Below are 60,948 nucleotides of genomic sequence, written 5' to 3' on the forward strand. Positions count from 1 at the left end.
ATCAAACTCAAATAAGCGCTCACCCCACCCCACCCACTTGAGTGAATAAATTCTAATAAGAGACTTCCCCGAGGACGGAGTCTTCTTCAGAGTATTTTACAGAAACCTTGCTTTGTTACTTCTTCGCGTTTTGTTATTAGCATTTATTGTTTTGTTACAAAATAAGCATACTCCACTTGCTGAAAATGGTGAAAATTTAATAAGCGCCCAGCCTCGAAAAAGCGCCCACCTCGAATAAGCGCCCACTCTCAAGGTCCAAAAATTTAATAAGCGCCCAGGGCGGTTAATCGAATAAATACGGTAATGAACATAAATTTACATAATTATTCAACTACTCAAGAACAGTATGCGTGCTTGGGTAGGCAACATAACTGAAACTACTCCACCTTGCGAGCTAGCCAATATCAACTTCTTACTAGGGATCGGAGCTTAACCAACGACGACGGCGACGGCAACGGCAACGAGAACGGCAAAAAATAAATAGGTTTAGATTTGCAAAATAACAACTTTGCGCGTGCATCGCGCGTTTTTGTGCATTTCTTTGCCGTCGTTGGAGGATATAAACACAATACAATTTCTGAACTGAAATACAGTCCTTTAGAGCCTGTTTACATGGAGGTGGGGACCCTAGATAGGTGAGGTAACATGTGGCGGGTCACCCCACCTATCACTTAAACGTGATCAAATTAAAATGAGAGATCATATGGACAGGCGGTTACCCCACCTTAGCGGGTTACCTCACCTACCTGGGTCCCCCCGCCCCCCCCCCCCCCTCCCCCGCTTCCATGTAAACAGGCCCTTAGAGTCAACGCCAGAAAATTTCCCCAACACTTGAAAAACTGAATTTAATAGAATAAGAGGGATGAAGGTTGGAGGAGCGCGAATTCAATTTTCAAGTGACCATTTCACTGTCGTTGCCGTTGTGGTTTCCTAAGCTGTCTATTTTCCGCGGCGAGGGCTTCACCTCCCCCGCCCCCCCCGCCCCTCCCTAATCGGTCACACTTACCAGACAATCAAATCGATTGAAAAGCGATGCAAAATATCCATGGATTCCTAAACAGTACATTTTGATGAGCATCTCAACAGTGAATATGGCTAAAAATAATTTATTTGCAATATCTGAAAGAAAAAAACGATCAAATCCAATGAAGAAGACAACATATAGGGAAGAAAGTAAGGCTTGCGAGTAAGTCATACAGTTAACTTGAGACGTTCGTTTACTTGCCAAAAAAAATTGCAATACTCAAAATTTGCAGTGGATGGGGGTGGGGAGGCGTTTTAAACACGTCGACATTCATTTGCAATACTAGCCACTGAACAGGCCGTTTCTGAGTTCCAAAACCTCTCACTTTCGACACGAGGCTAGGTGCGAAACCTTTGTTGTGAGAGTGAGTTTTGTTTGCATGATAATTAAAAATCCTTTTCATATCAATGGCTTCGCACTTAGTCTCGCTTTGAAACAGAGGCTTGGGGACACTCGGAAATGGCCTTACGAGACCAAAACGACTTTAAGGTGATGTTACACGAGACGATTCGCAACGACGATTTTTAGCGCAATACAGCGTTGCAACATTGTTGTGACATTGTTTCGAATGGTTACAACATTGTTCCAACATTGCAACACTGTGTTGCGCTAAAAATCGTGGTTGCGAATCGTCCCGTGTAACATCGCCTTTACTTCCAATTAACATGATTTGGTGTGTTTTGATGTCTAAACTAGAACTTGATATACACTGTGCACTGTACACTGTACACTGTGCAATTAAATTGTGCTGGAATACGCCGACGCTATTTAGGTCTGTTAACAACGAAACAGCACTGCTAAACTGAAACTCATGTTAATCGTAATGTATCATGTTGGTTTCTTAAAAAAAGTTAACGCATTTACATCACATAGTAAAACTGAGCATCTCTCCCTATAATTGGAGGCAAATCATATGTCATGTATAGTTTTCTTCGTACACGTTACATAGGAAAGTGCCCGTTAGCCTCGTACACCAGACAATTCTCTTACCTAAAAATGTAGTTAAAAACTCCGGTTGCCCATAATGTTCCAAAGCCAATGTTAAAGAATTTAAAAATACAACTACTATGACAATCCAATAAAACGCCTGCGTTTTGACAGCTTTACGTAGCTCTCGTCTCGTTCTATGATGCCAACGTTTTAAAATTTTCCTGTAATATGGAAAGTTTAGAGAAAATCACCATTAAACTTGAGATATCGTCAGAGGGAGCGCTTTGGAACTGCTGATGATTGCGGCATGATACAGACCATGTATCATATATGAAAGCAATAAATGACCAAGCCCGACATGGGCATCTATGAAGTTCAATGGTATTAGGATCAAACTGGAAGATTTTCTATATCGCCGAAGCACAGCAGGTCAGGGCCCAATGGTTTAAAACCTAGTTATCGCTAACGCAGGGATAAATATTAATCCGTGTTCCGCTTCACTGTTTAGTCTGAAACGAGGTGGAGACGTTATGACTATTCAGACTACTCAGTTTTATTTTACCTAGTCATTTTCTAGGCTAAAAAGAATTCTTGGAAATTTGTTTTGTAAAGTGCTCAATTTGAATATCTAAATGATGCTAACCCTGTGTTGATGTAACCCTGCTATGAACAATCTGGCCAATTTGAAGTTCCGCCCAGTGAATCAAACTCTCTATTTTTACGCCGATTTTTATCAGCTACCTCGGATTTTACCGCGGAAGGACTTCGGTAGCTTAGTCGGTAGAGCGCTTGACTGCACAGCAGGAGGTCGCGGGTTCGATGTTAAAGGAAAAAAAAAAACAAGAGTGTAAACATACTTTTCATTATGGCACCATCCATGGTGAGTGGTTTCTTGTGTAGCGTTGTCTTGCCACTCATTTTTGTCTGTCAACTCAATATCATCAAGTCTTGAATGTCTTGCTACACGAGTAAAAAGAAAAACATATTAGGTAGCGTTCAAACTTGATGCCCGGGATCAGTGCCCGAGAACGGTACTCCCTGGGCACTAATGTAAACACACCTTTTTTTCAAGTACCCACACTAGAATTCGGGCCGGAGCCGATGCCCGAGTACAAGTCGGGCCGTCGCCGTCGTCGTTGCTAAAGCTCCACAATGAGCCGAGGAATACAATTAATTCTAGGAACATTTCAATGACAAAAAGTTTCTTATCCGGTGGTTCTGTTGATGATGTTGTACAGGGCGTTTTTAACTTTAGAGTCTGTTCTTCAAATCCCTTCAGTACAACAATTTAGATGAAAGCTACAGAGTAGCACTTTCCCGTGGTTCTGTTTATTTTGCTATTCAAGATGGTCTCACAATTTAATTCAGCGGATAAAAGAAAACTGATTTCTTGTGGTCTTTATCTAGTTTTCCGCAACATGACTAACAGCCTGTACTCACATGTTCTTCCAGAACTTTTCTTGTCTTCGTCTTCCTCGCTCTCACTGTCACCTTCAATGTCCTCTGATAGATTAAACAAAGAATTATTAAAAACAACAGTGTCAAGCAACGCGAAAACCAGAGGCTTTTCTGACAACTGCAGTGGCTGTCAAATCAAAGGTGGCAACTAAGTGAACGTTTCAATCTTGCTCTCCTGTAACCATGTGTCACCCTCAGTTTTTCAGAGTAAGAATAGAGAGCTTAGGCAACGACAACGGCCGCAGTGAAAACGTTGCTAAAAAGACGAATTTGCATCCTTTCAAACTTTGTCGCGTCTGTTTGGACCTGCTCAGTTTGTCAAATGAAGGCGATTTTTCCTGAAGTTGAATTCTTAAGGACTTCATCCAGGTTCAAAAAGAGAGACAGGAAAATTAGTCGTTGTATGTTCACATCCTTCATAAAACGTGGCATTAGAAGGTTTCACGTGGTAGTCGTGGAGCGGACTTCAAAGAAATGTACTAGAAGAGCGTGATGCACGTGCTGAGCTGTTGTTTTGCTCATAAAGGTGATGTTACACGGGACGATTCGCAACGACGATTTTTAGCACAAAACAACGCTGCAATGTTGGAACAATGTTGTAACCATTTGAAACAATGTCGCAACAATGTTGCAACGCTGTGCTGCGCTAAAAATCGTCGTTGCGCATCGTCTCGTGTAACATCACCTTGAAACCGATTGTTTTCGGACGTTGTCGTTGTCGTTGTGTTTGCTTTAGTTCCCTAATTATGGCACGTTCCTTAAGGCATAAGGAATGTTAAGGCATAAAGATCTTTACCTGCTTGTGTTATCCAGTCAAGATAACCATTGTATGCTTCTTCGACTTGCTGCTTTTCTCTAAACTTTTGAAATTCCCCACTTTTTTGTGCCCTAGCCTTTTCTTTGGCAAATTCTCTGCGAAAAAAATACGTACCATTAAAAAAAGAGATGGTTGTTAACACACCACAGCCAAAGCAGAACTTTTAACTATTCAACGAAGAAAATTTCAAACTGTGGGTACAAGTATATAAAAAGACTTCACTAGAAAAGATAGGGTTCGTACCCACTGAGAACACCAAGGACTAAGTTGAGAACAAAAAACGATCCCCAGATGATTAGCGTCACAAAGTACACCCAGGGCCATGAATTGCCTACTGCATCATTTATCTGAAAGAAGAAATAAATTAAATCAATTGCAAGAAAAGCCAAACACTCCCAACATAGCAAATAAAGAATTCGTCCCTGTAAGTTCTCGTCAGGAGCCATGACTTGACCCGAAAAGGAGCAAGCTTTGGTATATAATTGCCAGCCTGCATAACAGGCGCTATTTGGGCCAAGTGAGGCAAACGCAACATTTCGTGCAAAGCGTGAGATGAGTACAAAGCGCGAGACGAGGGAAAGAGAAAAAGTAAAGCTTCACGCGAAATGTCGCGAAATGTCGCGTTTGCCTCGCTTGGCTCATAAAGCGCCTATCATGCAGGCTATATAGTTGCATTCATACACTCCTCTTAAAAGAGAATGGGTTAACCCTTTAGGTGCCAATAGTGAGCAACATCAATTTTCTCCTAACAACATCAATACAATGTCAAGAGAAAAAGTTATGGGAATTAATAAAATGATCACCAAAGAGAAACTGCCATGATTTTTTATCAAATTCTCTTTACTAATTCTTGAAGCAAATGTATAGAGATCAGTTTGGAGAATTTGTATGTGGATATTGGGGCTTAAAGGGTTAAGTAGAATGCTGCCAAAGAATCAAAAACATACCATATAAAGTACATCTGTCCACCCCTCTAGAGTGATACATTGAAACACTGTCATGCAAGCCAGACCAATGTTATCAAAATTTGTAATTCCATAATTAGGGCCTTTCCAGCCTCCTTCACACACTTCTCCTTTACTGGCATCGCATTGGAACCCAGACCCCCCTGCACTGCAGGGGTGTGGCTCTTCCATAGCCAGTGAACCTGCAGTAAGAAGAGAAATCATTGTCGTATCACCTTTCAAATCCAAAGGTCAGACATAATGGACACTCCATAATAAAAGGGCGGGAATGGCCCTTTTCAAAGGAATGCTGTTTATAAGCCCCCCCCCCCCAGAACTCTGGGAAGGCATCTTAAGTTAAAGCAGTGCCAGATCCAGACCTTGAGATAAGGCGGGGAAGGGGGGGGGGGGGGGGGTGGTCTCCAAAAATTTTTTGGGGTCTAAAACTAAGGGTCCCCTGGCCCCCTTTGGGCCCCTCCCCTGCATCTGCCACTGTAAATTGTAATTTATTTTATGAGTATTGTTCTTTCACTGTGGGAATTGTTGAGATACATCTTAGCTTAGAATGGTTTCATAAATCTAGGGACTGCTTCTTTGTTGACAAAAACAAATTGCATTGCGGTTGTTGAATAAACCACATACAGGTACATCTACTTGAGTCTCCTAGCCACAGTCAGTCCATAATAATCATTTACAATATTGAGTTACTGCCATTATCACACATGACTTAAGCCTAAGCCTAAACTAACAAGAGGACACGAAGACAGCTATTACCTGTTATGTTGTCATAACATGTCATGTGAAGCCGTCCCATGAACAACTCCACACCAATAATAGCATATATTATGACAACAAATACTACTAGCAAGGCGATATGGAAGAGTGGAATCAATGCCTTGATGATTGAATTTAACACAACTTGCAAACCTGAAATGAAATCGATAAATAAAATAATTAATGAAAATGTTTTGTTCAATTGGAATCTTTCTCTGAATTTCCAGAAGATATTTATGACTCACATGGTCCTCTTTTCTTAGGTCGTTTCTGGTGTGGTCCAAATCAGAGTAAAGAAAGGGGTCCTACATTTGGTTGGTACCAGGTTTGTACAGATTTTTGCACACAATTCAAGAAATTTGACCATTCTTTTTCCAAAATAATAACTTACTTTCCAAACTTAGGGTTATCAAATAAGCCATGTGTAAGAACCTTGATAAACACAGGAATAAAGCTTTTCCCATCATGCACTGCAAATGTACAGTGAACTGCTGTGCAAAGCAAACATAACAGAATTCTAAAACTTCTCATTCTGTGATTGAATGTTTTGGCTGCCATCAATATTAAAGAAGACTTGACTACTGAAAAAAATTCACTTAGCCATAATTAAGTACATGTTGCAGTAACTGTTATTCTGACCTTTTACCATTTTTCCAGACTTTTTCCAGGTCTGGAATACTGGTTTGAAAATTTTTTTGACTTACTTTGTAAGGAACCTGCAATATTTACAAATATGTAAGACAAGGACACTTACTTGGAACACCAGAGACCAGTCTTAGTGGTCTTAGCACCCTGAATGCCCTTAGAGCTTTCACATCGAAGCTTCCAGAACTCAAAAATGCCTTTACTAAAATAGTTGCTAATCTGTAAAGAAGACAGGCAAAATAACATACAATCCTTTCTAATAACTTTCCAAAAAGCTTAGAATCTTGTGCACATTAGCCTGCAGAGCTGGCATACTTTTAAAGGAAAGCTCAGTGGTGTATTTATCTTGGACACCCCGTTGAAAGCAAAAGAAAACTAAGGGAAGAGGGGCAGGTACAGTGGGAGGAGCGCAGAGGAGAAAAGAACTTTTTCCTCCCCTCCCCTCCCCCTCCACCTCCAGACCTGTCATTAAGGACTGTAACCCATAAAACCTGTCACAGCTGAGCTCGCTTGATGTTACAGGTGATCAAAGTGGAAAGCCAAAGGTGACACTAAAACTATTTGTGAGAGGTTATGGTTGAATCTCCATTTGCTATGGCTGCTTCAGAACTTAATGACAGCCCTGACCTCCTCTATATTAAATTCATCAACCTATCCCTTGGAATAATTTTTTGACTTGCCCCAACTCATCAGTTTCAACATTTAGATGGCAGGAAAACATTGGTATCATCGTTCACGCTGCCAAATACCGTATATGACCTAATAAGCGCCCACTTCCAAATAAACGCCTCTTATCTAAAAACGCTCCCTCTATGCTTGGACCCTAAAATTTTAGGTGCCCTGGACCAGGTTGTTCAAAGTTGGGTTAAGATGACCCAGGGTAAGTGTGAAATTTGAATTCAGATATGAAAGCTTAAAAAGTAAATTCAGTTTCATTCTTTCTGTCAACAAGTTGATGATTGGATTCCCTTAAAAATAACAGAGAAAATTTTCCAAGAAAATGCTTTCGAGCAACTAAAGAAAAAGAAACCTGGGTTAAGCACTAATCGGCCTTCGAACAACTGGTATTTATTAGATTATTCATGGTACACCTGCTTTGCAGGCTATAAACAAAGTAACAATATCGTAAAAGGGACACTTTAAGATAGTACTTATCACTTACCCTACTACTACAATTACAAAATCTAAAATATTCCATCCGTTTCTAAGATAAGCTCCAGGATGGAAGAGAAAGCCATAGGCAATAATCTTTAAAACTGCTTCTAAAGTGAAAATTGCTAAGAACACATATTCAGCCACTTCCTAAAAGTAAAAACAAAAAAAAGTATGAAATGTTAATCATAATAATCAATGTTATTGAAAGTAATGTTTCATGAAAAGCATGCAAGAGTATTTTGGTTTTTGAAAAAGGGAACAAATTATTTATTACTTAATGGTGAAATAAAATTTATTGTCACACTTAAGAGGCTACAGGAAAAAAGACCCAAGTGGCCACAGATAAACTGCTGTATTCACCCAACAAATTACCTTGTATTTATTGTGAAACAAAGAAGGAATTTGAAGCTATCTCAAGAAGCATCCAGTGCCAGAAACTAGTGCCCCACCCTAACCCCCCCCCCCCCCCCCTCACACCCTCTCATTAACCTTCTCTCCTAAAGTAGAACCCCAATATAACGAAGTGCCATGGTACCCAAAAAAATTGTTCATTAAAGTGGGGTCTTCATTAAGTGAAGATCCTGTGATAACGAATTATCCGGTTAGCAGCAAAAATATTCATCATAGCATGGCATTTTAATAAATAACAATTACCAAAAATTCAATACTGCACATAGGAAACATTTTGATTCATTTGATACTGTAAGTGTAAAGCACTGATATATCAGATATCAACTTCAAAAACACTTTTAATTAAAGCAAGCCATGATTTCTGCTCAAATCTGTTGTTTTTACAGACTGCTGCGAGCGACCAGACAAAATATTTATTACAGCAGGGATTTTTTCATAAAGGGGCTCGTTATAGCAGGGTTCGTTACCACATATTTTAAATTTTATTTGACTTTTGACACTAAGATTATGTCCACAAAATTGAAAAAAAAGACAGAACTACATGAATAAATAGTACCATGTGAAAGTATTAATGGAGAGGTTTCACTTAACTGGCTACCTCAAAAGAGTTTGTCCAAAAATTATAAAGATAAAAAGTTCAAAAAGTTATAAAGCTCAAACATAATAAAAAAGCAATAAAAACAAAAAAAATCATTCTTTCTTGAGTTAATGGGCTAATCCAACAAAATAAGGAAAGAACCTCAAGGTGTAACATACTTTACACTTTAAAAAAAACAAAGATAATTTTATTTTGACCTCCCAATTTGAATGCCTAGACAATTAATGGTTATTAATTATTATTAAATGCTTCTATAAATTGTTTACTTTTCAAAAGCCATATGGGAACTATAATTATATGACGCACAAAAATAGAAATCAGGGATGTTATACGTCCACCTAAAAATAACATTGAATGTTCCATTGAAAAACACCACATCCAACATGTCATCAAACAATTTTGTATTCCCAGATATTAAATCATTCAAATTCTGGAAATGACAGGGTTTTTCCTTTCATTTTCCCCAGAATTGTTTCAGATTTGAAAACTAGACAGATAATAGGGTAAAGCTCTACAAATAGGCGCCCGAAAAACTTGAGATAAAATTAGTTAATAATTTATTTATTGTTTGGTCGCTTAAGTGATTGTTTATTTTCATTGGACGAAAAATATAAAAATACGATTGAAAACAAGTCTGCAAGCTTGTAAAAATAGTAACCATATCATTTAAGTACGTCCGCTAAAAAAACCTTTAAACTTATTACGCCCTTTAATCTGAAAAGATACCAAACTCTCATGGCAAATAACGTAGCTGGTGTCACACAGCAAATAATTCCGTCGTCTGAGAATGTATTTAAGCTTAAATTTAATGCGTGGCACAGCGTTCTCCTACTTCATCAACGATATTTTAAATCAAGCAATCAGCTTCCTTTTTTGTTAATTCAAAAACATTTTAGAGATAAACATCGATTGGTTCGGTATTCAGTGAATGCCACGGGCAGCAACGAACGTTTAATTCAGTGTATGTCCTGCAATTTTGACAATTTCTAGGATTTTTACATTATCCATAGGAAAAAAAATCGCACGATGAAGCCAACAAAATACTTCCCTGAACACGCGAAAGAAACCAAGCAATAATATTTTATTTTATTCGATCTGCTTTTGGTTTCATGCACGATTAGCAAGTTGTTCGCAGGTTAGCCTCGCTCAACCACGACGATTTTTGTTTACCCTCAAAGTCATCAATTTCACACAACTCTTATGACTGTGAAATTGACAGCGACGATTTCAGCGGATTACTCGAACGCATCGCCTTAGCTCGCATTAAAGTTTAATTGAACAGAAACACGATCACATACTCTCTTTGTATCGTGTGAACTGAGCCTTAAGTTGCACAATTATTTTTCACAACACCAGGCGAGATAAGGCTTTGTCTGTGAGCACAAAAAAATTTGTCATACAAGCCTATTTGAAATCGCGACGAACTAAATTAATATTCACAAGTTCGAAAGTGTACTGACTATTTACGCTTAGCGCCTGGAGACGCAACTAATTTCCCTGTACCTAAACAAAAGAAACAGACGATTCAAACACAAACTTTCGAACGAACAATCAATGACACCTTCACGATCATCTGTTCCATAACTTTTATTATTGCCGATCGAAGGCCAAACCGGTACACAGAAACCGTGTCCTATGTCTGACCTCGTCTGATGAGGTCTTGTTTTGTTCCAACATTCATGCCTTAACGCTATATTGAGCCAATAAAAAATTCACCCAAAACTAAACAAGGAAAGCGTGTTATATGAAATACAACCCACAGCAATATAATACTAATAAATATATTTTTATTTTTTTCACGAGCCCAATATAATGCACACTGGTGTCAGTGTACAAATTTCCGATTCAAAAAAATATATACAGTTTTAAGCCAAATCGTACGGACTAATATCTTGTGCTATCAATGACATATTCGCAAAGGCAAAGCCTAATCTACCATTCACAGCATGAATATTCAAACTACAAAAAAGAAAAATCCCGCAAAGCGAGATGAATAAGCAAGTTACCTACCAATCCTTCATTTATCTCACTGCTATCTTTCTCGGGCAATGGCTCGTAAGCGGCCAAAGCAGCACAGTTCGCAAAAATTGTGATCAAAATCATGACATCAAAAGGCTTAAGCCAAGAGTTAAGGCGAAAATCTGAAATCCGTTTAAGTAAAATACAGAACTAAGCAACAGAAACGTTAAAACCTATGACATTAGACTACAAGGCCAAAACCATAACAAGTTCCACTCACAACACCACATCGTCCGCAGAATCGAGAGATAAAAATATCAACAGAAACCCTAAACAGTGCTATTTAAAAGGATATTTCCACTCCACGAGATTTATGGCAGCACTTCGGATAGGATTGCCAAGTGACAGACATAGAAGTGCTCTCTTTGGCCGAACAGCATTTCCAGATTTTTTCTGTCGCTTAGTCGCCGCAACAGATTTCCCATACTTTGAAGCATGTCCATTCAGCCGTGTTCTGTTCTGCATAACGTCTGTCCCGTTCGGCCAGGGAAGTTTCGTGGCTGGCGTAAAATTGGCCCTGGGATAGCCTAAAAGGAATCAACAAAAACACCAGGTTAACAGCAAAATTATACGAAGCGGCGCGCCGTTGCAGAAAAAAGGAAAATCACGATGCGGCAATAACTCATCTCGTGCTCGGCGACAGAGAGCTGTTTTAAGCACCCGGCTCGATTCAAAACATCCAGGTAAAATACGCACCGTTTTGTTCCATTTTGGCTGCTCAAATTAGCCTTCTTCTTAAACATTTAGCTTTGACAAAGTCGTTTCCCAGTCATGTCAACAATTTGCAATACACATCATTAATTCCATATTTATATCTCACAGTTCGGTCTATCCGCGTGAATCGTCAAAAGTGAATTGAAGAGCATACGGGCACTTCATTACCACAAAGTCGATATTTTGCGTGACGTTGTCACGCTAGGTTCTTCAAACAAGGGTTTCCCTAACAACAAGCTCTTAACCTACCGTGTTTGCGACGGGGGGCCCCCGACCACTGTATATTACAGATAATAGGCAAGTCAGCAAGAAGTATTTTGAAAGACACTTTATAATCTTTTCCTAAAGATCATATATGTACAAGTTTCTTCACCCCAGCTGAGTAACGTTCGAAGCAACCAGTACCGCTGAAAAAGAGTTTTGTATTTACTTTTTTCCTTCATTCATTTATTTATTAATTTTTTTTATTTGCAGCTGCTAGTTAAGCTAGCTTGCAGTGTATGTGATGTTTTAAATTTTTAGTTTGAATGTACGTGGGACATCCGCAATATGATTGAATAGCGGGAAAAAATTGGAAAATTCTACAAAGATGTCTACGAAGCATTCATTCGGTTATTAACAGATGCCAACGGATGGCTGAAAACATTGGTAAACTTCTGTCACTGATTGGTTCAAAATTTCTTTGACAAAAAGGGAAAGACTTTTCTGGAAATTCGTGCATGATTGATATATGAATACTGTATATATTTCTTTGGACTCGCTTTGACGCATGCCCAATGCAAAAACCTCCTACGCGAGTACACCAGCCTACACGGAAGTGGGAAATCGGTACTAAAACCGGAAGTTTTGTTATCTTTCAGGGCCATTAAAGCAGATATATCCTTATAGTCACTCACAGATGCAAATTTTTCAAGAGCACATGCAATATATCGTGCCAAGGGGTCAATCATGTATTCAAGCTCTTGAGAAGAAATCCGCATGAAAATATTAGTACACTGAGATGCGAAAATAGCTACCGCACAGGTATGTTTTCATAGAAACCATTAAGCTCTGTTCAGCCAGTTTTTTTTTTCAATGAAATTCACCGTTTTAACTTTTAAACCTAATTAATATCAATCTTTATCGCGAGGAACTGCGTAAAAATCGCACAAAATAAATAGTCAGTGATATTTGAGTACAAATTGACAATAAGTTCCTCCTGGCCAAGATATGTCAAAAGTTGGGCTGTTATTAGTGAAATAAAAAAATCGCTGAAAATGAGTTAAAGTTGTGGGACGCAGCGTCTTTAATATGTAATCAGTTCAGAAAGAGTCTTAGGAGAATCGGAACATGGCAGAGGACGGACTTTTTTAGCCTGATGTGTTACTTTGTTGCGTTTTTGTTTATCATTGCGGTTCCTTATGCGCTATGGAACTTAACGTAAAGGAAATTACTTGTGAACAGCAATATCATTACTTCTTGTTTAGTAAATACATTTCCCAAGTTACCGAACAACAAAATAAACGTTGAAAAAACTGTTATGCTAACAATGCAAAGTTTCACTGAAAAACCTCTAAGTCGATCCCCTTAATCCTACTCAAGTTTGCCCATCCGGCTTACGTATCAATTTTTTTTATTTGCTGTGTCAGTGGTTAATCCGGTACCTTCATTTAATTTGCGATGAACGTTTATTCTTATGTTTCACACAGTTTGGTGACAGCTCCTCTACTGTTAACATAATTTTGATACAATTCGTGACACAGCTCTGGCTTCAATCGATCAGGGGCACCGTTTCCCAGTTGAAAGGTTTCCTTAAATTTGTTGTTAATTGTTAGTTTTTTATTAATAGCTCATATGAAATCCTTACCTAACTTTGTTCACGGACACGAGGACAACATTAGTAAAAATATGGTTTTTAAGGGAGAAGGATGCAGGGCTCGAGAAAAGTGCCGTTCGGGACAAGTAGATTTTCTTGTTGGACAAGTAACTTTTAAATCTTACTTGTACTTGGGCAGTGATCTTCTGAAAAAATAATTAACCATTAAAAAGAACAAGAAGTTGCCCCAGGCAAGCAAATCAAGAACTGCTTGCCCTAAGGACATGCTGGAATTCATTTTTTTCTTGCTTTTAAACCCGGGGGTGGGGTAAAGCTGCGCGGTTTAATTGTTATTTAACGAGATGTTTTGCCAAAAAACGAAGCTAGTAAAGCAAAAAATAAAAAATAAAAAGAATCTCTTTTAACCGGTTATTATTTAACACGCCATGTGTCTTAGGTAGTAATTTAAATACAGTAACTGGTGTGTGGTACATGGCTTTATTACATGGCCAGCTGGTATCGCGGCAGAGGAAAAACAACAACTTTTTTTTAAAAATATATATTATCATTATTTTTTTTTAAAAAACTGTTTTCCTATTAAAGTCGTCTTAAACAATACTTTTGAAATGATGCCGTTTTTTAAATATGAATTAGCTATATTTGTAAGTGAAAGGCTTGTAAGTTCACTGTGTTTAAGCTCCATTAAATTGGCCTCCGTTTAGCTGTAATGGCTTTATAAATAACCTTTAATTTCCCATCGGCCTTAGCTCGTCACAGCCGCCCCTCGTCATCACTTTCCCCAACCGGAGGCTCGTGAGGTTGAACGCCCCCCCCCCCTTTCCTGTTCCTGTTTACTATTTATCTATTTATTTATTTATAAAACTCAGGCCCGACAGCAATAAAAGATAATTTAAAAAAAGCACTTACGTAAAAATATTATATCCGTAGCTACTTGATGCTGCATACTGCGAGTTTTGACGGATAGGTGACCAATTCAAGCAAAAAAATAGTTAATCAAAATCATTTTCTGACGCATATCAAATATTTCCAATCCTTCACATTTGGAGTGTGATTTATTGCTCTCCATTAAGCCTTTGGCTTTTAGTCAATTGAAACCCTAACTTCAAACTTCCAGTTCTTTTTTCTAAACACTGCGAATCATAGATTGGCCTATTGTATTCATACAATTGAACCGCCGAGACAAGCCTAAAAGCGGAGCTCTTACACAAGGCTGACTGTTATCTCGAAACTTCAAACCATAGCAAGAACAGGAGAGAATGTTTTTGCTTCCTTGTGTCTGCATTCTGCCCCCCGGGGGGGGGGGTACTTTGGTTAATTTTTGCTGGGTATGTGCAGCTGGCCTCTCGGAGCCCCTACCCCTTTATAGTCTATTCTGTGGAGTCTTAGTCACTTTTAGACAAATATGTAATTTTCTCGATCCTAACTTAATCACTTTCTATTTATGTATCTACCTTATCAATCCTTTAAATAGGTCATCCTAAAATGAATTGACCCTTTTTTTTTCTGAAATTGAATAAAGAACACTTTACTTTTCACCGACAGTACAAACATTCTAGTACGTTTGCTGAATGTAACTTGAAGAACTGTCTTGCCCGAAAAATCCGAAAATGTGCGACCCCATTATAGTCAATCCAGTCGTGAAAATGCGACTCCATCCAGCCGCACATCTCCATTAGCCTCTTATAAGGAAGGCCCCCCTCCTTCCCCCCCCCCCCCCAACGATTCCGCTATTGGGTCGGTTGACATACAATTTCCCGCCAAGAAAACGGGGGTTTGCCTAGGATTTACCAGCCAAAAACGAGGCGTTCAGTTGAATGTGACGAGTTTTGGAGCCATTTTAACTCCCAAGAGAAACTGAAGACAATGCTTATGCAAACTTTTGGAGTGACCAACGAAGAGTATTATGCTATGTTATGGTATTTTCCGGAGTGGTAAATTGGCTTAATTGATGGTTGTGGACGGTCGAACACCCCGCTGACGTCACGACTAACATTTCTCACATCGATAAAGGATATCCAACCTCGTCCCCAGGGCGCTTTTCTCTGACTTCAGAAGTGGTCCTCCCCACCTCCAAAGCCAAGGAAAAGCTCCCTGGGGACGAGGTTGCAAAATATCATCTTTTCTCGCCCATGGTGCTCTGCTTCGCCTAGTTCGCGCGCGGAGCTCCGCTTTAACGAATCGAAGTGCGAGGGGACTTGACGAAAAATTATTCGTTGCAACAACGGAAAGTTAAATCGGGTTCCTGTTCAATGTATTTTACTGGTCGGGGAAACATGATTTTTGTTACTGTCTGAGGCAGGAATTTTGTTAGAGGCGGGGTTTCATTGTACTTGCGGTAACACCCAGAGTTTTTTTTTTTCAGTTCTACGTTAGCTTACTAACGGCGTAACTAACACAAGGAAACAGGGTTTTGATCAATTAAAACGCGTGAGTTATCATTGTAAAATGTGATGCTGAACTTTAGAAGTTTACGAGGTAGTGAGATCACAGAGTGCGACCATTTAAAAAGTTGTAAAGCCTTTTTAAAAAAGTCGTCATCTCCTGTGGCGCTGTTTATTATGCTAAGCGAGGTGCTTTTAAACTATTGCATGAATTTTTGGGCATAAAAGAAAGCATTTCCGTATCAATTTGCTGAATTGGTGATTTAATATGAGATTAAAATGTGCTCTAGCCGAGGTTGTCATATATATTCTTATTCGTGTCTATGTAACTCTAAACTGTGACCATTGTATTACTATATCTTCGCCATTTTTGAACATAATGTTTGGAATTATGTAGTTATATGAATTTGAGTCACTTTACTTGGAATTATTATAATTTCAAAAAAGAGTTATTAACTTCAAAAATTTATGAGGCATGAACGCAGTCAATTAATCATACGAGGGTTGAAATTTCTTGACGTAACGTAGGTATCGAGTCGTGCTAGCTTATTCAAAAAACGTCATTTCACAGCACTTTTCGGTCCGGGTCCTGTTTATTGCACCGAAGTGTGGCCATTCAAAATAAAAACCCTGGTGAAACATTATGTTTCCTGCTGGGAAACAATTTGTTTGTCGATCTTTCTTGCGTAGAAAAGATCGAACATTTTGTTGCTCTATTGCTCTCGACCGCTGTGTGGGTACTGCGTGAGTTCCTTTAACAATTCGCAAATTCTGTAGCATCCGCTCGGCACACCCTTCCAACAAAAACAATCATTCCCTCTTGACGCATTTTCCTTTTTTTGTACTCGTAGGTCTCATTATACCTGCTAATGAGAGGGTTAAACTTAAAGCAAAAATTAACCTCGCACGATCCAATAAGCTGAAAAAGTAAGGGTAACTGTTTTAGCTTGGAGTTATTTGTTTTTTAGCTGGCCATTCAGAACTGAGAAGATTACGTAAGTGCTGCCCAAATGGTATTTTCAGGCCATTTAACTGCCTGGCATGTTCAAATTTCATCTGCAACAAAAGTCTTATTTGCTGACAAGATTCATTCACAAGGTCAAAACACGATGTGAAAAACATAACTCTTGAACCATGAATGTGGCAATCATCGATAACTGCTGAATCGAATGATCAGAATGAAACCTTTTATTTGTTTTTCAGTACTCTGTAAAATGGGTTTCTCAGTTTTTGAGTCTGGAGACACTTTTTTTCGGTGAAACATAAGAAAGCTGATATTGTTTTTTCATTTTTCTCCGCTACTTTGAGAACAGACAATCGTGATTGAACCGAAACGAACGAAGTCACTGAAAAGAACACTTTTTGAACATGTTCATAAAAAAAATGATATTGCCACCACTAATATACAATTTAATAAGAGAAAAAAAAAAACATCCTTATAAGCACGCATCGGAAACATGTTTGAAGTGAAATTTAGGGTTGCAAATCCAAGCTAGATGAACTGAAGTGGAACGTACAGTTTAGCAAAGGTGGAACTTAACTTACAGCGAAGAAAGGGATATCATTTTAGTAACGTTTCAAATTTTGCAGCTATTACCCAGTTTATGTAGCTTGAATTCCCCTACGTACATCTTTTTCAGCAGGTTGCGCTCCCAGTATTTCAACATAACTTATGAAAAAGAAGCTCAACTGATGCATAATCACCACCCTGAATGCCCTAAATATACCAAACTTTATGGTTACTGCATACCTTTATAACTTGAATAACTTTGCTGATGCATGGCCTTCTTACAAGAAACGTGTCCGGCGGCTCCATAATTGCTTTCGATTCTCTTGAGCATGATGTTATCTTGATAGTTTGCCACTTTTGTTGTGTGCAGTAATTATAGAACTATGCAGCTCTATTAGTCGTTATCACAGCGCGGGTGGCAGGGTGGTATATCTTGCTGTTCATTGTGTATTGTTAAAGGACAATTGGAGCAAAATTGAAAATTTAAACATTGGAAGGTTGAAAGGTTGATTTGGCCAAGGATCGCGGATTCAAGAAGAGAAAAGAATTTAGGAAATGGCACGAATTTTTCACGAGGGAAAATCAAAGGCTCTTAGGAGCGAGCTCATGGATGAATTGAATCGTAAACGAGCATGGGTGCTAAGTGCCACTGCTTTTGAATTTCGTGATTGAGTTTCGTTGTTATTGACAACCGAATGTTGAAGATTATCACCTCTGTATTCATAGTGACTATAAGGCTTGAGAAACATTCCGTTTTGAGATTCATTTGTTTTAAACTGCTTGGGCACTGTAACATATTCACTTTTCTCCTTAGTTTTTTTTTTATATTTCATGACTTTCTCTGTGTGCTGGTTATTTAGACAGATCATGTTTACACTTCTTTAGCATTTTATTTTTGGCATGTGTTTTTTGGCATCTGCTTTTCGGCATACAGTGTCGGTTCTTTAAAAAGCATTTCGTCAGCATTTCTCCGGTAACATCTCTACAGCACTCACGCTTTTAAGGGAGCTAGATCCTTGCCCGAAGCTGTAGGTGTTCTGACCTTACTAGTACCCGGCTAGAATATGCCAAACATATGTATAAAAGGCACTTGGAATAAAATAAATACTAAGTAAGGGAGGTAAGAGTAAATTGCTTGATTTGACTTTAATGAGTACAGTAAATTAATTAGAATCGAGTGAGTGAGTGAGTGAGTCAGTGAGTCAGTGAGTGATCGAGTGCCATTCGAGTGCCTCGAAAAGCCCATGGCATGACTACGTCACCCATGAGCTAAAAAATAAGACAGGTTACTGTGGCTTTGGACAGCAAGGATAAATTTCATGGGTGCGCGTTAATATAATAATATAAAATCTTGAAAAACGTTAAGACGAAAAAGAAGAAGAAAAACAAGAAAACTCAAAATAACAATGGATGTACTTCCCACACGAGTTACAAAGTTTGTGAGTTTCCTCATGCAGTATGAAGGCGTCTTTGGTGATGCCTTACATAACGTAGCAACTGTATCATTCAATATGGCGGCAGAGAGGGTATCGACCTCGTCAGTTGTCAAACTAAATCTAAGTGCGATCAAAAAGAGCGATCAATATGTGGTAAATATTATAGATAATGCTTCACAAGTGGCACTCTATAAATTTAACGGAACGACACAGGCGTGGGTAAGTACAGCTCAGCTCATTTTTCAATTTTTACACGTGTGATCATGTATGAGCTGCTTTCGTTTGCATTTGTGCGACCGTCAGTCGTTTTTTGTGTTGTCAGTTTGGATCGATGTCCTTACGAAGTCGTAGAAGAGATCAAGATGATTGGTATTGTTCTATCATTTCAAAAATATGTCCAATAGTTTTAAATCACCTGCAGATAAGTCTTTTTAATTGAATTGAAATCTATATATCAGCTGTATTAAATAATGACATCTTTCGGTTACGTGACTGTACGGGTCATAAGTTTAAAATTTTATCACATAGATGCGCTTGCGTGATGCGCTATAAAGCTAAATCGGTGAAGAAGAAACAATAATGATTGCGTAATTGGAGGAATTGACATAAAAAATGAGGGTGTTAGATACTAAAACAGTGCCTTAGACCATTTTACAGTTATGAATGGAAACGAGGCTGGAGTTGATTGATACAACCCTTCCTGCTTTGTTATGTAAATCTTGTTGTTCTTATCCCAACTAGTATTTTTCAAGCATAACTTCCATAAGAAAACAAAGGAGGTTTTTATCAAAATGTGGTCAAGGCTAGCGTACTAAGCATTCAACTATGAAATGGTCTCTTCGTTCATGTTTCCTGTAAACTATGGCTTTTCATTTGGCAGCTGATGGAACAGGGGTTTGTCAGGGGGGGGGGGGGGTGGGCAGGGGAAATGATGAGAATAAGATTCTTTGGAGTGGGGGTGGGGATGGTTCACGAGGAAACTTTTAGCCCCAAGTAATGTCCCCCAACCCAAATTTTAACAACAAATTACAATGTGTTCACAATCACACTATTTCTGTAATCAAGTGGTCATCAGGAAAACAAATTATTGGGCAACTTCAGATCACCCTGCCACTTGTTGGGACACTTTAAGAATAAGGAATAAGAAATAGGCACTTTTGTTATTCAATGAGATGCAAATAAGTGGCGGGGTATGGTGAAGTTCAAATTATAAAAAGAAAACTAACAATTGTCAGAAAAGTAACTTGTTTACCTTTTATGAAGATGTGTAGGGAAACATTGACTGTTGGCCAAAAACGTGGCTGTTGTAGAGAGGTGACTCATATGGATAGGTGGCTGTTAGTGGAGTTTTGACTGTATTTAGAGCTCCTACAATTCTCCTCATATACAACCACCCCAGTTGATAAGGGCCATTGTGTCATAATAAACTTTTTAAGGCTTTTAACCATGCTGAAAGAGGAGAAGAGCATTACTTGTAAGTTTAGAAACTTGTTGTATATTTATTAAGGGTTTTGTTTATTGTTTGTCTGACAATAATATTAATTAATAATTATTGTCACTAAGATATTGATCCTGAAGTTACACACTATTCGAATGATGAACAGTATCTTTCATGACATTGTTGTTTATTTGTATTGATTTTTATTGTAGGAGAAAACAGATGTGGAAGGAGCCCTATTTGTTTATAGCAGGTAAGTCAATAAATTATTACAGTAGAGTTCTGGTAATCTGAATCTTTGGAGGAAAGTGACAGTTTTGTATAACTATTATATAAAATTACCAGTAGTGTTAAAAACAAATATATGAGTCATATTAGCCTGGGAGCAAGCTGTCCGGGGTGCTCTGGCGGTGGGGAGGGAAAAGGAAGGAGAGCTTGCAACTTGGTCTCTGGAATTGAATTCCACCTCCAATTCCCCTGTGGCTCCCCGTCAACTGAGCTGTCAGATTTTAATGTAATAAATTATTAATCTTGTGGTATGTAATCCATTTTTTAGATCCACTCCTCCTTCCAGTGCCTTCTTCATAATGAACAGACTAAATATGAACAATATGAAGGAACCAATAACAAACAATATGGAGTTTAAACTTCAGGATCCATTTTTGTTATATAGAAACCTCACAAGTAAGTATCCCCAGAATTCTAAACAAGTTTTACCAAACTTTCGCTGATCTGTGTAGGGTGTTCATTGGGCACCAGAGATCGGAGAATTCTCTGTTTGTTAATGTGTGATAGCCTATGAATATTTTTAATTTAGACATGGAGCCTCTATCTTTTACAATATTCTGCTGTAATGTTACACCTTTCTCCAGCTACTATAATTTATTCTTCATGAAAAGAGTGAGGCCATTACAGGGAAATCTCAGTCTGAGGCCTTGATTTATTGACTGAGTGATAGCGAGGTCAATACATCAAGGCCTCGGTCTAAGATTTCCCTGTCATGACTGAACAGTCCAGGTTAATAAGTTATTTATTATATGGCCTTTTCATTATGGACCTGAGCCTGCAATCAATTAAAACCAACAAGTGGTCAGCAGATAACTAAAAAAAACATGTCACCTCAATGAATTGTACACTTGAGCCTGCGATACAGTCAGGTGACACTGGTCAGCAGGTACCCTTTTTGACAGCTGTCAATTGACCATAACATGGCAGTCCATAAGTAAACACAGTTTGTATATGCTTTGGACACATAGCTAGTGATGCCTGGTCATTATTAGAAAACAGCCAATCAGAGGGCATGTACTATTGTAGCCATATAATAAAGTGCCTTAGCCCAAATTGGCATTATTATTTCTTTGATTTTAGAGGAGATATATGGCATCTGGTTTTATGATAGCGATGAATGTAAAAGACTGGCCATGCTGTTGACAAAGTAAGTCACATGTACATAACTTATTGAATCAACCCAAATTAATTTTTTTAAAAATTTTTGTCCACTTCTTTCCTACCTATCATTACCCAAAGACAATTTGTGACAGGTTTAGTGTACTAATAGAGTAATTAGAGAACTCAAGCAACCACTATGATGATAGCAGTGTAAAAGTCGCTGAAAAATGTATTTGAGTTGTTTCAAACTTACATGTATTTACTGCAGCCTTTCCCAATTTGTCAAATAAGGCAAGTTTTCCAGGAGTTGAATGCATTCAAGTTCTAAATGGGAAAATAACATTTGTTTTGTGTATACATCCTCCATGGAAGTTTCATTTCTTAGTTGTGCAATGGTCATGTAGCTGTCCTCATGGTCGCCTAAGCTCCCTATTTTTAACAGGACCAGGCAATTCTACTAAGAATGTTACAGTTTCATAAAGCACTAAATCTTGCATGTCCATTTTGTTTGCAGGCTCTCTTCGGAGACAGCACCAACAACCAGGCCAGTGAGTAATCCTCCTCCACCTGTGCAAAGTCCTCAGGTAATTTTCTTTCTTTATCCCTTTTTTTTTGTCCCCTTTTTTGAGGTCTTTAGATGACATTTTCATGCAACCTTATTTCGCTACTTAACGTTTCCTTTTCATAGAAGGATAAAAAAGAGAGTTCAACAGAGGAAAAGGTTGATATCATGCAGCTTTTTGCTAAAGCACAAGAAAGATATATTAATGAGGTACTGTAACACTATTAATATTATTATAGGATCTGAATGTTGACTCCTTTGCTCTGTAAACAGCAAATGATTTTAGACTCAAGTAATGCACATCATTCGTTCATTCATTCATTCTGTGGTTTGCCTTTTTTTACCCCAATGAAGACCAAAGCAAGTAATCCAGTCACCTCATCTACAGCGAGTAGCAACCCTCAAAAACAACCAGTACCTCAAGAACAAAAAGAACAGCAACAAAAATTTCTCCAACAAAACCAAGCTCAGCAAGAGCAACTTCAAAGACTTTTTCAAACTGAGGACACTCGCCCAAAAAAGCAAAGAGCCTACTCCTCCCCCGCTACTTATCTGTCAGATAAACAGCCCCCCTCTCCCATGGGTAGTAAGACGACATCCAAGGGGGAGGAGCAAGAGAATAGTGTTTTACCTGGAGGGGAGAGACACTCAAGGAAAGGACACAATAAAGTGAAGAGCCTAACGCTGTCTGACGTTAAAATGCCCGTGGGTCCAGGTGAGAGATTAAAGAATCTTTGGGTAACGTAATTTATGTCACACAATTTTCAACTATTGCGGTTGGTGCCAACCGGCTGTGGAATTGACTGGCATGTCAAAAATGGCAGCTGAAAGTTATGGAAGAAAGCAAAAGGAATAAATAAGCGAAGAAAGGGTTTCTTAATCCTATCATAATGCTATTTAAAGTAAACGAGGTTTCAAATCCTAGGATAGTAAACTTATTACCATATGCAATCTACTGTTGAGATGTGGGACTGAGAAGCGGCTCCGGTTTACGGTCATCTCGCCACCAAGAAGTCTTACTCGCCACCACATAACAACTCTGCAACAATTTATACTGTTTACTTACCTGAGATTGTTACTTCTTCCTCAAGCCCAAATATAAGTTTATGGATTTTAATTGACACCTTGCGTCGAACTTCTCATCTTTAGTTTTATTTTTTGCCAATAATTGCGACTTTTTAATACCTTAAAACAGCTTATTTGCATCGCTCGAAAAGTGTGATTTGTTTAAAATCCAACAGACTTTCTTATGAAAGTTGGTTAATATTGTCACTTGAACCTTACCTCCTTAAATTTGATTGAAAATTTAAAGTGAGAGAATTCTTTTTAGAGACTTGTCCTTTCACTAAGTATGAAAATACATATTTCTTGATAGTGAATTAGTCGGTGGGGAGATGGTTTGGTGGCGAGGTGACCCGGATATCGCGGCTCGCGCGTTCTCTCGCGGCTTTCGTGGCTGATTTCTCAGGCCACCTTGTGACCTCTTTTGATTTACACAGCCCAGTTATTAAATCTTGTCTCGAAGAAAATTGTTGTTTTAAAATGATAGTAACGCAGGATTGTTTCCAGGTGGACTCATCACTCAGACACAAGATGACTCTGCGATTGACAGCACAAAATCGGGAGCTCAAAGGAAGGTACAAATGTGTAAAATGTTCCTTTTTTTCGCCGTTGTGTGATCGATTGACCCTCTTCTCCGTGAAGCGTGGTGTTGTCTTGGTTGGCTGGTTGGACAAATCTGAGGAGGAATGTTTCGCGTCCTCGTAGAATTTAACGTCACCTGCTTTACAATTATGAGCCGCAAGAAGCGGTTAAAAAGCTTGGCTCCTGGCTCATACGTATTTGATTACACACTGTCATGAGCCAGCTTTCGAACTACAAGGTTCAGGAAAGTTGGTTTGCAACTTGCCTTCAATGAAGTTTTTCTTGTTTATAGTTATTTCAAAGCGATCGACCAGAGGTCAAGAGTATGGTTACACTACCCACACCATCAACTGCGTCTGCGCAATCAACAGTTGCTGCTCAAGTTAAGGTGAGCGTATGCGGGCACCGTAGTGTGTAACTGCGTCTTTGTTTGAACGCTATTGGAAAAGAATTTACTTAAGTCCGCCAATCTTGGTAGGGTGACCGTAACAGCGCGTGGTACCAATTAACTCGGTCCCGTATCTGTCCCTTCCCTTCCCCCGCCCCCATAAGAAATAGACCACAACACCGGGGACTACGTCCCCCTAATCTTTACGAATATTGCTTCTTCAACGTCCCACGGGTATGTTCAAGGGTTCTGAGACGGGGCCTACGGTTTATCGTCATTATCGAGAAGACTAGAAAGTCTAACCGTTCGCAGATGTCTTTACAAAGGCAGCACTTTTTCCTCAGTTATTTAAATACCCTGAGTGTTGGTCCGGCCGTGGTGTGAACCAGCGGCGTCCCGCTAGGCAAACCGGCGCTTCCGGGGATTAGCTCCAGACTATCTAGCTAAAAAATTTAAAACGAGGTCTGAAATTCACAGGAGAGACACACGCAACGAGAATAAGATTGACATTCCAGGGTACAGAACTGCCGCAGCTGGCCAAAGGACCTTTCATTATCGGACCGTTTCATTGTGGAACGCTTTACTGGAAAGGCTCACTAGGTTAACAAACGTTGTGACTTTCAAGAAGGAACTTATGCATTATTTTAAATCGTTCATTAAGCAGTCTGTTTTTTAAAGACAGGGGCTGCTTACTATTGTCTTTGTCTCGTAGGGGCTATGTTAATCATGTCTCGTTAAAATCTTGTAAATATATAGTTTTATAGTTTCATTTTTTAATCTTTTGTACTTTTATATAGATTTTTCTCCATGATATTGATGTAATTACTTTGAAAAACCAGACTTGGAAAGTAATATTATTATTATTATTGTCATTATTATTATTATTATTAATTATTAAAATAATAATAATAATAATAATTTATTGTTTATTATTATTATTATTTTATCCAAGTGAACTAACCGGGTGGCGGGTTTTCTTTGTGTTGCAGGAGTCCCCACAAAAGCCTTCACAGGATCAAGCCCTAGCCGCGGCCGCAGCCGCTGCCGCAGCGGGGTCTTCTCTTATGTCGCCATTAGCTTTCCAGTCTTCAGGGAAAGTACCGATTATGACACCTCCATCACAGACGAAACAGCCCGCTCCAAAAATGGAAATTGCACCTTTGACCCAAGAGCAGCTTGTTCAAGCAATGACGTATTTATTGAAGGTAACTTTTGTTGCTTAAAGAGAGGCACAACGAGTGGTCTTACATCCAGTCTACATAATACAATCCCATATATGGTAGCAACACTATAAATATATGGTAACCACACTACACCAGTATTCAATGGTTAAATTGGCAAAGAACCTGCAATACATTTACCATTACATTTTAGACGTTTCGATCACGCGCTAAAAAAGATTTATCAGCAACATGACCTATACAACTGGCATCCTCAAAAGAGGAAAACACCTTTGAGCGTGTTTAAAAAGATTGATTCCAACTCTGAACATATTTCACCTGCATCTGACTCGCCCCCAGTCGTTTTGATCTGTAAGCGGTCAAGAAACGGTCGCGGGAGACCTAGTACGGCATCTGCTGCCCGTGCTTCCCTTGACCGCGTTTTCTCTCGTTAATATTAATAGGAGACGTAGAGACGACTGGGGACGAGTCAGCACCTGCGTACAGTTGAACCTCTTGCGTGCGAAAACAGCCGTTTCTCCTCGCTCCTTGCTAAGAAGAAACGACTGTTTTCGCAGGCTATGGAACCTCCATGTGCGACTACTTCTTGTAAGCGACCATCTCCCAGAAACGACCACCTATCCAAACTGAAATTTTCCCAGTGAATCACTAAAGTTGCAACTCGTAAGCGACCACCTATCGTAGGTGACGGCGGCCACTTTTTTCAGATGACCGCCTTGGAATTTTCCTTTGTTTTTATCCTCCTATTGCATGGTTTGATCTCCATGCATGTTGTATGTACTTCACTACTAAGAGAATGCGATGTACTTTTGGTGACAACATAAAACTACACATATGGTAACTTGGAAACTACATGCAGTGAATTCTCTTACAAAATGTAGATGTGTTCGGTCCTCTTCTCGGAAGAGACCCCTTGTGGTTCGATTCTCTTAAGCGACCCCTTCCCGCAAGCGGCCTCAGAACCTTCGCATTCTGGGTGGTCGCTTACGGGAGTTTTGACTTAATTAATAAGCACTATATTAATATTAGAAGTAATCAGCAAAAACAGCATGTATGTACTGTATAGTTATAATAGTTTGTCGTTCATTTCTTTTCAGAATGATCCAGAATTTGTTACCAAAATCCACGAGGCATACTTCAAGAGTTTACAGGACAAACTGCCAACTTAGCAGCTCTTTGTTAAAACTGTTACAAGTGGTTGGCGATGTGACTGTAAAACGCGTAACCAAGGGGAACCTTAGAGTCGCGCAAAAGTTACAACGAGGAAAGGAGAGAAGCTTGTTTTCACTATGGTGGTGATGTTAAAAAAATGTTGGATAAAAAAAAGTGTTTCAAAGAACGGTTTTGTTGATGTTAATAATTGTAACAGGACTGACTGGCTTCCCTGTCTCACTTTAATCACACGTATTGTTCAACACAAGGGAAGTTTTACCTTTTTGATCACAATCACAAAATAATTTGTTTTGAAAGCTAGAATTATTAGCTTCTACTCAGTCCAATAACGAACTAATCATGTTTATAAAAAAGAAATGTCCTTTTATAGTCTGGGTAGTGCCTTCTGTACTGTTGCCACAAGTTGTACCATAATCAGGGAAGTAAATAGCCAACCAGATTCAGGAACCTTTTTTATATATATTTTATTAACCCAGTAATTCCCATTTTCTTAATTCACTTCTGTTAATGTTTCTTATCACTTTCAACACTGATGTTTGTATTAACTCCTAACCTCTGTTATGAAGAAAAGTTGCTTGTATAAATGTCAAGCGAACGAATAAGTTTTTCGCGAAATAGTTTACATTTGTGAACATATCGTTGTCGTTTTCTGCATCACCATCATCATCATCATCATCATTATAATCATCATCATCAATATTTGTGCATGTATAATTTAAGTTTTTAATCGTATAGAGTTGTTATCTTTACCCCACCAAGGGCTGCGATTTTTTCGCTTTTGCATAAATTTGCCTTAAACACATTAGTCAGAAGAAAAATTCCCACAATGCTGCATTCTGTTTGCTAGAACCCTTGACAGCTGATTTGCTAGTTCTCAAATTAACTTGTTGCCTTTGTAGGCCATTTTACAGTTGTGGGCTTAGTGTCCTAGCCTTTGAGTGAACGTGAGGCTGAGGTTGACCTTGTATTTGATACAAACCTACTCCCTTTTCTAATGGAAATTTTGCTTGAAAAATACTAGTTAGCATAAGAACAACATGATTTACATTATAAAGGAGGAGGGATTGTATCAAAACAAGGTCAACTCTAGCCTCGTTTCCAACTGTAACTGTAAAATAGGTTATTTAAATTTACTGTGTCAGGAGCCCAAATGATCTGCCTGGTTCTTTCTTGCTTCTTCAGCTAGCTATGATAAAACAAGTGGTTTAAGCAAATCCTTGGAACTGAGGCTGCCAATCTCGTACCCGGTGTTCCCTTTTGTCATACGCTAAGAATCGCTTGCGCGTAGAACGGGACCTGGATACGAGATTGCGGCAAGGCTCATAGGGATACTGCTGTTGTCAAATTCAGGAGCTTTGTTTAAAGAATTCTAAGCTCAATATTGCGCATGATGTTAAATATGTGAAACAGTCGTTGGAGAAAGAGCCCAGTTTTCTCTCGTACTGTTTCATGTTACTGTTTCTCCTCGCGATGGACTCTCTTTGAAAGAAAATAGTTTGGGAATACGTTAAGGTTTTGTTGTAGTTAAGCTAAGATCAAATGAAGGTTAAGGAGTATTGAATTCCTTCCAAAGTGGTGTACATTAGATGTGTAGTTTCATTGCTACGTTGACGAGAAAGGACTCTTCAATAACTGGACGTGTCAAAAATGAATTGAATAAAACATGGATGTGACGAAAGAGTGTAGCCCTTGTTGTTGATTTTTATTGGACAAGGAGAAGAAGGGTTGGTACAATTTCTCCATGTAAAATTCAATATTTTTCCTTGCCTTTTTCATCGTCGATAGTCTTTTAGAATTCAGCTCCAGAAAAATATTGCCAACATTTGACGAATTGAACGAGATGGAGTTCAGCGGACGAGATGGTGGACAAGAGTAAAAGCGTTTTACCCCGCATGGATCGAAACCTGTTCTTCATGCATATCACGAAAGGGTAGCCTGAGAAAACAGCCGACATTTGGCAACGCTACCACTGGTTTCCCCGCCAAATGATGTCTGAGAAACGAGCGCAGAAATTCCATACTGATCACGCGTCACCACCCAAATCTGGGTAGTGCTTCTGATTGGTTGAATCAAATTTTCCACGCGCACGACCAATCAAAAGCACCACCCAGATATGGGAAGTGACGCTTCATCAGTATGGAATTTCTGCGCTCGTTCCTCATACGTCATTTGGCTGGGCACGTTCGAGATAATAAACAGGGCCCAAATTCCATAACGGCCGGTCAACGGACAATGTCCGGCTGAGATGACCATTTGTTCGGACAAACTTTTGGTTTGCCGGTCATTTTAACCGAACATGTAAATAAGTGACCAGAAAAAAGAAACATTTTCACATCATTACGTTTCAAGAGGACAAGTATCTTTTTTCACCGTATGTTTTTGCTGTCAGAACAGACAAGTGACCAAGCTTAGCCTGCGAAAACAGCCATCTCTCCTCGCTCTTCGTCGTTTAATAGGCAAATTTCGCCGAGCTGCAAGGAGCGAAGACGGCTGCTTTTGCAGGCTAGGCCGAGCTAAGAATTCATGGGCCGGTCAACACAACCGGAAATAGTCCCAAACAGGGGCCCATTCTGTCCCAAATTTATCTTGAGCGCTGATATTAAAAGATTTGAACTCAGAATCATGTCACTGTTGAAGATGAAAAGAAAAACTCGAAACTTTCCCCATTTCTCTAAGTTTCAAACTAATTATCGCCAAACAAAACAGTCTGGATGAATAAACTGAATGCGCCACGGTAACTAATTTTGTGTGCTCCTTTGTGCCATTTGTATTGTGATTCAGATTTTCTATTTTGTTTGGCACTATTTCAAGAGGTTACCACAAAAAGTACGATACATAAAAGTAAGAAAAAAAAAAAAAACTAACAAATTACATAAATCATCAAATTTGAAACGTGCGCAGTGACCAAAGGAGCTTCGGCTTTCGAGTTGGTCATTGCCACGTGTAACTAACTGGCGTAGACATCTACATAAAAACTACAAGTAACGTATTATGGAGAAAGGAAAATTAAAAGTGCGTAAAGAAACGAAATTGGCAATGTCTTCGGTGGTAAAAGCCACATAAAGGTCCCCCTATTAAATGAAAAAAACCACATATCGGGAAAATAAGATATATTTTTTACAATTTGCTCAATGAAAAAAATAATGTTAACATAAATGAGTCTGATGAAATGTGAGAATTGATAACAGCAACACTGCTATACACCATAAAGGTTTCCTTTTCTGCCATTCAAATTCAGGACATTTTATGGATAAATTACCTAACGCTCAATAAATATACTAGTATAACATATTTTTTAATAAAGTGAAAGAGCCATCCTGTTTATGTAGAGGTAAACATAGTCCAGTTCTGGCACCCCTCTCTCTGTTACACAACGCGGAGAGAGGGCGTGGCATAACAGAGAGGGAGGGGGGCAGAACTGGACTTGTGTAAACAGACCACTTTTACTTGGAAGAACAGCCAGGAGGTCTTTTGAAGGTAGAACCTATTAAAAAGCTTCTCAAATGTGCTTCAAGATGCTCCTTGCTTTTAAATGCAGGCTTAAAACTTCCATGTAAGTCAAAAGAATTTAGGGCTGTTGCTTTTTTTGGCCGAGAGAAGGGCCTGCCACATGCACAGGACACTTGCATCTACAGGCTACCTTAAAACTGATGTACGAGCATCAAAGAAGACATGAGAAACGAGGGCCATGGCCTGAAAAGACAAGAGAGACTGCTTGTCTCTTTTTTGTGCCTCTCCTAGCGCATTTTGTTCAACAGACTCAGAAAAGAGAGAGAAACAGCTTGTACTCTACTTCCTCGTTTCCTAAGCCTTCAGTACGCTTAGCCAAAGGAATTAGCTCTGCTTTAAGTGGCGTTAGTGGATACATGTGTGCAGTATATGAGAATATGTTTTATCCCTGTGCCTCATGATTGGTCCAATAAATATAATATATTAGTATAATAAAGGCTCCGGGAATGCGTATGGCTTATATCATCCAGGCATTTCTGACTATAGAATCAGAGCAAAAGTCGTCTGCTTAACTCAGCCACTTTTTCATAAACAAGGCTTATCGTAAGAGGTAAAAAGTCAGTCTTAATCTTCCCTAATAACGACTTACATAAACACATTCTCGTGAAGAGCTGGCTGTATACATCTTTTCATACCTGGACTAGAATAAATACTCATGACAGAAAGCGTCAAATGTTTCTTTAACACAATAATTATATAACTCTCTGATGGTTTTCACTTTGTATTTGTTGCTAAAGTAAGGTTTATTTTTCTCAACACTGTTCTCTAAACACAAAAGAATGAATGAAAGAAACAACAAGCAAAGCGAGCACAACCAGGGGTAAAAAGAAAAATTGAGAAAATTGCAAATACTTTGTGAACAATAATGTTGGGCTTACACAACAGGATGTTAAAAAGAAGAGAGCGGCCAAACATTTGTGTGTGACAAGCATGACAGACTGCATCTGTTGGTGCATTCTTCACTTAATATTACTGTGTTGTGATCTATATTTGGCAGCAATTGTTTTTGAAACATTATTATCATGTCACCCAAGGTTTCGACATCTTCTTTCTTCTTCCATGCTGTTGCGTAAGTTTACTAATATGAAGAAATGAAGAGCTGTAAACAAACTACTTATAATGATAAATTAATGTACATACCTAAAGAGTATTTCTTTCAAAGACTATTTTCACCACATTTCAGAGAGTTCCATATTATATTTTATGATTATGTGTTGTTCCTTACTCACTGTTCTAAATTGCTCAGACCAAAATTTCATATTCTAAGCTAATAAAAAACAAATATTACTATGTGAAAGTACAGAGGAAGAGGTTTATTCAAATAGTCAAACACAGGATTTCATCTACGACTACAGATTGTAAAGTTAAAACAGTACATGTACATTCAACAAATTCCTGGCTAGACTGCGAGTAATCTCTCTTTTTCTTCAGATTTATTGAGAGGAGTTCTCACGTACGCGAGAAACAAGGGTGTCTCCCGCCTTCAGTCACACACGTGGTCATTTGCGTGTCTTGCGCATTTTGCTCGACGGGCCAAGAAAAAAGAGAGACTGCTTGTAGTCTAATCCCTAGCTCACCATCTAATGAAAAGGTCATGAAATATGTTATGTTTTTTTGATAAAATTTTTAACACAAATACTCTCTGCAGTTTTGGGCGCCACAATGACACTTAATACGTTCCTTTTTCCTTGGTGAGCTGCTCCCCACTTCTGACATGGTCATCTGGTAGTCAAATGTCAACTCCTCACCAACCTTGATCCTACGATTGGCGAAGAAAGCTATGCGTGGAAAGTTGGGATCAAGTGAATCTACCCACACTGCATAAACATCCAAATTTGGATCACACTGTGAAGAGAAAGTAATGAAAATTCTAGCCTGTACCAGTGTTCTTCCTAAATTTTAGCTCCGCAGGTCAGGGACCATTCATGGCAGGTAAGGCAAAAAATATGCACCAAAGGTGCACTTTCATGGCGGCAGGGGTGTTATGGAGTGCAGGACATAGCCCCACCCTTGCTGAGAAATTTGGGAGCTAAGTTCTCTGAATCATCATTCCATCATCTTAAAATCTATTTTACTTAAATCGGCCGCTGTTACCTTTACACAACAATTCAAAACGATTTATTCTAATAGTTTTACTCTGTCTTCAATGTTCTCTTTCCAAAATGCATCGTCCATAAAAAGAAAAGCTGTGCATACTTTAGTGCTTTTTACTACTAATTCATTTCCTTGTGGCATGTGAGAATCAGATCAGATCACAACTTGTCTTGTAAGTACTTCAGTAAACCTTCAGGCCGTTGCAGGTGATAAGAATTGTTGCTTCAGGTCGTAAATTTTACCGGTTACCTCCTGATAAGGAGAAAACTGTGTACACAGAACTTGTTTTCTTATTCTTTACAAATAATGACCAGTACGCGAGAGAAGCAAGTTTGCGGAAATGAGTGTGGAGTGCGAGAAAGAAAAAGAAAGAACATAATGTGGGCAAAGCACTCTTAATGTAGGGGTAAGAGGTAGAGGTAAGACAGAGGAGAAAGAATATAGAAAAAAATTGCACGAAAACCAAAAATTTGAAGCAAAAGGTCTTCATTAGTACACAAGGAGATGTATGGAGAGTATAGTAGAATATACTTGTTGGTATCAAAACTTTCTACAGAGAGCATCCTTACTGAATAATTAATGAAGTGATATATTGCCATACTTGTTGATATAAAAGGGCGCGATCCATTCAACCAAAATTTCAACTGGTCTGATCGGGAAAAGTGGTCCACGTCAAAAGGTGGACCCGTTTTTTTTAAACTTTTCCGGTTGGACCCAACCGATCCATTGAGTTTTGGACCGAAATTTCCGGAAATTTTGGTTGAATGGATCGCGCCCAAAGCTAACCATAGGGAGCTTCCTTACCGAATGATTAATGAAGTGAGATATATTACCATACTTCTTTGCATCTAAAGTATACAAACACTCCCCTTCGTTGAAATCCAAATCAAACAAGTATGTCTGCCCACAGCTATCATAAACTTTGCCTCTCTCTTCTGCTTCCTCCTGAGTAATAGCCTCTCCAACATATTCAGTGACCAGCTGATGTTTTTCTATTAATTCCATTGTCTTGACACCCCAGCCACATCCATTTGGAGTACGAAATATTGCTACCTGATAATACACAGAACTGGATTATAAGTTCTAGTTTTTCCTAGGGTGACAATAATACACCCATGCATCGGTGAAGTATGATATTTCTTCCAACAATACAAATATTTTTTTAAGACAAGACACCATGATATTATGATAACAATACCAGACCTTCTAACCCCTAAGCCATGCAAATCTAGAGTGTTTGAAAAAAAGCCCCCCACCCCCCCCCCAAAAAAAAATGGAGATTGGGACCTCAAACATGGAGATTTCCAAAATATGAGTCAAATAAAACTAAAAACGCAGATTATTTTTGTCATGGTATTCTTGACCCTATTAGTGGTCTCTGTTGTACTCTTGTTACTACTTCTCTTTTGGCAGTGGTGAGAAGATTCTTGTGCCGTGTTTGGATGTAATAATGATCGCCTTCTTCTAGTTTAGTATTAGAAATATGATCTTTCATTGTACATTTCTTGGGAAAAAGGCGATCATTATTACATCAAAACACGGCACAAGGATCTTTTTTCCCATTACAGTCTTATTCTAAGAAAACTTTAAGAAAAAATGTCCCAAAAAGCACTTGAAAATACAAATGAAATGTGCTCATGCCCCCTGGGCATCCTATAATACTCCTTAAATCAAATTAATTCAATATGGCCGCCGTATCGGAAAAAAGGTCTATTTGGCACCACACAATTGTGTCAATGTTACAGCTTTCAAAAACAGTTTGTCCAGCTTTCTTGTTGTGTGGTTATTGAGGGTGCATGGTAAAACAATAGTGTGTAGAATCAGCAAATTGAAGGCATTTTAACAAGATTAGTTCATTTTTTCACCTTACCTTAACAGTGCGTCCCCGCTGCAAGACACGATTCCTACAGGACAGACCGCAAGGGCAGCGTGAATTACACTCATAAATTGGTGTCCCTGGTTTAACATGCACCCGGCCATTTCTATCATAAGCAAACTGTCCTCCACGTGCACCGTTCCGCGGACAATCACAACTCTCTTTCATACAAATTCGTTCACAGCTACAACCCACAAGAAAGTCATTATTATGTACATGACGTACGTCTTCGTGCAGTAAATTGTGAGTGATGTATTCAAAGTCTCTTGGTGGGCCTTCATTATCTATCGTGTTTTCAACTGCAATATATGCCTCATTATGACTTTGTTCATTTAAATATTTTTCCCACTCATCAAGTTGTTGATGTAGGTCTTTCTTAAATTTATACAACCTACTTCGAGGAACTCTATTATTGGAGCCTGCAACCTTGCGAAGTCTTAGATGAAGTTCATACCTGGACTCATATTGAGATTTGAGGGAAGTTATTGAATCTAAACAAGGTACTGTAAAATTCTTGAGTGTGTGTTTAACTTCTGGAGAGCAGGTTATTTGATTACCAGAATCCTGAAAAGGTATCACGATCGCGGAAGAATTATTAAGATTTAATGACGTTTCACTTGAACTCGGTAAACCGTTGATTTCGATTTCCTCGTCCAAGTCATCTTGAATGTGCACGACAAGCGGCCGGGAACTTAATGTCACAGTCGTGTTGTCAAGAAAAACTTCTTGCACACTTGAATTATCATCTTCTTCGTGGATCGATGGACTTGGCGTTTCTCCATTTATAGTAGTAGAAGGGGAGTCGTCGATGAAGATTACCTCTCGAACCTTTGATCTTGAATCGCTTCTTTCGATTTCATTTAAGCCAGGATTTAAGGAATTTGAGGAAGTGATACGATTTACAATTGCCTCCAAAGAGCACCTTTCATCCATTTCAAAGCAACATTCTACGGGGTTCAATCTATCCACAAGTATTAGAAAAAAAGAAAAACGCAACTGTCAATTTTTGAAACTCATCACAAAAGTATCCGCATCACCGCCATCTTGATTCTTTTCGCGCGGTGTCACCCAAAGGAGTTCTGGGTAAATGTCAAACCGCTGATCATACCAACTGCTCATGTTCTTTCCAAGAGAGTGAAATAGCTTGAAATTTCCTATCTTTGATTCGAAAATTAGCAGCCAAAATGAACATTAGATGTGCTACGGTAAGCGAAATTCAATTGTTTGTCAAATCTCAAATTTATTTTACTTCAGTCATCCTGTGACACGTACAAATACAGCTTCTGGCCGCGAACTATCATTGACTGGAATGGCCTGCCATCTGATATTCATCAACTGCAAAATTTAAAGCCTCCACCTACCCTCTGACTAAATTTTGTCAGTGTGATGTTTACCCCTTTCGACTGTGTCCACAACTACTCTTTAAAGAGTGTACTGATTTAAACTTATATCCTGCACTACTTTAATAATATATTTCAGCCAGAGGATCTCATGAACATGCAACACTGTAATTTGCTGTGCCTGCCAGAAAATTACCAAATGAAGTATTACTTCTACCATGGTTTGTCATGGCCACAGGTGAGTTTGATTTTCGTTGAAGGAGGGTAGGATTTTTTCGAAAAAAAGCTGAAGCCCTGGAGAGAGAAAGTAGTCTGTGCTGAAAGGAGAGATTAAGCATAAGAAGTCTGAAGCTCTAAAGATCTAAAGGAGACAAGGAAGGAGATCACATAATGATGATGATGATGATGATGAATTGGAACTTCTTGCAATAAGTGCCAGAACTGGAAATCACCATTGTAATCGTTCCTACCAGCACATCTCCTAGATTTAATCCATATATTTTTATAAGCATAGAAGGAGTGGCTGACTCATGTTGTAAAGATATTTAGAGTAAACAGGGTTTCAAATCCCAGGATAAAAAAAGCACTTGGTCACTTGGTGAAGATTGTGCAATGAAATCAAAAGCTTGGGTATGCTAGTAAGTTTTCTATCCTGGGATTTGAAACATCTTTTACTCACTTACTTTTTTTTTTATTGTTATTTGTTAGTTGTCTTATGTTGCTGAGGATGAAAAGGGAAAGATTGTGGGATATGTATTGGCAAAAATGTAAGTTTTAAGTATATATAAATCAACTAGTATGTGGCCAGTAGTTGGTAATCCGTGAAAGGCTCCCAGCAATCTAGCACGTCTCATAGACGAAACTTAACTCTGGTTAAGTCTGTCCGTGAAACAGCACCAAAATCCTTAGTCTTGGTCCCCATCTGTGTACCAAGATTAGAGTGTGTGCCATGATTGGATTGTTAATAAAGCCATTTCGATTCGACGAAAGGAAATTCAAAATGCAGTTCCAGTGATTTGTTGAGTTTGTTGGGCAGGCTACCTACAATCCTGATAACTAAATCTGAAGGAAAAGTAGAGGCAGTTAGATAAAGAGTTAAATATTTTAAAAGCCATTTAATTTTTACTCACCATATCATAGTGCAACAAATGATTCAAAAGTGGGACAATGAAAAATTCATAGGCCCCCAAAAATTAAGGCCATGTTCCCTTAAAAGTTTAATCATCATTTTTTGTTTGTTTGTTGTTTTACTATGATCTAAGACAAAAATTCTGTGGAATAATTTCTGAGCACATTGTCACAAATTGAATTTTGTTTCTTATTTAGGGAAGAAGAGCCAGATGAAGCAGTTCATGGTCACATCACCTCCTTGGTAGGAGAACTGATAAATTAATTTAATTAATGAAGTGCCACTCTCCTGAGCTACCAGTTGAAGGGGTATAGAAAAAAGTCCCAAGTCACTGTTGATATGCTGATAGATTCTCCCTCTAAAATGCCTTGTATTTTCCTTTCAGAAACAAAAGGAGAATTTAACATTACATCAAGAGTCATTTAGAACCTTTCCACATACCTTTTCAATTTGAAACTTGTATCTACCCAGTTCAGTTTAATATCTGACTACCATTTTATGGTTTAGCTGGGAAAACCGAGATCCCCTGAAATATGCTTTGAATGCTTATTGTTTTTAAGCCAATCAAGTTTGAGGACTTCACATTCCAAAACGGCAAACTTAATAACCGTGTTAAAATATTAGTCAGGGTTAAGCCAAATCAAAAGAATGGAAAAGGTTAAATTTTGCTTAAAGTGATGTTAAAATTGTAAAAGATATTCAAAAAATAACTTTCATTATATTTATTCATAATTGACTTTAAAAGTGAAAGGATATTGATAGGAGGCCAACACCCTAAATATGGCTTTTTATGACTCTTTTTTAGACCAATGTGCAAGTAATGATAATAATAATAATAATAATACCTTTACTTAATGAGGGTGTAACACTAAATAGCCCAAGTCTAATAAACTTGTGGCCCTCAAAACACAATCTTATGGCATAAGTATAAGTTCAAAGGTCACATATAAAAGCTGTATAGTCAGCCAGGTCTTTTTATGGATATTTTTTAATATTTTACTTTGCAGGCTGTTAAACGTTCTCATAGGAGATTGGGCTTGGCACAAAAGCTCATGGAACAGGTTTTATCATCATGTTGTTTTTACTGCTGTAAAATATCTTCTTGCATTCTTTTAAAACATTACTACAAACTCTTTGTCTGAAAAATTTTTGTCCAAGGGTGTGACATACACTGTCATTCAAGTTATTTAATTTGGCATACATGTCTTTTCGAAACATCTGCCCTCTTTGTGTCTCCACAGAAATTTCCATTTATTGTATTGGCAACAGCCGCATGCCACTGAACATGTCCTCAGGAAACTGAAGAGTTTCATTAGAACAGTTTTGCTGACAGTTTACTTACTTTGTTTTTGTTGCAGGCTTCTCGAGCTATGGTTGAATGTTTCAATGCTCAGTATGTTTCTCTTCATGTAAGAAAAAGGTATTAAAATAAAAAGTAAAAAAATTTCAAATACATTATCAAGATATTTTTTCTATTTTTATCTGTTGGTTAGCAGAAAATCAAAGATTTTTTTCTATAATGTTGCTTATCACTATATTAACATCTTTCAACAGCAATAGAGCCGCTCTTCATCTTTACAACAAGACCCTTGGCTTCAGGTAGGAGATTCTTAATTTTTAATAAAACTAAAACAACCATTCTTTATCTTATCAGTTATTCCCTTGTCTTCCCAAATCTCAAGGGAAAACTACAGGTTTCAGTTTGTAAATGTGTACGTCCTAAGATATCAATACCTTTATCACGTAAGAGATTTTCTCTTAATCCCTCTGGGAAATTCCAATTTAAGTATACACGATTCTTTTAGTTTTTTTAGACCCCCTCCTCCCCCTGAAATTTCCAATCCCGCAAGTGAGGGAGGGGGCAGTATAGAGATTTCCAGAACTACCAACAAAAGCAAATACATCTAGTTCCAGTCAAGATATTAACAAAAAGTATCCTTTCTCTGTACCTGCAGCATTTCTGAGATTGAACCAAAGTACTATGCTGATGGTGAAGATGCATATGCTATGAAGAGAGATCTGACTGGTTTAAAACTGGAGGTATGTTTTCTCATTAATGCCATCACCCGTGTACAGCTTTCTTAGTTCCGGTCCTATTGGCCATCACAACGGAATATTGTTTTGGTTCCAAAAACCATGTATACTGCATTATCAAATGTCCACGTAAATATTGAAAACTCTTTCTTATTAATTTGTTCTCTTTCTCTTGCTTTAGGAAAAGACTGCTGTTGACAAAGATGTAGCAGCGCTAACCCTAAGAGACCAAGATAAACCATCAGAAAAGAAAGAGGATGGTCATGATAATAGCCCTTCATCTCACAAATGTTGTCCAGGCCACACCCATGGACATTCCCACCCTCACCCTCGTCATGTGAAGGACGAGGCACCAAGCAGATGCCCTCGAACTACACTTGAAGGAAAGAAGGACACTGGGCATGAAGGCTCTTAGCAGAGACATTCTTTTTTGTTTTCTTACTATTTGAACCATTTCACTCCTTGTAATACTAAAAAATTAAATAAATTAAGGACAATGCCAACTCTTAGTTTGTTGAGTGTTGAAAAAACTATTTAATAGTACCATGTGAAAGTACTACTGAAGAGGTTTCAATTGAATGGTAACACCATGGGATGTACGTCCACAGACTCAAACGTTAGAACTATACATACTAAATAAATAGTTTACCATGGGAAAGTACTGCTGACGATTTTTCATTTGAATGGTAACACCATAGGATTTGATCCACAAACTCAAAAGTTAGAATAACATTGCATGTACTCTAAACTGTATATAAGAAAATATGTGTAGCAGCTTATATGGCCAAAACAAAAGCTTTTCTTGAGGGACAAAGTAGGGCATTCCAAGTGGGTATTAGATAGACAGGATTTGCTTCATCCTTCCCACTTTTGGAGCCAACCATGACATTGGTTATTTCTCTGTTCTGCAGAGAAAAGGTAGAAAAGACACCAACAATGAAGTTCACTGCAAAAAGATGGCAGATGCATGTGTTTAAATGCCGGTTATAAAAATGGGCAAGCATGAGGAAGTCGCGCTGCAAGTTGTGACTTGATTTCCACCTTCCCTTGCACTCTTGTGATATGCATAAAAAAAAGTAAGATCTGTTAATAAAATAAGATATACCTATCCAGACTTGTACCCAGTCGCTACTTAAGTGTTTTTTGGAATGAGAGAAGATTGGGGGTTAGGTTGAGGCACACGCGGGGTCTCATGGAAAGGGAAGAAGGAAAAATAGCTATTTTTCCTTTTTTCCTTCCCATGAGACCCCGCGCGCGCCTCAACCTAACCCCCAATCTTCTCTCACCCCGCAAAACACATAATTAGCAACTGGGTATGAGTCTGATACCTATCAAGATTTTGCATTGTTCATTACAAAATTAGTCAAGAATAGGCTAAAACTGCTTTTCTTTAGGTAGACATTTCTTTATTTACAAAAGAGCCAAACATAAAGTTTTACTTTAAATTTCACACAGCAACAGCACTAAATTAATTATCTGGAATGATTTTATGTTGTGACAAGTTTGAAAAAATATTTCTCTCTTTTCAACACAAAGAGGTTTTACATCAAAGGCTTCCAGTTAATCACCACATCACCGGCTTCTTCCTCTTCAACCACCTCGCCCCTTGCAGCAGCTGCTTCATATGCAGCATCTCGTTCAGCAACAATCCTTAATGCTTGCTTCCTTGCCCAAGTCTGAGGTCTATAACAAGTAAAAAGATGAATTATTAACTTTTAAAAGGAAAAGGAAAAGTTCAAAGTAGTAGTACATGACAAATTCCATTTTGGTTATACTGGGGCTACTTAGGTCACATAGCAAAGGAAAGTGATACCAAACAGATTTAATTTAAGTGGTCACTCGATCTTCGCAATGTAATGGCGTGAAGCAAACAGAAAACTAAATCATGACCTTCTACTTCACAGTTTGTAGCTTTCAGAGAAAACGAGAATTATTGTGCTAGTTTTGCGCATGCTTCATTCTGATTAGCTGGTGTCACTAAAGAAACTTAACCTCCACTTAAACTGTCTGTGAGCCAGTGGCAAAATTCTTGAAGTGAACAGACTTCACTAGACTTTGCAATTGAAATGACCAGACATCAAAACTGGCTACTCACTTTGTATCAGGTTTGTAATAAAACATGACAGGTATGACGACAAGAATCAGAGCCCACCAGCGATACCAAGGTTCCTCCCACTCCTCCCACTGACGCTTCTCTCCAGGCTTCAGAGGCTACAAATACACCATTATGATTACAAATTATACAATAGACACACAGTATGTCTCTTCACTTCATGCCTCAGGAGTTGAATATGAGAGCATTCTGATTAACATTAGATTTTATATAATTAAAAATTGAATCATTGGATAATGCAATTCTAGAGCTCTGATTGGCTTAGCCATCATGGTATATGAGCCATTATACCATGCTCTCCAAATATGGTAACTGCACGCGTCTGTTCAAAATTAAAAACAAGCTGAAAATCGTTGGTTTTTATAAATAGAGTTGGGAAGAATTCTCGATATTTTATGGGCATTTTTAATAAAACAATAATTCCACTCATGCTTGTTGGATATAAGATGATAATAGCCAACTCGGCTATCTACCATCACATATCCAATGCGCACTCCTGGAGTAATTGTTAACTATAGACTGATAATAAGTTGCTTCTCTTCAGGCTTCAGAGGCCTCAAACAGAGAATTATGATCCCGAAAAGATTGGAAATTACACAATAAACTGAAGAGGCTGGGTGCAAAGTCATTGCCATGAAAATGAAATTGTAGACCATGCAAACAAAACTCATTTTCGCAAGGAAGGTTTTGCACTTAACCTCGTTTTGAAAGTGGGAGTTTTGCGAACTCGGAAATGCATTCCCGTTCATCATTACCTATGATCTGTTAAAGTAGAGAGGCTGCTAAATCATAGTGGTTTTTCTTTGTTTGCCAAACATCACATATACACTTTAAAACGTGGAGATGAAATTAAAGTACAGGAAGGGAGTGACAGCAGTAAAGAAACTAAAGAAAGAAACCTAGAAACTTCAAAAGCATAAATGAACATAAGCTTCAATCACGCGATGGCAACCTTTGCCTATCTGACACAAAAACACACAACTGGAAACCCTAAGTTCTAAAGTACCAAAACCGTTGGAAAATCGAATACTCACCTTTTCGTTGAAGAGGAAACCGTTTGGTGGTTCCCTATATTTTGTGAAAATGCTTTGTGCTCGAGAAGAACCCGCAATGAAGACAATATTTCTTCTGCATAATGAAACGGCCCTAAAAATGCTACGGGCCGCCATCTTGAAATCCCTAGTACCTTCCCATGATGCTGCTCAATGAAAGCGACTTCCCAGCACGCAACGGGCTCCTGCAGTTTTTCTCCGAAGAGGGAACAGGAGGCTCCTGGGGAGAAGTACCTCCCTCAGTCCTCCCCTATGAAAAGCCAGGCCTTTGCATACTAAACATGGCAATGGTTCAGTCTGTGACAAGGAACCGGCGTTGCCTAGTCCCTAGGCGTCATAATTTAGATCATAAATGCGGTATCGGTTTTTCATCTGTTTTTGACACGGTATTTCGGTACTGTATTTGCCAATTTTTCTTACGGTATTGTGGCAGTGAGCCTTCCTTAAAGTCCCCCACCTGAGGAAAGCCAATATGCTAATCCATAGAGGAACCGCTTAGGGGTTTGCACGCCTGAAAATCTATCCGGTAACCGGATCGTGATTTTGAAAATTTTACCGCCAAATAGACTTCAAAAACTATCTTCAAAGAAGCCAATACAAAAAATAAGAATACAAGCATATTCTTTGCTTCTCCTATTTTTCCGCCTTTTTAGTTTGCTTGTGTGATTTTCAAGCTTATAGGGCCCAAAAAACCCTGCCTCTTGGCCCTTAAATTTCACTCAAATAACTGCCAGTTTCGCTGAATTTGTTATCAAAAAATCGGCCGGATGTTTCGAAAGAATTCTGCCAGTCTTTTAAAGTGTGCCATTTTGGACTAGCAAACGGCGTTTCAGGTCATTTGGCATCAATCAGGGGCACCCAACGTCAATTTTCGCGTCTAAAAATGGTATAACTGCCCATTTTAAACGGATTTTTACCTTAAAAAGGTCACCTAAATTTTTCGGGAGCCTTTTTCCTGGCTGAAATTTTCGGAAAGGTAAGTTTTGATGCCCATAATTTTCGGATCACTAGACTTTCAGCTAGGCAATCCGAACAGATGAAAAATTTTTAGGGGATAAAAAATATGACTATAACTACCGTTTAAATACTAAAATACGTTCACCAATGCTATGTTAAAGTGGTTTTGAACTATATCCTCGTTGGGTGCCCCTGGCAATGCTGCTGGTTTTTTGGCCGTCTTAGAACTGGCAGAGGCTCGGCTAAAGCGTTTAGTTTGTAAAAGCTCTCCCTCCGTTAAGAACCTCTCTAAATAAAAATTTCTGTAGTGATACTTTTTCGGAGCACCATTTGCTATTTGTGCTTTTACGAAATGAAATTTCATTGAATTTTTTTCGACTTTGGATGGTAGCAGGACACCACTTGAATCTAACTTGAAGTAAAAAAGAACCATATTATGTCCTCGCGCCCCAGGTGCAAAGACACATGGCGTTTGTCAATAATAAGCGAACACAGTCGATGATATTATCGTTAAACAATGAATCAAGCTTGTCCAATAGGCGTACTAGATCGCTTTGAAAACAAAGCACTCTGCCATGGTGTCAGTATAAAAGGCAGATAAAAACGTCTCAGTTCCTTGTAGGCAGTCTTATCACAACAGAATCCTCGATCGCCTCTTTGACTTCGCATATTTTGCGAAGAGCCATTTGGACCTAGCTTCAATCAGTTAAATAATGGAAGAGGTAGAATCAGCAAGAAACGAAGACGCTGATGAAGAACGCAGTAACGAGGTGAAAAACTCTCGTCGAAAGCGGTGAGTACGAGAGTAGATTGCCAGACAGACATCGAAACAACACTTTGCTGTGCAGTACTTAACTTATCCAGAATGCCGGGGTTAAATACTATACCACTAATTATTATCAGCAAGGTTTACCAGAGCGTGTAAGAGCAGTGTTACAGCTATGCTAGACATGCAAATTTTTAGCGATAATACTTCTTGTATAACTGCGAATTAGTAAGACAATTCCTGTTCATAAATGCTAGTACACACATTGGAAAGAAGAATATGCGATTATACGAGCAACTCTTGTATGATTGGATTAGAGAGGTCCCTAAGTGCGGAAACCGCTAAATGGTTTTTGCCACCGACACTTCAGGGTTTCGCGTACAGTATTTCAATAAGCGCGACATACATCGAAAAGGAATATTCAATAAACATGAATAATATGCGATGCGCAATGTCTGTTTATTACTGAGAATATATTAGCTTTTGTGTGTTGCCAAATCTTTATTGAACATGCAATTTCTGAAATGTAGACCGCAACAATAATATTTACCCGAGTTTATCTATTGAGCTCGAAAAGAGCGAAAAAAAAAGAGACCCGATTGAATGGCAAAGATGGAGGAAATGAGCGCCTTTTTGTTAACAGTTCTAAGGCTTCTTGTGTGTCCTTTGCATTACAAGAGTAAGTTGTTACAAGATATCCTCGCCTAAAAATGTTGACATTGAAGTCATTCAACGGAGCTTCTGCAAACACAAACAAAGTCATACCGGTTTTGAAGTCTTTGTGCTGTGAATGCAAGATTTGATAACAAGTCGCTATGCCTTTTATGCCGAGAAAAGGGCAGGAGAAAGATAATAAAAAATTCAACGGATAAAATGCATAAAAAAGATTTGCAATCCGATTTATTTTAAGACACCTATAAGCGGCTTTCGTTATCCTATGGTTTTGATTATGGCTGCAAAATTAGACTAAACAAATGTCTCGCTAAATAAACAGTTTGGGAAAGTTGTCAGGATAATTAACACAGCCAATAGCAAAGAACAAAGTCTATTTTTATCATAATGTTTTATTACTGCGCATTATATACGTAGTTCTTGCCTACTATTAAATGGTCAAAACACGGTAAAAATATTAAACGACTAACATTGGTGGGATATTTAAACTTTCCTTGAATTGACTGATGATAACCTTTCAACTTTCAGTTAACAGTAATTTTTGATCTTTTAGCGCTGAAAGAAGGAGAGTGTTAATAGAGCCAAAAAAAAATCTTTAAAGCAGAGCAAGTTGTAGCGAAATAAAAGGTGTTGTGTTTCATTCCACACTGTTTTCAAACAAAACTACATACTCACACTTCGTGTCATCAGCTAGATGCGATAGCGATATGTTATGAGGGGCGAGCGAATAAACGTGCGACTCCTTTCGCTAGCCGCACTAACCCTCACAAATAACAGAATTCCTGTCAGTTCGCGCGGTTTCAAGAGACAGGCGTGTTTTACGAGAATGCTCATTAGGTAGAGAGCTCTCGCTTGTCGATGTGCATTCTCTAGTTTTGTGAGGCTCGGCGACTTCATCCCCAGAATCATACTGATTCCCTAGTACACCATCTCATGTGAATGAGCTATTGTAGCATGCAAGCGATTTTGCGCGCGTGTCACGCGCAAAAGTTCCCCCTCCCTACCTCTCAGATAGGAAAGTAAACTGTGTGTTCTCGCGCGATCGTGTGCGTTACTTCTCCCTGTCCATTCCCCTTCAAACGCCTACCACACAGGCTCCTAGGAATGAAGCAATACGAAGTCTGTATCAGAATCATCAGTTTCTGGAGATTAAATACACGGGCTCAGAGAGAGCTTGATTTTAGTCGACCACCTGCCAGGTCACGTGACTGGGTCGCTCGCGTGACAATTTTTAAAGAGAGAAAAAAAATTCGGTTCTCTGCCGTTTCTCGGAAAAAAACATCAGAAAGATCTCTGTGATCTTTATGGCTAAAAATTTTCCAGTTTTATATATCTTGGGATGTTTAATAAAGCAACAGACCTTGGTAAAAACTGAACAGTGGAGAATATTTTTTTAATGTACGTTTAATGACTCGAGAGATTTACATCGACGCAGTCAAGTAAGTGCACGTCACAAGGAACTTACTCGAAACTGCAAGTTTCTTTTTACTTTCAATAAACGTTTAAGAAAGTAATATTTTGATGTACTTTTACTCGGTGTATTTGGATCAGAAGGAACATTAGGAAAAGACAAATCTCGCTCATTTCTTCCCGCAGCAATTTCATCAGGATGTATGTAACCTGACCATCACAGACTTTTTTCTGCAACCGGAATTTTCAAATCTGGTTTCTGATAACTCAGAAGGAAAGCCTGATAGTTATAGGCTGTGCAAAAGCGACCAAAAGATTCCATCATGCTATCTCGGAATTGTATAATACGCCTGAACATTTTGCATTTAATTTTCACCTTATTACGTGCACGTTATCTGTTTCGGTTATTGCTTTCTGCCAGCGTCAAAAGATTGTGTTATCAGTCTAGTCTTCTCTCGTGTAAATAATATATGTGCAGATTGTTACATTCTAGCAGATGTCAACTTATGAGCGAACCGGCAAAATTGACAGTAGGGAGAAAGAAAAAAACTAACAGTTGCGAAATAACAAAGAGATTAAAATCTAGCCATAAAAAAGCACTGAATAAAAATTCACCGCTTGTTAAATTATCCTGAGCATGGTGAAAACTGGTTATTACTCAGGAAACATTGTAGAGTTCTGAAATCTTCGATCTCCTACGAAGTAGTGCGCTTCGGCCTATACGTGTGGCAATTGACCGTGTACAATAACTGTTCTACTGCACATATGTGTAATAAACCTGATATGAATCCTCTTTAACCTTAACAATAATTGTAATATTAATGATAATAATATGAGTGCCTATTAGCGTATGACCAATTTACATTTCACTATCATAGACCAAAATTTTGATGAAATAAACAATATTAAAAGATCCTAAAATACTAATTTACAATTGCAAGGTCACGCAATTATCGACTTTCTAAAATTAGGGGACACACGCTTGCCTATCGTAATAATAATAATTAATAATAATAATAATAATGATTAATGATAATACTTTTATTATGAGAACATATCAAAACTATGTTGCTTGTATTTTTGGAATGCTCGTAATCAGTATACTTAACCCCAGTAGTAGGAAGAAACGTTTTGTCAATCTCTTGCAGGGTGCGAAGAAAGTCAGTTTTACAGCCTGCCATTCGGGCAAGCTGCAGCTAGCATGTACTAGCCCACAAGTCATTTTCAACTAGCCCCAAAACCCTTTTTGATTAGCAGGATTGATAAGAATCCTTCTGTAATTTGAATTTCCCCCAAAAACAGCACTTGCCCGTCGGGCAAGTTAAGAACAAAAATCGCTGGTCCAATAGAAAAATCCACTAGCCCCGGGCTTTCGGACACGATTTCTTTGCACGCTGCTCTTGTGAAATGTTGAAAGTTATTTCTTGACTGTGATCTCGCTGAACTTGAAGTATTTTGAAAAAAGTTGTCCAGTGTCGAGATGCCTCTCAGATGGCATAAATTTCGTGTTCTATTATCTGTTTCCACCTGGTCCCCAAATCGCTTATTTCTCAGCATCACGTTCTGCCGATTTCCTTTAATTTGAACTTCCGAACAAATTATAAAGCATTTAAAGGGTTTCCCCTTTCTCTCAAATGGGTTTTTATAATGTAGTCCCCTCGCACGCGCCAAGAAAAACGCACGCTCCCTGCCCTGAAGAAACTCAACTCAACTGTTTTTCGGTATCTAGGTTTCCGGTTCGAACCGCAGAACCATGTGCATTTAGTCAAACATAAAAGAGTGAAATAGCTCCATCAATGATGATGATAATGATAATGATTCCGAAGTTAATGATGATGCATATTAATATCATCATTATTATAATAATAACACGATAAAGATTTCTGGCGTAAACCGGAAGTGAAGGAGAAGTTGGAAAGAAGCTTGTGGCTATTTTTGAAAATTTAACTAATCAAACAATGTAAATAATAACACAGATTGGCGGATTGGGTGATCGTCTTAAACCATTAACTTAATAAATGTCAGGTCTCCTGAGAATATTATATGTCTTCTTATTGCGTGTTTTTTTTTTTTTTTAATGATGTTCATGTGCGGAACGAAAGTGAATATCAAGTGTGCACTTCTTATTTAACGCACGAATTATTTTGTAAACGATTGCATTCAAATTAAAAAAAGAGGCGGTTTGAGTATTAAGAAGTGAATACGGAGAAAACTATATGTGGATTATTCTTATGGTCTGTAAATAGAAATTGGATAAAAGGTGGATGTAATGTTTTTAATTGCTCATGTTACATAAAAATAACATACACTCCACCCCACCCCAGCTAGTACTACGCGTTCTTAACAACAAGCACTCAAAAAAGTATGTGGCGAGTATAGCCCGCAGAAGTTTGACAAGTATTGTTAAACATACGACGATTCGAAGTATGTTTATTTTGAACACAACACGAAACGAATGCCATGCTAACCTAAGGACGGTATTGTTTAATTTAAGGACAGCTAAATGAACTGCTGTAAATGTTCTATTTCCAGAATGCCGCTGTTTGGTAAGAAAAAGTTCGACGAGAAGATCACGAAGAAATATGTGTTTCACGAAGTTCTGGGGACGTAAGTATAACCACGAAAGCATGACAGATAGTGTGTAAAATAAGATTTGAGCAAAGTGTAAAGTTCCATTCAAGTCTGCGATTAGACGTGCTAAAAGTGATGTCAAATGGTTTCCTCTCCTGAGCGGTTGATACTTGAGGTGAAACCTTTAGGTTTTAAAACATAAACAATTCTGACCGACTTGACTGTTGCTCATTTTCACAGGGGCGCTTTCTCCGAAGTTGTTATGGCCGAAGACAAGACAACTAGCCAATTATATGCTGTTAAATGCATCAACAAGCGGAATCTTTCCGGCAAAGAAGATGCAATCGAAAACGAAATCGCTATCTTAAAGAAGTGAGTCATTACTAGAAATAATAACCGGTCCATGTTCATTTACATCGCGACTGCATGCTTTGCCTAGCCAGTCATAAAATATTTCTACACGCACGACAGTGCGACGTTTCGAACGTTTGCCGTGTATTTTAATTAAGATCATTCGTTCTTTGAGCAATCGGATCATTACTTACTTTTGTCTGTGTATTTATTCTACCAACAGGGTCGACCATCCCAACATTATCCGACTGTGGGAAATATTCGACAACAAAACCCACCTGTATTTAGTAATGGATTTGTAAGTAGCTCAAGCATTTTTAAACTCAGTTCTCACATACGCCATGTTAATGGCTTTGTTCAAATCTTGATTAAAATTTAATCAAACTTCTAGAGGCCAAACAGCGAGTGCTGTTTGATAATAATTATCTCGCTGCAGCTTGCCCTTTGAATTTGATAAACGCTCGGGTGGTGATCTGTCAAAAAATTCTAGCGATCTGTTCGACCTTAATTTGCTACATATTACTCGGGTTTAGTATGCCTCTTCTTAATTTTCTTCCAATTTCAAATTTCAATTCCCTTACTTATTTGCTCAAGGGTGGTGAATTCATTTGTCGTGATCAAGCAATAATTTGATGTTTTACAGACGATGTGGGCTTGAAGGTATTAGCTGTATCACGCTGTTTGATATTCATAACACGAAAACATTTCCTGGTCGATCTTGCACTTGTAAAATACTCTTGAAGCAATTAACGTCCGCGGGAGTTCTTCCACGAGAATAAATTTACAATTTCGAACGTGCGTTTTCCTTAATTTGAAAATTGCGTACGGCGAGACTATAGCTCCAATTCACGCTTTTTTGTTTCTCTTTTAACATTGTTTTCCTTATTTTAGAAGGGAATTATTTTCGATCCCAAGGGGTTATCACTAATAGCTAGTTAATTTCCGCTGATCGTTTGAGTCAAAGGCAAGCTGACGTTCTGGAAATATAATGTAAACAAAAGAGAACTTTGTCATTCCAAAGTCTAGCCCTAAAGTCGCGATTTAATCCCAAGCAACTCAACATTTCTAGTCAAAAAAATTAAAGATTTGTAGTTTTCTTTGTTAAAAAATATGCTAAATAAACAACAGTCTTCGAAAGTAATTAATCATATTTGATAGGTTTCATGTTTATTGCAACAAAATTTGAAGACTGCCAGATTTATTCCAACTTCACAACCAGAAGCTAAGGGAAAAGTAATCTAGGATTTACTGGGGGTCAATAAATGTGTCAATCCAGTCACAGACCGAAAACTACTGTTAATGGCGCGACCGTGATCGTGTCGAGTTCTTGGCGGTTTAAAATAAAATATGCATGCTGCCTCTTGGATTTTGGAAACCAAAGGCTCAGACCCTCTTGTTATCTTCAACTAAAACAAACTAGCGGGTTAATTTCACATTTAAAGCATGTAGATGATTATTTTGGCGCTGTGTGATAAAGACTTGAACTCTGCATCTCTCATAATTTCACTTTTAATCTTCTATGCCAAAAATTGAACTTTAGTGTGAGTTCGTACGTGCGCGCGCGTGGGCGAAACGCTGAACGTCATGTGGAAAAAAAATCCTTGTATAGAGAAGCAAATGCTGAACGATGTCATCCGAGTTAGAAGCAGTGTTTTTGATTGAATATAAAATTTTAAGGCTCTTTCTAGATAAAATGGTATAAACTGTATAATTATTAATTTTTTTCTTTTTATAACTGAAATTTTAATATTTCAAGAAGTCAAATATTGATATCTGTTTCTTAGTAATTGTTTGTTTCTTTACATGACATGGCAAGCATGGGGCATTCTGAAACTAAGAATGATGATGACGTGCTGTAGGCAGGTGCTCTGAAGTTGCTCTGAACAGTTTCAAATTTTGCTACATGTAAACCGTATTATCAGCACAGATATTCTCTGTACTCTCCTTCCTATGTATTTCTTATGCATGGTAAAGGTTATCGGAGAATTTGCATAACTATCAACATGTTCCTTTATGCTTAGTGATTTATTCCAATTATTATGATACAATAATGATGATGATGATGACTAAAATGCTGCAGGGGGGGGGGGGAGGGGAGGGTGGGTCCCTTGGTCCTACCCCCAAAACCACCCAGGGTTAATTGCCATCATCATTATTTGTTGCATAATTTAACTCAGTAATTATTAACAATTATTCGTTGAGCCCGAATGAGCTCTGAGTCAATAGCCCATGAGGCCGAAGGCCAAATGGGCTCTTCACTCAGAGGCCATGAGGGCAAGAGGAATAATTGTTTTAGTAAAATCCAACAAGTTGGTCAAAAATATCGAGAAAAAAAAAATTAGCTAGTTAAAGCTAGATTTTAATCCTTTTTTGCCGCCAAAAAGCCTGCGCTTTTTGCTACTAGTGGGCTATAACATATAGCCTTGTAGTAGCTCAACCAATCAGAACACAGCATTGATAATAGACCACTAGTTGGATTTCACTAATCAGAGATAGGCCCCGTGTCTAACATCCCATAATTTCATTTCAGGGTAAAAGGTGGAGAATTGTTTGACAGAATAGTAGAGAAAGGAAACTACACAGAGAAGGATGCCAGTGACCTCATAAGACAAATTCTTTCAGCTGTAGATTATTTACATGATAAAGGCATAGTGCACAGAGATTTAAAGGTGACGTATAATTTACTACACAGCTATCTAAAAATTAATAGTTTCAAATTATTTGCATTCTATGTTATATCATATATTGCTTTAAGTAACATTTTGAAAGGTCTTAGCCACTCTAAATGATATTGTCGAGAAAGGAAATCTATGATACAGGCCATCTTTTTTGCTTAAAATGTGAAATTTGACAATGGCATATGCCCTACTCCCATGCAGACCTTTGATGACAAATGTCTCATGGTAGGAACTTACAAACTCACAAGGCAACCTGGCATGTTCATCCCCCCTGACCAGGGGAATGAACACGCTTGTTATTAACTGAGCTAAAAGTAAGTAAATCGTTGTTCCATAGCTGAACAGCTGTTACTATTGAATCTTCAAGATAATCTATTATATTTATTTTATGGATCAATCTTAGTCCCACATTAAAAAAGAATTGCCAGTGTTTATACTTACAGAGTTTTATCAGCTGTTATTAGTTAATCCAGAACTTATTTTGCTTTATATCTTTCAGCCTGAAAACCTCCTTTATTACAGGTAATTTATATTTTCAAGCTTTTTCTTTTTCAACCGTTAAAATCCCAATCTAAACATTTTGCGCTTAATATTGCCTCTCTTAGCAGGTAATTTATTGTGTACTAAGAGACAATGACTTCTTGCATAAATGGTGCCTTTTTACTAATTTACTGTTTCAGCCCAGATGAGGATTCAAAAATAATGATTAGCGATTTTGGATTGTCAAAAACAGAAGATGATGATAGTATGATGGCTACAGCCTGTGGAACACCAGGATACGTTGGTAAGTTAATTCATGTTTTAAATAAATCATTGTAAGGGTAATCTAAGGGATAACCTGTGGATGACTTTTGTCCCTGATTTTAAATTGAAATAAGTTTTGGAATTATGTCAGTTTTTTGGAAGTAGTACTATAATTTTGAAGAACCAAGGAAAACAATGTGAGGGTGAGAATAGAATGAGTTTCATGGATTTGTTATTTGCACACCTTCTCGCACTTTGTTTGCCCCCCAAATTTTGTGCAAGAATAAAATATCGTTTTCTATTTCTCTTGGGATGACTCCTGCATGAGCCAGACAGGTACAACGAACAGTCTAGTTTGCAGGTAAATTCCTCTGTATAAGAAGATCATGAAAGCAGCATGATAGATGCTGGCCTCTGATTGGGCAAAAAAAAATCAGAGAGAACCATTTAGATGATTCGTGGAGCTGGTTTGTTCAGAGTAGTATCCCAGGGGCTCTCTCACCCGTTATTGAAAACTTTCCCCGCTGTTTTTCCCGACCCAACTGACCGCCCCTGGGCCCAAGGATAACTCTAAGGTAAAGTTCAGTTTTTAAAAGATAATTTGCTTCTCATGTAGCTGGAATTGGCACACGTGAATTTTACGTTATATAATATGGGTACATTATATACAGATCACACCAGGAATACTATACCAACAAGGGCAAAAATTGAGGCCCTCAAAAACCATACCCTTTCGGGCAGCACATACCTCCCTATCTAGCCCTTATATGGGATTACCTCCCCCGGAATTGTGGGCTTCTTTTATAAAACTTTATCATTCAACTCTGTCCTTCAATTGCTCACGGATGTAGCTATATTTTTGTGTTTCATTCATATTTTCAGCACCAGAAGTCTTAAGACAAAAACCTTATGGGAAGGCCGTGGACTGTTGGGCACTTGGAGTAATCTGTTACATTTTGTAAGTTTGATAGTGTTTTTTGAAGGCAATTACAATTTTTATCTTCTTGCTGTTTTCCTTTTGTCTCTTATGTGCTGTATAAGGAGAATTTGATCAGTAATCAAGATCTTATGTCACATTTCATTGATCCCTTTACTTTTAACGATAAACCAGTGACAGCTATGAGCAAAACTACATTTCTTATTTTAGAATTCTCGTCATTTTATGAAAGCTGGACACGCAGCACATTTAAGTTTCAACATTGTAAACCCTTTATTTTTACTTATATATTTATTTTGCAAGATGATATTAGAGCTTAGAAAATTGGAAGTAAACTTCAATTACCAGTGAATTGTTTTCTCACTTGTTTTCACAATATTAATTGATGGTAATCTATTGTTAAGCTTAACATTAATTTAGCTTAAGTCTTTAAAGGTTTATATCAAATTACTTCTTAACTATTTTTTATCTTAAAGACTCTGTGGATATCCCCCGTTCTATGATGAAAGCGATGCAAATTTGTTTGCACAAATCATGAGAGGGGAGTATGAATTTGATTCACCGTACTGGTAAGTTTTTTTTGTTAATTGAAATCGTGGAGTGAATCAGTGTTGAACTGGTTAACACTCTGAGATTTTGCTTTCCTATCCTTTGCCCCGCATGATTTTGCCAAATGCTTTTGAATAAATAATTCATCGGGTTAAGAGGATTCTGTAAAAGAAAACAGACCATGCGTGCTTCTTCAGGATTCAAAATCAGTAGAAAATATTCGGTTACTCTGGTGAAAAACAGATTTTCGTGACCAAGACCATACAAATCACCCATCAAATGCCATCAAGAATTAACACTTCTTTTTCGGTGCAACGGAAGTATTTCGCTTACTGGATATCAAGTACAGTTAATCATGTTAAGGCTCCTATGAATTATTTCTCCGTAAAGTAATGTTCAAGTTTATCACGTGTGTTGCGACTCAAACTAGAAATATGTTTATTCATATGATGTCTTTCCTGCGCTGTCATCACTATGTAACTATTTTTACCGTTTTTTAAGATATACACTTACCGATGCTTGCTTTTATGGTCTTTAACGCATCCAACCGTTTAAGAAGCTTCGGTCCCTGCATGAAAACACAGACTGAAAACATAAACCGTCAAACTGTTTAAAGAGCTTCGGTCCCTGCATGAAAACACAGACGAAAGCAAAAAAGCTTATAGCGGCTGGAATGATCTCAGACGATAAGCTCATGTCTCTCCTTGTTATAAATAATCCACAAACTATTTGAATGTCTAACCTTTAACTTAACATAATAAGCTTAACTATATAAATCTAACTTACCGTGTTATGATTAAAAGGAAGCCATTCCTGAAAAATGGTGCAACCCACAATGCACTTTGCTTTTTGTCCACACCCACTTCATGTAGTTCTGAGTCACAAAACTGATCTCTTCTTTCTTTTTTATTAAATTTTTTTCGTAGGGACGATATCTCGGAATCGGGTAAGTATTAAAGCTCTCTTTTCGGACGTGCTAAATTGCAACCGCCGTAAAAAATGTTGGTATTAAAGGCTTGTTTATAATGGAAAGTGCACTTTGCTTATCCAGCTAGTTTACACGCACTCCCCTCAAATACTTCGAAACAAAAAAAATAATTTAAATACAACATAACAGGATTAAAAACCACAACTGGCAGGAGGCAACCAGTTGGCTATTTACAAGCGTGGCCGAGGATTTGAACTCGAGACTACCGAGAACAAATAAGCGGGACTCGAACCTGGGACCGCCGGATTGCGAGTCCGACTCGCTGACCACTCGGCCACTCCGTCTGCCTCCAATGACTTCACAAAGTCATTTTTGACTGTGGCGTTTTGACAAGACATCACCGAATTTGACATCGGTTAACCTACTCATTACTGATAATCTAAAAGAAATTCATTGAGAACAAAAGTGTAGTTTTAACATATTTTAGCAATAAACGGAATTATAAGCCTTTTAATACTTCCGCTGTTTAGAGTTTGTTTTCTTACCGGCGCTTGTCTTTGCGTGGTCTTTTCCGTTAGTAAATTATGTGCGTTTTACTGGTAATTTCAGCACAACATTTTATCACGTGTCTACTACAAGTCGACCCCAAGAAACGCTACAACTGCAAACAGGCATTGGATCACCCATGGTACGCCATGTTTATCTTGTTTATTTTACATGAATAGTTTTTCTTCCAGTGTTCTCCGGTTCCCTTGAAAATTTAACACGGCTGATAGACTACTAATCAATAGAGCCTATAGTAACCCAGACTTATACCCCTGGGAAAACTCCCTTATGACCATAACCGGGGTACTTGTCCTTCCTATGTGTGATCACTGGAGGCCTGAAAATTTGTGGATCGGTTCCGCTTATGGTTACTTGCATTTAAAATGTTTAAAGCTTAGGGACGTTAAAAAACTACAATGGTCAAACACGATGATTATACGCGCATGTTGCCACTGAACACTGCCTTAGTTTGAGACACGCTCGCAAAACGAGTCGTCCTTCCCCGTGTTTGTAACATCGGAGTTCTGTTGCTGGGCTTGAAAAAAACTTGAATCCCAGCTTGTCCTTTGGGAAAGTCGCTCTCACATCATGCTTGCCTGAGGCCCCTTTTTCCTCGTCTTAGTTAATGATTTTGTTAGAGGACAACTTATCTCGACCAGGAGCCTATTACTAGTAATCGGCTCCTGCCTGGAAGGCCTTGTCCATGGGACAAGTAAGCTCGGACTAACTGACTGGACTTTTACCTATATTTACGGGTAACGACGAGCGACAATTATATTATTTAGTGAATCTAGATTCTAATTCACTGAAATGATAAATGAAGAAACAAGCTGTAGCCTCGATCGTAACTAAATGCGCTTTGACTTGAAAACTCTTCAGTAAAATGGCTTATTCCTGTTCTTCAGTTAATCTCTGTTTCTGGTTTCCTTTGTTATTTCAGGATTTCTGGTGGAGCGGCCAGAGAGCGCGACATTCACGCCTCAGTCAGCGAACAAATGAAAAAGAATTTTTACAAAGCAAAATGGAAGGTATGATATGGTGATATTTTGGGATAGTACTCTCTTGTTTGAAATAAATAAACATATTAATAACAATTTTTTATTAGTAGCTAGGAAACCTAAATGAAACCACGGGACTTAGTATAACATTAATACTCTTTAATAAGCAGGTCTTCTGTAATTAACTTGTCTCGCAATAAGCCGTTTCTGGGTTGCCTCAAGCCTCTGTTTCAAAGCGAGGCTAAGTGCAAAACCATTGATATGAAAATGTTTTTTATTCTTATGTAAATTAGCCCGCGAAAACATCCGTTTCTCCTCGCTCTTCGCCGCTAGGGACGTTTCGCGCGGAGGAATCGTTTCTGCGACTCAGCGACAGAAATTCCATACTGATGACGTAAAATGGAATTTCTGCCGCTGAGTCGCAGACTTTCCTCCGCGCGAAACGTCCCCAGCGGCGAAGAGCGAGGAGAAACGAATGTTTTCACAGGCTATATGCAAATAAAACATATTTTCACAACAAAGGTTTTGCACGTAGCCTCGTTTTAAACTGGAGAGGTTTTGGAGCTCAGAAACGGCCTATTTTATTTTTGACGAATTTCTACTTCTTCCTTCCTCTTCCTCTCCCTTGGTCCCCCGTAGCCAGAGTGGGGACGACTAGGGGAGGGCCCTTTTTGGAGTGATGTTAAAGCCATTTTGAAATAAATCACTCGATTACTTGTACTGTCTACTTATTCTTGTTCGCTTTATTCCTTTTTATCTTACAGCAAGCGTTTAATGCCACAGCTGCCATGAACCGATTGAAGAACCTTAAACTAGGCGCTGATTCAGCTAGAGCGTCTGAATCGAACAACAACGCCAAAAAAATTTAACAAGTTGGTCTGATCTAGGGACTGTATTTTATATGATATAAATCTTGATAGATCTTTTTTACAGTATAGAATTTCAGAGCAACCGCCATGTTTTCTTGGCCCGGCCTAAGAAGCTCATTATTTTAGAACATAGTCTTCCCCACCCCCTTACCCGTGGGAGGCGCTGGGGTGGGGGGGTGGGGGGAAGAGACACAGTCTCTCTCCTCCGCTCCCCCAATGGGTAAGGGGGATGGAGACAGCTGACATTTCAGACTATTTGGAACACTGAGGTAGTGTTATAAACCTGAGCTTAGGCTACTGGTCAAAAGACGCTAGTTCTTTTAATTGTAATTAGCTCCTTTTTTTTTTTGCTCTGGAGCCTTTCATAATTGTCTTACAAATTGAGATTAGTGCGACGATTGAAAGAGTGGAAAACTTTTGCATAGAGAAATAACAAAAATAGCAAAAGGATATGCGTTTGTTAAACGCGAGATTCTTCGTCAAGCGTATATGCTAAATGCACAGCTTCTTTTGCTTGCAGAGTAAGCTGAATTTTTTAGAAGAAATTTGTGCCTTGCGATGTTTCGTTTAGTTGAAAAAAAAAACGAAATTACAAATCGCTATTGATTATCTACTGTTTACACTTTAAAGATCCTAGAAAGGTTGAAATCTTAGGTGCGACGGGAAGTGGTGTCATTGCAAAGTTTTGAATAGTTTGAAGGTCCTTTCTATAAAATAATAGAATGTAAACAATGGAAAATTGTTGTTGACTCGTTTTTAACATAGACACCGAAATTTTTGATCGCCGGATTTCAGCAAAGACTGTCGGAAAGTCGCGCGCGTGTGACAGAGACGACAGAATTAGGCCATTTCTATTGCTCATACTCTGTTAGCTTCCGACCAAATAAGCGCGCAAGGTTTTACAGGAATTGTAAAAATGGCAATAGTTTCATACGTGCTACAAACAGCTTGATTGTGCGCTAACTTGCAAAAAAGCGATTCGAAATTGCGAGCAGAGTTCCAAGCTTTTCAGCAATAGGCTGTTTTAATTAGTGATTACCGGTAATTATATCTACAAATATTAAATATGGAATAAAGTTTCAAAACTTTGTGGTAACAAGTTTGTTGATATGTGGTTAAAGCACTTTGTTGTCTATTTCATGTATTTGACCTTTGGTCACTTTGTCCTCTTTTGTCGTGAGGTTCAAGAGAACATTGATGACGTCTCTATAAATAAGCTCAATTCTTACATTTGAGCTCATCGCTCAACAGTTTCTCCTGGTAATGAAACCAGTTTCTAAACGAAAACCTTGTTTGAATACCACGCCCTTTACAGGTGTAAACAGTGTAAATAACGGTTTCTAACTCCCTGACATCTTAATTCTTTCTATTTGGCTAATATTCATTTTTTTGTAGTGCGGCCTTCATGGGAAGGAGGTAAATTCACAATGCCAGTTAAAATTTATTTCGGCCATCTTTAATTAATGAACAACCTGTGAAATCTCTATTTGCATGCTTATTCGTAGGTGTGTATTTCCAATGACAAAATAGAAGATTAGTTATTGACCAATCAGAGCGCGCGCTTTACTTTTGTCAGGCAACCCATATGCTGTTTACTCTTCTCGCGGGGTGGGGGTTCTCAACGAAGTTTATACGGGGTGGCTCCTCCCCGAGGGGCAATCCCTTACCCTTTTATCACTAAACCAAGAGGATTTCTTGTCTCTTTCACGTCCATAAAGTGCGTCTGTTAAGCTGTTAGCCCTTTATGGTCCTTTCACACGGCGAAACGACAGATTTCCCTCCCTTTTATATAATTCAACTAGTGTAATCCTTACCATTTCCTGAAGCCTAAAATAGCTACCCCTTTTCGGCGGAGCCTTCCCGTATAGGCCTTATACAAGGGAGTACCCCCTCCCCCTAGGTTCCCCTGTAAACTCCTTAGTTGTCTGTTTCTGGTGCATCTTCGCAATGAGTAAACTGTACAAGCGAAACAGGAGAGGAGCTACAAGCATTTGTCCAAAGATTCAGATCATACAGTCTTCCTCTTTTCCTGGCAATTCCGTCGGCTAAATTTTCCACAGCTTGAATTTTCCGCATCTTGGTGAGGCGAGTATCGGTCTGGCAACCACTTTCTTCGTGGCCTGTTCGTCGTAAGCACTGCATCCACGGTGTTCTGTTAGTTGTACACAGTTTAATTAATTCAGCTCTGAACTTCCGGTTCAACGCCATTATAAGACAAGGGTTAACAGCATTATTCGCATGCGCAAAGAACATGATAAACAACGACCAATCAGAATCCACGCTTACATTTCCGTCATTTTCAAACGCCATGTACATGTAAAACACGTGAACAGGAAGCCAGCATGACGCAAATGTTGCTATGACGACGATGAGCATGCGTATTACGCGGCGTTTTGACATCTCAACTGCGTGTCTGTGAATGCTGTGGATGTTACCTGGAAGGGTTCGGAACCACAGTTTTCGACAAATAAAAATGTACAGTATTGTCAGAAGTGAGAGAGGGAAGGCGTATAAAAAAACGAACAAAGAAGAAAAGTGAATTTTAATGATGACACGATTAGCCACAACGTAAATGCATGGATGCTGGCGGGAAATCTCCTTGACACCATACATCGCAAGATAAGGGGACATCAATACCACAGATAATATCCATATCATACAGGTCAAAAGTCTGGTATTTCGTATCAATACGATGATTTTAGATGGAAATAGAATGGCGTAGAACTGATTCAATGAAATACCTATTAAAGTCAATACGAACCCTGCAGTGGAGATGCCGTTTAGAAAATATATGAATCTGCAAGAGATCTGCCCAGGGACACCATCAAACCATGCATTAGCAACGAAAAGATGCCTCGCTGAATATGGCATAATGAACACAGTTACCAGAAGATTGAACACCGCTATGTTAGTAAACAAATAATTGATAGTTGTCTTCAAAGAGGGTCGCTTGAAAACGATGTACACAAGTAAAATATTTGCACTTAGGGCCACCAAGAAAATAATGATATAAGCGACTGTTAACAACGATACTGTTGCTGTGTTGAAAGGAAGATCCATGATGAAGTTCAAAAAGTTGATTCCTTTATGCTACGATCTGCAAATAGAAATCAAGACAAACGATTTTTTAAAAGAAATTAGTTATTTTTTTGTATGGCCTGAAAAATCATAGTCACTAGAGGAGACTGGTTATGAAAGGCTGCAAACCAACGGTGCTTCGGTTTACGTTGAAAGATCTCTGATGATGCACAATTCAATTGTTTTTTGTTCACAAATTGTGATGGAATAAATCAATGCAACATCAGTTTATTGGTCAATAAGATCCAAATGATAGGATACCTATTGAATGTAGTAAAAACCCTTGAATGCAGAGGTCCACTCAACGCGTAAATAAAACCGACTGGTTCTTTCTTGTCGGATCTCTAATGTAGAGATGCTAACGCCAGACGTCACTTTAAGTGGGAATTAAAACAAAACTGAATTCAAGGCTGGCAATACAACAAAGGGCTGATTTATTTGAGACCAATATCTCGGCTGACAAAATCAGTAGCCTTCCTTAGTGCCAGAGCTACATTGAAAAGAAATACTATGACGGATGCTAAAATTTGAATTTAAATTTACATTTGAATTTACATTTTGAACTTGAATTTAAATTTAAACTTACATTAGAATCTGGCTATCGATGTTCTGCACCTTCAAGTCCCCAAAATCATAATTAAAACAAAGGATTCTAACAGACTTCATAACCATTCTACTCTATTAGTTACGGTATAACTGACAAAACAGACAAATGTTGAGACAATGTATTGTAAGTCTGTGAAGAAAAATCCGAGTCTGATTCTTATGAGAGAAATAGAGATGGCTCAGTTGGCTGGTAGTAGCTGGGCCAGTACACCGGTCCTCGGCTAAGCCCAGCCTGTAAATGATCCTATTCTTCCACGTTTCAATCAGTCTGCGTGGCAGGCGCTTGAAAGGGACGGGGTCCAGGGATAACTGGGGTGGACGCGCGAGGGCGCGAGGGAGGGGAAAGGCAGAGTCAGGTTAGGACCGCGCCCCTCGCGTTCCTGTGTGGACGAACTCCCTGTTCTCCCTCCGTATTTGAACGCCTGACGTTCCTATGAGTGTGCTGCAACTATCTGGGTTGGTTTCTTCGATTTGCTGATTCACTTCAGGTGACGCAGGATGTACATAAGGGCCCATTTGTTCGAAGGGTGGATAGCGCTATCCACAGGATAAATCTCTGTCTCTACGTCTGGATAGCGCAATTGGTTTCCCTAATACTTATCCACTGGATAGTGATTTATTCAGTGGATAACGCTATCCAGCTTTTGAACAACTGGGGCCAGGTTGAAACTGGGAGCTGGTAAAATTGTTCGTTTTATCGCCATCAGCTATATGTCTTTCTGTTCTGTCGGCA

General features: G+C 38.5%; 7 protein-coding genes across 12 annotated transcripts in view; 3 read left to right on the top strand and 4 right to left on the bottom strand.

The window, feature by feature from the left end:
- LOC140923709 (voltage-dependent L-type calcium channel subunit alpha-1D-like) overlaps positions 1 to 11,613 on the bottom strand; it is a 32,799-nt gene extending 21,186 nt beyond the window's left edge. For both annotated transcript variants that reach the window (XM_073373786.1, XM_073373785.1), the window contains exons 1-13: positions 11,472 to 11,613; positions 11,071 to 11,302; positions 10,767 to 10,872; positions 7,755 to 7,894; positions 6,702 to 6,811; positions 5,948 to 6,100; positions 5,177 to 5,376; positions 4,473 to 4,576; positions 4,209 to 4,324; positions 3,395 to 3,457; positions 2,812 to 2,914; positions 2,015 to 2,175; positions 1,007 to 1,119 (exon numbers count right to left, since the gene is read on the bottom strand). In XM_073373786.1, coding sequence (XP_073229887.1) covers positions 1,007 to 1,119; positions 2,015 to 2,175; positions 2,812 to 2,914; positions 3,395 to 3,457; positions 4,209 to 4,324; positions 4,473 to 4,576; positions 5,177 to 5,376; positions 5,948 to 6,100; positions 6,702 to 6,811; positions 7,755 to 7,894; positions 10,767 to 10,872; positions 11,071 to 11,302; positions 11,472 to 11,484 — 1,614 coding nt within the window. In that variant the 5' untranslated portion in view covers positions 11,485 to 11,613. The remainder of the gene's footprint in view (positions 1 to 1,006; positions 1,120 to 2,014; positions 2,176 to 2,811; positions 2,915 to 3,394; positions 3,458 to 4,208; positions 4,325 to 4,472; positions 4,577 to 5,176; positions 5,377 to 5,947; positions 6,101 to 6,701; positions 6,812 to 7,754; positions 7,895 to 10,766; positions 10,873 to 11,070; positions 11,303 to 11,471) is intronic.
- A 7,083-nt stretch (positions 11,614 to 18,696) lies between these two features.
- On the top strand, positions 18,697 to 28,085 carry LOC140923270 (uncharacterized). Its single transcript, XM_073373354.1, has 11 exons — positions 18,697 to 18,851; positions 20,283 to 20,323; positions 20,627 to 20,754; positions 21,439 to 21,505; positions 21,974 to 22,043; positions 22,148 to 22,231; positions 22,376 to 22,736; positions 23,591 to 23,658; positions 23,958 to 24,053; positions 25,043 to 25,258; positions 26,332 to 28,085. The coding sequence occupies exons 1-11, from the start codon at positions 18,708 to 18,710 to the stop codon at positions 26,401 to 26,403; spliced, it is 1,347 nt and encodes a 448-aa protein (XP_073229455.1). The 5' UTR covers positions 18,697 to 18,707; the 3' UTR covers positions 26,404 to 28,085.
- Positions 28,086 to 31,402: 3,317 nt separating this feature from the next.
- LOC140922689 (histone-lysine N-methyltransferase SUV39H2-like) lies at positions 31,403 to 34,913 on the bottom strand. Its single transcript, XM_073372684.1, has 3 exons — positions 33,882 to 34,913; positions 32,816 to 33,064; positions 31,403 to 31,762 (listed from the first exon to the last, which is right to left on the bottom strand). Exons 1-3 carry the CDS (start codon positions 34,818 to 34,820, stop codon positions 31,544 to 31,546), a joined length of 1,407 nt encoding a protein of 468 aa, XP_073228785.1. The 5' UTR covers positions 34,821 to 34,913; the 3' UTR covers positions 31,403 to 31,543.
- Positions 34,914 to 34,987: 74 nt separating this feature from the next.
- Positions 34,988 to 38,893, top strand: LOC140922846 (N-alpha-acetyltransferase daf-31-like). The gene is made up of 9 exons (XM_073372876.1): positions 34,988 to 35,092; positions 35,367 to 35,465; positions 35,936 to 35,994; positions 36,554 to 36,599; positions 37,364 to 37,417; positions 37,715 to 37,776; positions 37,911 to 37,955; positions 38,312 to 38,396; positions 38,572 to 38,893. Exons 1-9 carry the CDS (start codon positions 35,072 to 35,074, stop codon positions 38,803 to 38,805), a joined length of 705 nt encoding a protein of 234 aa, XP_073228977.1. The 5' UTR covers positions 34,988 to 35,071; the 3' UTR covers positions 38,806 to 38,893.
- Positions 38,894 to 39,774: 881 nt separating this feature from the next.
- Positions 39,775 to 41,701, bottom strand: LOC140922242 (uncharacterized). The gene is made up of 3 exons (XM_073372232.1): positions 41,538 to 41,701; positions 40,486 to 40,601; positions 39,775 to 40,073 (listed from the first exon to the last, which is right to left on the bottom strand). Exons 1-3 carry the CDS (start codon positions 41,670 to 41,672, stop codon positions 39,932 to 39,934), a joined length of 393 nt encoding a protein of 130 aa, XP_073228333.1. The 5' UTR covers positions 41,673 to 41,701; the 3' UTR covers positions 39,775 to 39,931.
- Positions 41,702 to 43,078: 1,377 nt separating this feature from the next.
- LOC140922241 (calcium/calmodulin-dependent protein kinase type 1D-like) lies at positions 43,079 to 57,630 on the top strand. Of its 5 annotated transcripts, none has more exons than XM_073372227.1 (13): positions 43,088 to 43,305; positions 47,893 to 47,967; positions 48,172 to 48,303; positions 48,506 to 48,580; positions 50,813 to 50,951; positions 51,460 to 51,482; positions 51,641 to 51,744; positions 52,587 to 52,662; positions 53,118 to 53,210; positions 54,117 to 54,136; positions 54,728 to 54,806; positions 55,605 to 55,692; positions 56,427 to 57,630. In XM_073372227.1, exons 1-13 carry the CDS (start codon positions 43,226 to 43,228, stop codon positions 56,529 to 56,531), a joined length of 1,089 nt encoding a protein of 362 aa, XP_073228328.1. In that variant the 5' UTR covers positions 43,088 to 43,225; the 3' UTR covers positions 56,532 to 57,630. The 5 variants fall into 5 exon arrangements, with proteins under 5 accessions (XP_073228332.1, XP_073228330.1, XP_073228328.1 ...); XM_073372228.1 differs by lacking the exon at positions 43,088 to 43,305 and adding an exon at positions 47,640 to 47,784; XM_073372231.1 differs by lacking the exon at positions 54,728 to 54,806 and having other exon boundaries at positions 43,079 to 43,305.
- Positions 57,631 to 58,448: 818 nt separating this feature from the next.
- Positions 58,449 to 59,591, bottom strand: LOC140923556 (QRFP-like peptide receptor). Its single transcript, XM_073373629.1, has one exon. It carries the CDS (start codon positions 59,589 to 59,591, stop codon positions 58,449 to 58,451), a length of 1,143 nt encoding a protein of 380 aa, XP_073229730.1.
- Positions 59,592 to 60,948: the final 1,357 nt, after the last annotated feature.

Source organism: Porites lutea, chromosome 13 (genome assembly GCF_958299795.1).
Source record: "Porites lutea chromosome 13, jaPorLute2.1, whole genome shotgun sequence".
Taxonomy (NCBI): domain Eukaryota; kingdom Metazoa; phylum Cnidaria; class Anthozoa; order Scleractinia; family Poritidae; genus Porites; species Porites lutea.

What these genes read in the sequence shown, in the direction of transcription:
- LOC140923270 (XM_073373354.1), top strand. Translation starts at nt 18,708, where the DNA reads ATGGCGGCAGAGAGGGTATCGACCTCGTCAGTTGTCAAACTAAATCTA. An exon ending in TAAAATGCCCGTGGGTCCAG is followed by an intron (nt 22,737 to 23,590) that starts GTGAGAGATTAA and finishes GATTGTTTCCAG; the next exon opens with GTGGACTCATCACTCAGACA. An exon ending in CAATGACGTATTTATTGAAG is followed by an intron (nt 25,259 to 26,331) that starts GTAACTTTTGTT and finishes ATTTCTTTTCAG; the next exon opens with AATGATCCAGAATTTGTTAC.
- LOC140922241 (XM_073372227.1), top strand. Translation starts at nt 43,226, where the DNA reads ATGGAAGAGGTAGAATCAGCAAGAAACGAAGACGCTGATGAAGAACGC. An exon ending in TTTCACGAAGTTCTGGGGAC is followed by an intron (nt 47,968 to 48,171) that starts GTAAGTATAACC and finishes TCATTTTCACAG; the next exon opens with GGGCGCTTTCTCCGAAGTTG. An exon ending in GGAGTAATCTGTTACATTTT is followed by an intron (nt 52,663 to 53,117) that starts GTAAGTTTGATA and finishes TTTATCTTAAAG; the next exon opens with ACTCTGTGGATATCCCCCGT.
- LOC140922242 (XM_073372232.1), bottom strand. Translation starts at nt 41,672, where the DNA reads ATGGCGGCCCGTAGCATTTTTAGGGCCGTTTCATTATGCAGAAGAAAT. An exon ending in GTTTCCTCTTCAACGAAAAG is followed by an intron (nt 40,602 to 41,537) that starts GTGAGTATTCGA and finishes GTGTATTTGTAG; the next exon opens with CCTCTGAAGCCTGGAGAGAA. An exon ending in TATTACAAACCTGATACAAA is followed by an intron (nt 40,074 to 40,485) that starts GTGAGTAGCCAG and finishes TACTTGTTATAG; the next exon opens with ACCTCAGACTTGGGCAAGGA.
- LOC140923556 (XM_073373629.1), bottom strand. Translation starts at nt 59,591, where the DNA reads ATGGATCTTCCTTTCAACACAGCAACAGTATCGTTGTTAACAGTCGCT.
- LOC140922689 (XM_073372684.1), bottom strand. Translation starts at nt 34,820, where the DNA reads ATGGATGAAAGGTGCTCTTTGGAGGCAATTGTAAATCGTATCACTTCC. An exon ending in AGCGGGGACGCACTGTTAAG is followed by an intron (nt 33,065 to 33,881) that starts GTAAGGTGAAAA and finishes GTGTATTATCAG; the next exon opens with GTAGCAATATTTCGTACTCC. An exon ending in CTCACTTCATTAATCATTCG is followed by an intron (nt 31,763 to 32,815) that starts GTAAGGAAGCTC and finishes TTCTCTTCACAG; the next exon opens with TGTGATCCAAATTTGGATGT.
- LOC140922846 (XM_073372876.1), top strand. Translation starts at nt 35,072, where the DNA reads ATGAACATTAGATGTGCTACG. An exon ending in ATGGTTTGTCATGGCCACAG is followed by an intron (nt 35,466 to 35,935) that starts GTGAGTTTGATT and finishes GTTATTTGTTAG; the next exon opens with TTGTCTTATGTTGCTGAGGA. An exon ending in TCTCTTCATGTAAGAAAAAG is followed by an intron (nt 37,777 to 37,910) that starts GTATTAAAATAA and finishes ATCTTTCAACAG; the next exon opens with CAATAGAGCCGCTCTTCATC.